The sequence below is a fragment of the Delphinapterus leucas genome, chromosome 11, assembly GCF_059928025.1.
Source record: "Delphinapterus leucas isolate spDelLeu-1000000601 "Yukka" chromosome 11, BTC_Dleu_Yukka2, whole genome shotgun sequence".
NCBI classification, from domain to species: Eukaryota; Metazoa; Chordata; class Mammalia; order Artiodactyla; family Monodontidae; genus Delphinapterus; species Delphinapterus leucas.
Window position 1 is genome coordinate 91427037 of NC_143139.1, and position 69862 is coordinate 91496898.

The 69862-nt window shown below is 52.2% G+C and overlaps 2 protein-coding genes across 4 annotated transcripts; both read right to left on the reverse strand.

Moving 5' to 3' along the window:
* Positions 1-9150: 9150 nt before the first annotated feature.
* Positions 9151-28321, reverse strand: IFT27 (intraflagellar transport 27). Of its 3 annotated transcripts, XM_089921285.1 has the most exons (8): positions 27883-28024; positions 20986-21065; positions 20599-20658; positions 18934-18993; positions 16869-16986; positions 15840-15949; positions 12857-12907; positions 9288-9401 (listed from the first exon to the last, which is right to left on the reverse strand). In XM_089921285.1, exons 1-7 carry the CDS (start codon positions 27914-27916, stop codon positions 12887-12889), a joined length of 483 nt encoding a protein of 160 aa, XP_089777411.1. In that variant the 5' UTR covers positions 27917-28024; the 3' UTR covers positions 9288-9401; positions 12857-12886. The 3 variants fall into 3 exon arrangements, with proteins under 3 accessions (XP_089777410.1, XP_022455646.1, XP_089777411.1); XM_022599938.3 differs by lacking the exon at positions 12857-12907 and having other exon boundaries at positions 9175-9401; positions 27883-28321; XM_089921284.1 differs by lacking the exons at positions 12857-12907; positions 15840-15949 and having other exon boundaries at positions 9151-9401.
* A 33389-nt stretch (positions 28322-61710) lies between these two features.
* PVALB (parvalbumin) lies at positions 61711-65291 on the reverse strand. Its single transcript, XM_022599964.2, has 3 exons — positions 65231-65291; positions 63396-63528; positions 61711-62095 (listed from the first exon to the last, which is right to left on the reverse strand). Exons 1-3 carry the CDS (start codon positions 65289-65291, stop codon positions 61978-61980), a joined length of 312 nt encoding a protein of 103 aa, XP_022455672.2. The 3' UTR covers positions 61711-61977.
* Between the last annotated feature and the right edge of the window lie 4571 nt (positions 65292-69862).

The following is a 69862-nucleotide window of genomic DNA, read 5'->3' on the forward strand; positions in this document are numbered from 1 at the left end:
CGCCTGGCTGAGCAGATGGTCTTGGAAATGAGCGTTGTCTGAACGGGGTCAGGAGGGTCTGCCGGTCCCATCTTGTCTGTCTCTGCCTCCGCTGGGCTCCGCTGCCCTTGCTGCTGTCCTGGAGAAGCCGACAAGCTCGGCTGCCCAGGGGTACCGCACAGCATGGTGAGGTGTGATGAGACACGGCCCAGATGCCCAGCAGTCCCGGCTGTTCGAGACGTGGGTCCCAGGGGCTCTGGGGCAGCCGACGCAGGACTGGAGGGTGGGAGGGTGGCAGGAGAGTGCGGGGGGAGGGGCGGGGTGCAGGCCACCCTACAGATGCCTCAGGGAGTGCGTGACTCTCAGTGGGTGGCTTGTGGTGGCAGCAGGACCCCCCTTGGGGCGGTCGGGGAACTCAGGTTTGCCGAGGCCTTACTGTGCGCCCGGTCCTCAGTGAGTGTGACCTTGGTCCCTTACCTGCCCCTCTCCAACACTTCATACCCTCTACCTCCGCCCTTCCTGGGGGGCCTTTCCCCAGCTCCCAGAGCTCACAGTGTTTATTATGTGGGTTTTCCTCGCAAGTTCTCCAGGACAGCTGCTTCCCTGCCGGCCTGTCCTCAAACATCCCTAGCCACGGTGTCCTTCCTGGGTACCTGCTCGCCTACTGGGGCTGCTTCTTGGTGACAAAAAGAGCACAGGTTCTATGTGGGTTCCACTTTCTGGCTGAACTTGAGTCACTGGCTTTACTTCTCTGAACCTCAGTTTCCTCACCTGTAAAATGAGCCAAACCACGCCCACCTGGAAAGGTGGTTGTGAGGATTAAGAGAGGTGAAGGATGTGAGATGCCAGGCACAGAGGAGGGGCTGGCTGGGGGCTCCTCTGCCTTCCCCCCGGCTGGCTGTGGGGCTGGGACAAGTCACTTCACCTCCCTGGGCCTTGGTTTCCTTGGCCCTCAAATGCGCATGCCCTGCCCTCTCACAGGGAGGGTGGGAGGGAAGAGACGGCAACATGGTATGTGAGCTGCCTGAGCTGTGCACTGGAGCAACTTGAGCCTGTCTTATCTTCCCATCTATGCAATGGGAGCTTTGGGTCGATGAAAGTGCCTCCCCACCCTGCCCAGTTAGAGTCTGGGGGCCTTGGAGCCTCCCCTGCTCCACGTGGTTCTCTCTGTGTCTCACCTCTGAGGCTCAGCATAGTCCTCCCTCAGGCCTGATTTTGCAGCCTGTGCATGGGCCTGGTGCTGGGTCAGTCCTGTGTGGAGCCCCAGGGCTGCCCATGCCATAAAGAGTGGGTACAGCCACCTTAGCTCAAGGCCCATATCTGAGCATCTGTTCCATATCTGGTGTCTTCGATTCTCTTCGGGGTGAGAGTCCCCCCATGTGGAAACCCTGGGAGAGTGAGGGCCAAGAAGTAAGCTCTGCTGAGATGTGCTAGGGGATTGGGGCTGCTGCTCCTCTCTGCCTCAGGACCTTTGAACATGCTGCTCCCTCTGGCTGACACACAATTTCCCTGTTTCACGCCCAGCTCCTACCCCTTCATATCCCTTCATATTTCAATGGAGAGGCTTTTGCTGGACAACCTTCTCCCCAACCTAAAATAGGCCTCCTTTGTAGTCTTGTTCAGAGGGCTCTGGTCTTTTTCTTTAAGCAGCTTTTACAACTTGGTTATATACGTGTTTATAAACGTGCTGTTGCCTCTCTCCCCCGCTAGACTGTATGGGGCAAGGAGAGGGGCCTAACATCTCCTGTTCAGCCTTGAAGACCCTGCACCGAGAGCAAGGCCTGGCACATGGTTGGTACTCAGAAGGCCAGGGCTGATAGAGACGCATCAGCTCTGTGCCCAGAGCGGTTGTTAACCTCTTCTCGCCTGCCTGCTGGGCATGGAGAACCAACGAAGTTAGAACAGCGAATACTCTCAGGGATCATTAGTCCAACCTTGTCATCACATACGCCCCAGGGGCAAAGTCCAGTGCAGGGAAGAGGTGGACTTGAACCCAGGTCTCCTGGCGCCCCCCGCCCTGGTCCAGTCTCTCTCCAGTCTTCTCTGGGCCATGGCCGGCCATTTCCCAGGGTTCACGCATAGGGGACCCAGGCCTCCCAGTCCCAGAGCTCCTTTGGATGAAGGGTCGGGGGGCAGCAGACTCCACTTCTTCATCCTGGGATTACCCAGGGTGGGGACCACACAGCAACAATAATAGTAAAGCCTGAACAGGTACTGTTTCAACATGGGCTGAGCGTTTTGTAAGTACCGCCCTATTGTGAATCCTTAGCAACCATCCAAGGGAGGTGATGTTCCAGGGCCTGGAGCAGTGAAGTGACTTGCCCAGGGCCACTCTGTGCCAAAGTGCCTGAGTGGACACCTGAACCCAGAGCTGTTTGACTCCAGAGCCTAGAACGCCGTGTGCAGGCGCACGGCTGCATGCTCTGCTTCCTGGAGTTGTTACCACCTCTGCTTGTTAGAAGAGGGAGCTGTTAGAACAGCTGAAGGAAGCCTGATGGGAGGGACCCAAGCTTCCCCAAGATGCATCCTGAGATTCACAGTGAATTGCCGATATGTTGTTCGGGAAGCTGTTTCTTGATCTTTGCTTGAAAACATCCTCCGATATCAGCAAGAATCCACCATGGCCTGGATCCTGCGTGCTCTTAATTTAAATACCATCTTACAAAGGATACAGCACCCGAGGAAGTTCTGGACCATGAGCTCACTGCAGTCCTTATGTTAGGATGCTCAGGGCTTACAGTTGGAATGGCTTTGTCACTGAAGCTTGGCTAGTGGTGACCCTTGGACGAGTCCTTCTTTGAGCGCTTGTACGCGACATGGGAAGAGCATACTGCAAACGGGAGGGGGAGAGTCAAAGGCAAGCAAAGCATCATGACCTCCACCTACCGAGCAAAACTCCAACGTAAACCCAGGCTGCAAGAACCAGAACCAGCCTGGTCTCCGTATTTGCATGTAGAGCCAGGCCTCAAATGTGTCTTAATTTTAGTTCCTCTTCTCAAACCTGAAATAGATTGTAGGTTTTAAGCGACAGCAAAAATGAAGGAGAAACAAGGTAAGTGCCTACTACTTCCTTGCCCTCCTCCCCGTGCCCTTAGCAAGGGTGAGAACAGAAAGTCCCCCCTGCCCAGCACACCCTTTGGGGATGGAGATCCTTGGCCCAAGCTGAATTCTATAACCTTCAGAACAGGGTCCCTGGATTGTGTGCACAATGGATGGAGCTCTTTCTTGGGATTTTTGGAAAACAGACAAGCTTCAAGCACAGCTGGGCTGCAGCTTTGCTTTTTCTTTTTTTTTTTTTTCCCACCTTCAGCCGTGGCAGCCTGTTCCTGATTTCTCTGGAAAGGCAGCTCCTAATTAGAATGGATCGAAGAGTCTTTGCTCTAGCTTTGTTCTCCGTCTCGATTGAATCGTTGCTTTAGGACTTAATCTGGTGCAGTCACCAGTGGGCTGGGACACTTGCCTCTCCGAGCTGCTCTCAGGCGCGGGAGGGCTGGTCCCTGGGGGCCACCGAGAGCTCCGAGGAGCTCTCTGCATCCTCTCCCTCCAGGCCTCTCTTCCTTTCCCCTTTTCTTCCCCACCTGCTTTCTCTCCTCTTAATTTCCTTTCATTAACAACCCAAAGCCGTCCAGGGTGCCAGTACCTGCTGGTGGGAGTGTAAATTGGTACAATTTCTCTGGAGGGCAATTTGTCAAATGCTATTAAAAGCCTTAAAAAAAAATGCATAGGCTTTGACCTGGAAAGTCCCCTTCTAGGAATTTGTCCTGTAGAAATAATTGGACAGGGTCCGCGAATATGTGCAGAAAGATGTTGCCCTCCGTGCTTTTCATGAGTGGCAACTTGCAAAGCTGGTATCCATCCACAGGGGGTCATTAAAAAGGATCATGTGATAAACCAACTGTAAAAGAACCTTTTGAAGCTAACTGGAGAAATTTGAATCCTGACTGGGCATTTGGTGCTCTTAAGGAATTACTGTTAATTTTGTCAGGTGTAATAATAACCTTGAGATTGGTTTAGAGGCACACTGCAAGAGGGTTAGTATTAGGTTTAAACTGTTATAACAATAATAATAATGGAAGGGGGAAGAAGATGAAGCAAGGGAGGCAAAATCTTACAAGTTCTGAATCTGGCTGATGGGTAAAGGAGCATCTGTTACACTGTTCTCTTTATTTTTGTGTATGTTTAAAATTTTCATGATTTAAAAAGAAATAAAATGATCACATAAAACTGTATTTTTTGGTCTGAAATGATGTCCGCAAGATATTTTTAAGCGAAAGGAGAAACATTTCAAGCAGCATATATGGCAATATCACATTTCTGGTTAAAAAAAATATGTATGTATTTTTATATGCAGAGGAAAAAGGACGGAAGTACACACACCAGAATGTTAATGGTGGCTATTTCTGGATGGAAGGAGTTGAGTAATTTCCATTTTCTTCTTTATATTTTGTAATAGTTTCTGACTTTATTTTGGCAATAACCATACATTACTTTTATGCTCATAAAAAAGCCAGTAAAGAAATTTTGGAAATCACCTGGATTTTTTAATATACCATGCTTTGTAGAAGGAGGTTTTACACATCTCAGTCTACACACGATAATATGTAAGGTTGATGCTGTCATCCCCATTTGATAACAGGGAAGCTGGTGCTGGCCATCAGAGAGGGTGAGTGCCTTGCCTAGAGACACACAGCAGCAATTCTAATTCCATTCTTCTGACGTGAAACCATTGCTTTTTCCACTAAACCCCAGATGCTTCTAGAGGACCAATAAGGAGTATCCGATGTGGTTCTTGCCTGCTAGGAACCGACACTGTCTTTGCTCTCCTGGTCGCTTGCCACCATGCTCCATTCTGGAGTCACCCCCTCTGTCCCTAGGACAGTTACATAAAGGCTTCCGCAAAAATGCACTTTCTCCCCCGTCACTTCACAGGTAAAACTCAGACACTGGCTGTTCGATACTTTCTCCTAATGAATCTTCCCAGTCCTCTTGCCTTTTTAGGATGGAAACGAGCTCTTCGTTGCTGTCCTCTTCATATTGATCAGCTCTGTTTACTGGCAGAGCAAAAGAGTGAGCGGGCATTGTATACATAAATATCATAAAATCCACCGAGGGCTGGCAAGCCCAAGTTCTTAATCCTGGCTCCATCACTAGCAATTTGCAACCCAAAGAAGTCCCTCTCTCTGTGTTTTCTCTGTCTCTAAAGTAAATAAAGGATAACGTGTTTAAAAAAAAAAATCAGTTGGTGTTCTGAGGAAAAGGGTGGGGTGGGGGAGAAGACAATTCTAAATTGGGCTGAAAATACAAAGTTTTTGTTAATGCTGGAGATGGGTGAAGCCTTGTCTCCACATCTTCCCCATCAGCTCTCAGCCAGAATACTGGGACGTCTCTGAACTGGTCTCCTTAATCTCCAAGCACCTCCTCTCCCACTGCCTCCACTGATTTCCCCCCAGGCTGATCTTTCTAAAGCGGAAATCCAGGTGAGTCACCTCTGTTAAAACCCTTAAAGCTTCCCATTTCCTTCTGGAAAATGTCCAGCTTCTCTGGTCTATGTACCGAAATCTCCATGCTCTTGTTTTGCCTTCTCTCCAACCTCTCACCAGCTGGGTACCCCTCACTCCTCACCCAGTGCTTAACGCACAGTTCCTCAAGGGGGACCCTGCTTCATGCCTCAGGGCCTTTGAACGTGTGGTTCCCTTTGTCTGGAATGCTTTTCCCTGGTTGACACTGGGTGTTTCCCTGCGAGGTGCCTGGAAACCCTTCTTACCTGTGAGACTTGAGCTCCTTGACGGCACAGCCTCAGCCATCCCGATATGCAGCAGGGCCCCTGCACTGAGATGGACCCAGGGATGGGATTGGCAGGTGCAAAACCAAAAGCTTCTCTCAAAATCAAAAACTCCTCCAAGAGATGTGGGTTAGCACGATTCTCAGCTCCCATCCTGGGCTCCACTGAATCTGCTCTGACTGCTATCCCAGTTTGGGACAGGAAACTTTTAATTTGCAGTATACCATTTTAAAATATACATTTTAGCACCAGAATGCATGTATTTTAGCTACAGCAGGTAGCTCCCTGCTCTCTGAGTCTCCTCGCAGATGACCATCTAACCAAGGCAACTTTCCCAGTCATGGAAAACTAAGGGCTGGTGCTCATGGCAAAAACAGTGTCAGGGTGAACCACTGGGCCCAGGATACCCCCCTGGGGCTGCCTCACATGCCATCCACAACTGAATGGGGAACTCTTCCAGGGTGGGACCCCAACAAAGAACTCAGCCTGTAAAGTGCCTGAGGGCCCATGTTGGAACTGGGGTCTATATTTCTAAGCGACCACTCCAAAATGTGATGGGCCCCGCTGTGTTCCCACACTCCTACTCACCCAGGCTTCTCTGCCCTCTTGGTGGGTGAACCCAAGTGATGCCAGTAGGCAGCAAAAGGTACCGCAGAAGGGTCGGCTTCACAGAGCCAGGGAGTGAACAGAAAGAGGCCAGGCCCCTGCCTCAGACCATTCCTCGCAGAAGGAAGGAAACCGTGGAGGACAGGGAATGTCCCAAAGACAGCAGGAGAAGCGCTCAGCTCCTGTGCTCGTCCACAGCAGTGGGGGACCCTGGTGCCTATGCTTTTGGGGTTCCACTGGGGTTTATTTTTTTAATTTTTTTTGCGGTACGCGGGCCTCTCACTGTTGTGGCCTCTCCCGTTGCGGAGCACAGGCTCCGGACGCGCAGGCTCAGCGGCCATGGCTCATGGGCCCAGCTGCTCCGCGGCATGTGGGATCCTCCCGGACCGGGGCACGAACCCGTGTCCCCTGCATCGGCAGGCGGACTCTCAACCACTGTGCCATCAGGGAAGCCCTCCACTGGGGTTTAGAAGTGAAGTGTTGGCTCATCTTTCTCTTCTATGGCTTGTAGGTGATTCTAGGGCAGGGACTGAGTCCCATCCATCTCCAGATCCCCCAAAAGTCCATGCACACAGCTCAGACCCAGTGCCAGCCGCCAGGTAAAGAAAGTGGAAGGCGGGCTTTCCACTTCTGAGGGGCCTATGAAATCAACCACACCGAGAGGGGCCAGACATTCTGCCCTCTCAGATCTTGCTGAAATGTCCCCTTCTCAGGGGTATCCTTTCTAACCTCCCTATTTCATACTGCTACCCCCTCCCTGGCACACCCTCTGCACGCCCTGCTCTGTTACCATCCATCAGACCCCTGGATTTCCCTAAGTGAACCTCTTTCCCACCCCACTAGAATGTAAGCACCCTGAGGGTAGGGATTTTTGTTTTACTCTCCAAGTCCCCATTTCCCAGAACAGGGACCAACACTTTGCCCTCAGCATCTCACCCTCTGTGTGGGTCCCCACGTTAGCCCCCTGGGGGCCATGGACAGCGGAGGTGGGAGCACCCGCTCCCCCTGCTGGTGGCGCAGGTTTCTGCCCCCCCCCACACCCCGGAGGGAGCCAGGCATAAGGCTAGGGGATGAGTGCCAAGCTCCCCCAAGGACGCCCTCACCACCCTGTCCCTGCAGTTGGCACCAGGCTCCTGCAGCTCTGCGAGCATGCAGCTGGGGAGCAAGGTGCCAGCCTCCTCTTCTCGCCAGGCAGTCTCGTCTTAGGAGGATTCTCCTGGGGTCTCCAGTGCCTGGTTCTGAGGGTGGGGCCGGAGAGGGAGTGGTACCCATCCACCAACACTGTCCACCCTCACTCCCTCCTCCTCTTGACCACTCGATCTTCTTATATAAACAGCAAAGAGCAAGGAGTGGAGAGGCGGGGCACCTCCAGGATGCCCCGGGGAAGGTGTCTGGCCCCAGCCTTTTGTGATCTCTTTAGGAAGTGGGTTTCTTAGCATCTCTTTGGCCACAGCCCTGGGTCCCAGTAACCAATTCTGGGGCAACTGGAAATGTCCCTTCCGTGTCTCCTTGGTTGTTTATTGTAGATCTTCCCTTCCGGAACATGGGCCCAGAGACCCACAGCTTGACGTGACCAGTGCCTAGGAAAATGCCCGGCAAATTGCAGGCCCCTATCTTCCGAAAGAAATGACTCACTGGGAAGATGGCTGTGGCTACAGTGAGTTTGTGTTGAGAAGTGACAGGAGGGGGGATGGGAGGGGCCCGAGGTGGTCGATACATGGCCTATGCCCTTCACGTGTTATCTCACTTCTCACAGTGACCTCGAGGGGCAACCGAGCCACCACCTCCACTTCCTCCCGGCCAAGCTCAGGCGGATGCAGGGAGGCGGCGGCTGTGGGCCAGGCTCTGGCGTCCATGATTCTGACTCTGGTTCCTCAGTTGTAAAAGTGGGACAGCGAGACTCCACGTTGTAAGGATTAAATTAGCTAATACGTGTAATGTGCTCAGCTCATGTAGAGACATGGCAGGTCATAAACAGGAACCAGAGTTAATTTCCATTATGACTGCTATCACTGGGACAGACCCAGAATCTGCCTACCGCCAAAGCCAGCACCCTGCACAGCACCCCCACTCCCACCAAGAGGGCGACTGAAAGAGGGTGATGACCCTCTGGGGCCCTGGAGCTGAAAGAAGCTGAGACCGCCGGGTGAGGGTGACAGTCAGAGGCAAGCTTCAATGCCAGACCTTGGCCCGCAGCCCTGATGTAAGGGGCAACGAGGAACTTCTATGGGTCTTTAATCAGGGGAGTGAAATGATGAAAGTGGTGTTTTAGGAAGATTAATCTGGCAGCAGAGACAAGATGGAAAACAGTCAAGCTCAGTGCAAAGAATTATGACTGCTTCCCGGCTTGCTGAGAGGAGGGTCATTAAAGGAAAGTGGCCTCGTTCTTGGCTCCCTGGGTGCCAAGCTCAGGGTTCCCGGCAGCTGGGAGGGGCTGGGTCTTTATCAAGAAGAGGCACCCAGGGTAGCCGGCAGAGGGCACTGTTTTTGCCAGGGACAGTAGCCATCACCAGGGAGCTCTGGCTGAGGAGCAAGGTGGACAGCGGGACAGCCAGCAAAGTCGAATCTGCTAGAATAAGGAGAGGGCCATCAGCGCCCTGGCCACGTGGCAGATTCCAAGCTGAGCACCTCAACTACGGCAAGTTGTGGGGTGGGCTCTTGCGGGGAGGTCCTTCGGGGAGGGCAGGACACCCACTGTCACAAGCACCAGCTCCCACCACTGGAGGCTGCTCTGGAAGCAGAAGCCAAAGTGTAAAATGGCACCAGGGCTGCCCCGACCAAGAACGGAATGAGCTGCTGCTTCTCCATTTTTCTCATTTTATTTAAAGCTGTCACGATAGATTGGAAGGGCTCAGGCCACTCTATCTTCTCCCATCTCCCGAGGAGACGGAGCCCGCGGCCAGGTTCCATCGCGGGGAATGGTCCAGCCAGCCCCTCACACCAGCGCCTGGAAAACCTCCAGCTTCTCCCGGTACAGGTGGTGAAACTGCTTGGCCAGGTAGTGGAAGGGGGCTTTGTAGTTTTCCATCTCCTTCTGGAGAGACAAATTGAAGAAGTCAGTTGGTTGGTTGTAGGACTGTCACAGAGAGCTGGCATCGCCCGCTCTTCCCTCCTGCCAGGTGCTCCGCCCTCTGCCCCAACTTCTCCTCCCCACCACCCCCACCACTCAGGGCAGCTACTACCATTCCTCCCGTTTTACAAGAAGGAAACTGAGACGTGGAGAGGTTAAGGTCACGTGCCGAGAGCCACACACTTGCCCGTGATGGAGCTGGGTCTGAACCTAGACCTGTTCCTGCAGAGCCTGTACTTTTAGCCACTCTCACTGTGTGTGTGACAGGATGTTAAAATGAGACTCTTCTTGCTTAGTTTTGACTGAGGCTCCAAAGGTCAAAGCAAAACAACCGATGGCAAGGACCTCCACACTCTGGAGGGAGGAGCAGACAGGATGGAGGTCGGGGAGTGCTGTGGCACTTCCCCCAGGATGCGGGTGCTTCTCCCTCATCCTGAGGTCAGTGGGAGGGTCCCAAGAGGAAGCCTGCAGCCCGGGGACTCAGGCCAGTGCTGGACCCGGGCCTGGGAAGCATCAAGGTGAGGCTGGGGTTGGCTGTCTGGATGGCCAAGCAGGAGAGGGCAGACTGGGGATGGCCTGCAATGCCTCCTCTGTCAAACTGGGGCTGCAGCAATGCTTCCCTGGACCAGCAGTGGGCCCAGCGGAAGCCCAGCCTGGAGCTGTCCTAAAGGAACTCCGCGGGGACAGCCTCCAGGAGGGTGATGGGTCCCAACAAGAATGGACGGCCCGGAATTGAGGTCGCAGAAAAGGTGAGGAGGTGTCCTAGCCTGAGGAGGTGTCACCTGTGAGGTGGAAGCCGCAGGTGAGAAAGTGCCCCTGATGGGCGCAGGGAGGGCATCTCTGACACCTGGCAAGTCCAGAGGGGCCACAGCAGGTCCCAACAGAAGTGAGCTGGTGGGGAAGCACAGGTCCAGAAACACAGATGCAGCAGCCTGGCCCTGCTTCCCACAGCAGGCTCAGGAGGCAAAGCTGGCTTTACGAATTTTTTTTTTTTTTTTTTTTTGCGCTACACGGGCCTCTCACTGTTGTGGCCTCTCCCGCTGCGGAGCACAGGCTCCGGACGCACAGGCTCAGTGGCCATGGCTCACGGGCCCAGCCGCTCCGCGGCACGTGGGATCCTCCCGGACCGGGGCACGAACCTGCGTCCCCTGCGTTGGCAGGCGGACTCTCAGCCACTGCGCCACCAGGGAAGCCCTGACTTTACGAATTTTGACAGTCACTCAGGACTGGGCATTTTAATAAGTGAAATAATGAATAATTTTGTGACTAAAGGTGACCAAAGGATTTTTTTATTATCTGAGAGAGATCAGAAAAGTTCTGGAACTTGCCCTAGGTTTTCTTCATCTGGTAGGAAGAACCAGCCCTATAGGGTGAGCCTGACAGGCTCTGGGAGAAAGAAAATGGTACCCTCTCCACTTAGCTATCGTTTCTCACTCTCTATGTGCGCATCCACGGGTATTTTAAATTTTTTTAAAGAAATAAGTTGGCAGAAGAAAGCACCCACTACTTTCAAGACAGTAGCTCAAACTATGAATGCACAAGAACCTGTGTGTACGGATTTTCAAACAATCCGTAGCTGGTGGCAAAAGTGCAGCCTTGATAAGAGGTAATGAAATATCCCCGACAAAACGGAAGGATTTCCAAACCAAAGGATGGAACGAAGCCGTCAAGCTCAGTGCCTTTGTTTTATAGACAGCAGTCTGGGGCCCAGGGGTGCAGTGGCCCAGCTGTTTTATGCAGAGCCCAGTCTAGAATTCAGATGCCCCAAATTTGAGAAGAGCAGCCTTTTCACTCTGCCAGCTGGGGTGACAGAAGCGCGCAAAAGGAAACCAGTTCCTGCAGAAAGTTACCGGACCTCCTGTCCCAAGGGTGGAGGAGACAAGTCACCAAGAGCAGAACCAGAGGTGGCAGTGCTGAGAGGGTGCTGAGAAATGAGAGGACAGCTGGTGGCCCAGACGAGTGTCTATACTCAACTCATGACTGCCAAGGACCGGAAGGCTGTCACTCTTCAGCAGGACGTAAGAAGAATAACTCAGTTATATTTGCAAGACACTTTTGACTGTACAGAGCATAACGTCCTAGGCTACGCCAAAGTCAAATAGCAAAACGTTACGTCAGTTGCAAGTATAGTTAAGCATTGAATGGGAAGAGAATGAGGCCTGCAAGGCACATGCACAAGGATTTCTAACTGGGTCTGAAAGCTCTTGAAAGCCAGATCTTCGGAGAACGCAACATAAAAAGTAGGGAATTCAATGGAGGCAAGTCTCTTTATACACATGGAGTGCTCCTGAAATAGCAGATGTAAACAGAACCATTTTCCAAATGCATTAGGAGGGCTTGCTAATGATAGGAATCCTTTTGTTAAATGATGAATCATAATCTTGCTGACATCGTTTGACAGCTGTAGAGTAGGTCTGCTCTGCGTGAAGAATCTTTAGAGCAGGCTCAGACTAGTGCTTAATCTGGCCTAGAATTCTGCCCCTGAGACTCCCAAAGTAGGGTCTGTGGGAGGCCAGAGCCCTTTCTAGAAGGTTATCAAGCTGGACAGGCTGGCCTGTGTTCTAGTTCTGGTTCCACTGCTCATTAGCTGGGCAACCAGGGAAAGCAACACAGTCTTTCTGAGTCTGTTTGTCATCAGTAAGATACGGATAGCAGCAGGACTGCTGGAAGCCTAAATAGATAATGTGTGCAAGACACTTAGCACACAGTAGGTGCTCAACAAACCTCAGTTCCCTTCCCCTCACCTTCCTGCAAGGGAAGCCATCCCTATGGATCTTCCCTGAACTCACTTTTATTTAATACTGTCCAACTTCTTGCAGTAATAAACAATGCATTTTAAACTTTTAACTGCTGTTTAAAGAAATGCTCTTAAATTTTTTGGTGCGAAAATGCCAAATATTGAGGGGTGTTAGAAAGTCAAAGAGAAACCACAAAGACCTCGAATAGCCAAAGTAATCCTGAAAGAGAACAAAGTTGGAGGCATCACATTTTTTTATTTCAAACCCTATCACAAAGCTATAATAATCAAAACAATACGGTCCTGGCATAAAAACAGACACGAAGACCAATGGAACAGAATTGAGAGCCCAGAAATAATTGCCCCACATATATGGTCATCTAATATTTGACAGTGGAGTCAGGAATACTCAATGGAGAAAAGATAATCTCTCCAATAAATGGTGCTGGGAAAACTGGATATTCACATGCAAAAGGATGACACTGGATTCCTATTTTACACCTCCCAGAAATTAACTCAAAATGGATTAAACAGTTGAACTTAAGACCTGAAACCAAAAAAACTCCTAGAAGAAAACATTGGGAAAAAGATCCTTGTCAGTAGTTTTGGCAATAATTTTATGAATATGACAACAAAAGCACAAGCAACAAAAGCATAAATCAATAAGTGGGACTACACCAACCAGAAAGCTTCTGCACAGCAAAGGAAACCATCAACAAAATGAAAAGGCAACCTGCAGAATGAGAGAAAATATTTGCAAACCACACATCTGATAAGGGGTTGATATCCAAAACATACAAGGAATTTGTGCAACTCAACAGCAAAAACACAAATACTCTGATTAAAAAATGGGCAAAGGACGAATAACAGATATTTTTACAAAGAAGATATTCGAACGGCCAACAAGTACATGAAAAGGTACTCATAATTATTAACCGTCAGGGAAATGCAAATCAACCACAATGAGGTATCACCTCACACCTGTGAGGATGGCTATCATCAAAAAGACAAGAGGTAAGTGTTGGTAAGGATGTGGAGAAAAGGGAACCCTTGTGCACTGTTGGTGGGTATGAAAATTGGTGCAGCCACTATGGAAAACAGTATGGAGGTTCCTCAAAAATTAAAAATAGAGCTGCCATATGATCCGGCAATCCCACTTCTGAGTATGTAACCAAAAGAAACGAAATCACTTCCTTGGAGAGATAGCTGCATCCCCATCTTCACTGCCAAGAGAATAGTCATGACAGTAGTCAAGACATGGAAACAACCTGAGTGTACACTGATGAATGAATGGATAAAGACAATGTGGTACACACACACACACATGAATACTATTCAGCCATAAAAAAGATGGAAATCCTGCCACTTGTGACAACGTGGATGAACCCTGAGGATATTATGTTAGGTGAAATAAGCCAGCCGAGAAAGATAAATATTGTTATGTTCTCACTTATGTGTGGAATCTAACAAAAAACAAACTCAGAAACAGAGAGTAGACTGGTGGTTGCCAGGGGCGGTGGGGACAGGGGTGGGAGAAACGGGTGAAAGTGGTCAAAGGGTACAAAACCTCCAGTTTTAAAATGAGTATGTTCTGGGGACGGAATTATAAAGAAAAAAGAAAGTCAAATGGCCATGTAGGTATCTCCTTTAGGTCTGCAGGAAAATTATGGCTGCATTTAGAAAGAGAGGAGGAGGTGGGCTTGGTGTCAGGACTTGGCTGCGTCTCAAATGGCATTTGGTTATACCTCCTTTTTAATTACAGCTTTCTTAACCGAGCTGCCGGGCGGTGCTTTTGTTGGCATCAACTCAGGGGGGGACTAGTTAACTTGCACAGTTAATACCAAGTGCTTAACTGCAGCCTCGTCAGACATCATTTATACCCTCCCGTTTCAATCGTGTAGTGGCAAACACCTAACCAGAGTTTAAACATGCAGCCCAGTGGCCTTTGGTGATGGAAGTGTTGGGAGTGGGTGTTAATTTCTGAGTTCCGTCAAGAGTTCCAGGGAACGTGGGATATTGGGGTAAGGAGGCAACTTCATAAATGTGAATGGAGGAGGGGGGAATAGGAAGATACTGTTTGTGGTGGGAGGTACAGCTTACTGCTTTGCTCAAAGGTGTCCTGCATAAGAGATGGGCAACCCTCTATACAGTAAAAGCCTGCTAATTGGAACTTCACTAATTTAGCATTTGTGATCGTTGCACCAGAGGCAAAACTGACATTTATCTCTGCACAATCTAGCAATACAAGGATTTAGTGAGTAATAATAGTGTAAATGAGATTACTAGAGGGAATATTTATATTTAAAAAAGCTAACATTGACTGAGCATTTACTATGCCTCAGACTTCGTGCTAAGTGCTTTTATATTCACCATCTGACTTAATTCCCATATTTATTACTCAATGAGGGATATATTTTACTATCCCCACTTTATAGGTGAGGAACCTGAGGCACCAACAGGTTAAGTAACACACGGAGCGGCCCACAGCTAGTCCCGCTATTCACCATCGGAGGTCAGAGCACCTGCCTGCACTCGCTACTTTCCCTAAGGAAGCATGCCGCTTTGAGGGGGTTTAAGAAATTCACATCCATAGGGCAACTGAATAGCAGCATTTGTCAAATTTCACAGATGCGACAACAAGGGTGCCTGTAGCTTAAGGAGAGTTTGAGTAGAAAACGACCTCAGGGCTGTTTATTAAGTAGCCCACTGACTCTCTGGGAGGACCAAGGAATCAGTCGGGGCCGGAGGCCACAAGGCCAGGAATGAAGTCCAAGTTACCACCATGGACGTTTCAGGCTGTGCCAGACATGGCAAGTCTCCCCGGCAACCCCGGGAAGGGGCACTGCAGCTGGCACCTTGGTCCCTGCTGGCTCTGAAGTGGGCGTTTCTGGGCGGCTCCCGCAGGGGGGTGTCTTGACCCCCTTCCATAGTAGCACACGAGTGTTTCTGATTGGTGTAGCCTGGGTCACGTGCCTGCACCCTGGCTGCAGGGAGGCTGGGACCTCAGAACTCCCCACGTAGGAGGGAGCTTCCCACAATACTGTGAACATGCCCAAATCATGATTATCGGGTACTGAAGGGGCCGGGAACAAATCCCTCTGACCGTCCCCCTTCCCAAGGGCTCTTGCTGAATATACCAGAGACACTCTATGGCCTGGTGTCACCCTGGGGCTGCGGCACGGTGGGGGCAGGGAGCACGGGAACCAGAAGTCAGGGATCCTGATCCTGGCTCAACCCTTCGTGAGTCAACGTGACTCACGGGCCAGTCACTTCACCCCAACACAAAGCAGGGAATGGGGGCCAGCTCCTGGATCATGGGGCTGATTTTGAGAGTCTATGAAATAATGTGGCAACAACACTGTAACCCAAGATGTCTCATGCCAACATCAAGCGTCACTGTAGCTGAACACGATACACCTGTGTTTCTTCCTAATTGAGATGCAGCTTTTCCCAGGGCCGGCTGGCTGGCTGATCTGCTTGTTTGTAACCCACGAGTGACTCCTGCTATACTGAGAGAGATCTTGGGCTAAGGGTGTAAACACCAGCTCCAGATTAGGCTCTGCATATGGTGGACTAACAGCTCCATGCGTGTGAGGTCATGTGAGAAACCGCTTCCAGCCGAGGTCTGCTCCAGACTTGGCTACGGTGCAGGCGGAAATACTTACCACGGATGTTTCAAAACATTCCAGGCCTTGGCCCAGTGCCCATGCCCGGGTCTGGGCCGACTCCACCACTCGCCTGCTGGCCAGGTCTGTCTTGTTCCCCACCAGTACACCTACTCGAGAGAAACAATCGGAGCATCGCATTTAACCGTGGCCGTCTGGGAGGACAGCTGGAGAGATAAAAGAGCAAGCAGCCTAATTCTGAGGTGTGTAAAACCTCATCTGAGAGAGGCTCCCTGATCCGAGGTGACGAGCACGACCGGAGACCCCGCACTGGCCCCCGAGGGCCGCAGCGGAGCGGGAGGCCGGCACTTGGCACCTGCAGCTTTCGCTCAGCCCCTCTGCTAGACCTCCTGGGTACCTGTCCGCCTCCTCTCCCTAAGGCTGCAAACCGTGAAGGCGAGGACCAAACTGATGTGAGCATTTGCGATCATTTCTAGCACATGGAGCAAACTTTCAAAACGGTCATTAACACTAATCTGAGGGCTGGGCTCAGAGTCAGGCATTCAGAGGTAATTTGGCTCTGTTGCCAGCTGCATCCGCTGCGGCTAATTTTTGAGCCTGTCTCTGGAGATCGCTTTCCCTGGTCTCTAATGAGGAGAATTTGTTGATCTCACATAGGGATGAAAAATAAACTGATTGAGAGCATTCAGAAGTGAAAACGGGCCTTGCATGTTTACTGGTGCCCCACATACAGGAGAAAATGAGGACTGCTTCCCTGGGGTTAGCTTTCCGGAAATAACGACTCATATTCCTATCACAGCACCTTCCACCTTATTATCTTGAGTCACCCCATAACCCTGCCGGGGGTGGGGGGCGTCAGCAGGCCCATTTTACAGACTCACAGAGGTGGGGCAACTCACTGAGGTTTCCGTGGTTGCTGAGGCAGAGCCAGGGTACGGTCTAGACCATCACACTCAAAGACCAGGGCACCCTTTTTCTGCACCCACAGCCATTTCTGCAGTGACCTTGTGCTCTTGAACTTGAAGGTCAGAGGTGCTGCTGGGAACCCCGGATGCCTGCAGTTCGTACCTGGGAGGGTGGCGCCTGGCATCTGTGACCGAGCCTTCTCCAGCCACTTGCTGCAGCTGGTGAAGGACTGCTCGTTGGTCACGTCGTAGACGAGACACAAGACGTTGGGACTCTCCCACTGTGCAAGGGGGACAGGATGGGGACACGTCACTGACAGCGAAAGTGACTCCTAGACTGGGGAGGAAATGTGGCCTTCTAAGGGAAGGGACACATGGGCAGAGGGAAGTGAAAAATTCTAAAGGGGATGTGAATCAGAAAACCGAGCCACATCCACAGAAGAAAACGATTCACCCACAGGAATGAATGGGAGGGCTGGGCGAAGTGGCGGGGAAGGCCTAGGTCTGGGATGGTGACGGTGAGGGTGAGAGCTCGCATCCGATCGTGAAACCTCCCAACTTTGCAGGGCTGGTCTGAAGATCCCTACTGTGTAGCTGAAGAAACTGAGTTCAGAGAGGGTAACTGACTTGCCCAAGTCACACAGGCTTTAAACACCAGGGTGCGGCCGAGGCTTTTCTCTACCCAGAAATGCTTTGCCTGCCCCGGTTCCATTAACTCATTCTTCTACTCATTCTCATAGAGGGCCCACTATTACGCAAGGTGATATGTTTTCTGCTTCGCAGGCCTGAAAGAGCATCCTTTCTTTGTTAGCCACTCACTGGAAGCTGGTTTGCTTACATTTTCCTAAGGGCCGGCTTTTCAAAAGACAAAGGACACTTTCTGCTTCTCCTGCAGCGTATCAGCCCTAATCCAAACCAGACCAGCAACTGGACAGGGTTCGCTGTCCCAGTTAAGAACCAGTGCTATGCTCTCAGGGGCTGGCGCCTTCAGGGGCTGCTCAGACCCCTGGGCCATCCTGCTGCCTGGCACGGGGCCGCGGGGCAGCCCTGCTTAGGCTGTGAGGTTAGTCCTGGTGCGTGTGACTCTTGGCGATGCCCCGGTCTCTGGGGACCCCCATCCTGCACAATTAGAGGCTGGTTCATCTCTGGGGTGTTGTCACCTCCCAGGGTGTGAGGGAGAATCCTTTTCCCTCCAGCTATCCTTGGAAGGCCAGCCCAGAACTGGCTCTGGAGGCCTCACCCTCCTGCCCCTGAGGCTCCCCTCCTGGAGGTGCCCAGGATGGGAGGAGCTTGGATTAAATTGATGATCCCTTCACACCTTCACTCCACAGACTACAGAGCTCTAGCTAGAGTCACACTGACCACCCCTGTGCACATGCAGGAGAGACCTCCTTCCTCCAGGCCCCAGTGAGGGGACCCAGCATGGGCAGCGTGGGACCCTGACTTGTCCAGACACATCATCTCTTCCGCTGGGCAGCGCCGGACAGTGTACAAGGGAGCCGCGTGGGAAAACACCAAGAACTGATGTGTGAGGCCAGCCCTGTGTGAAATTACCATCATTAGATCTATTTCTCTTAGGCGAAAAAACAGGGTGGCAGTTTCTATTAAAATCTAGCTGTTCTTGGAAAGGCAGGGGAGGGCTCTGGAGATCGCAAACCTTCTAAGTAGCTCACTGGCCCACATTAGCGGAACCGCTACCTTGGAAGGTACAGCAAGCTGGATCCTAAGAGGAAGGCTGGGCGGGCTGGATGAGCCCGGGGTGGCAGCAGGGGCAGGTCCCAGAGCAATCCTAGGTGGGACCAGGGGGTGGGCTGGGAAGGTAAGCCTCACTGTGGGGCCTCTAGGGCACCCCCTAGCGGGGAAGGAAATCTTTGCTCCAGACCCAAGAGGTGGAGGAGGGCTGAAAGAACACCCCCAGGAGGGGGTTGCTCCAGAGAAGGGAGGCCCCGGAGTGGGGGGCTGCGAGGACCGAGGTGCACAACTCTGGTGCATTGGGAGTCAGCCATTCCAGGGCCGGGGGGAAGCAATCACGAATCACATGCAAGAGCTGCTCCTACCTGCCAAGGGGCCACCAACCCCAAGGCTGGGAGGAATGCCCCTTACAGGATGTTGCCATGGTAGCTTCTCCTGGTGGCTGTAGTGAAGTGAAATTTCTGTGAGAGCATTGTTAAGGGGCAAACCTTTGGCGGGAGGTGGTGGTGATAGGAAAAAGACTGAATGCTACTTGCCAATTTATCCAGCATTTCAGAAAACAGCTCCTTGCCGGCCGAGTCAAGAATGAAGAGTTCCTGGAATCATAAAGACAGGTCCCAGGAAAGCCTACACATGGGGAAACCCCTGTCTGCAAATCCCCGCTAGGACTCCCGGTGCACCTTCAGGGTGACACACGCATGCGCACGTGCACACACATTTGTCTTTTGTCCAAGGCACGAGGAAGACGGTGGGAGGAGGAACAACGGTTTCCCACCCCAACTGGCTCTTTCTGGGCGGCATCTCACCCCTCCTAACCCCGAGTGCAAAAATACCAGGAACAAGCCGACTTCCCACCTGGCAGAACAGAATGCTAGACAGGCTGACAAGTGCTCTGTTTTCCAAAAGGTCATTCTGCACTTTGTTAACGAAATTGATTTTCAAATCTTAAAACGATCCTTTTTAAAGGAGGTCACCGAGGAGGCCTGGGGAAGGCATTTAAAGTAGGACAGTCTGTCATGGTTCTGGGTGGCTGAGGTGTGATTCTAGCAGAGGGCGCAGGATGACCCTTCCTGCCCGTGTCCGAACCTTCACCGGCCCAGGTGAGAGCCCCTCCCCAATGCTGCCATTCCAGGAAGTCTCCCCTAAGTTCCCCGTTAATTTCCTGCTGGCTCGGGCCTCTGGCACATGCTGTCTGAAGGTCAGCGACCTCCTTTGCTTTGCTCATTGGTTGTCGGTGCACTCATCTTATCCCTTCTCACTGTATCCGGGGTACTTAAAATTGCTTTTTGCTCATGGACCTCTTTAAGAATCTAGCAATTCTTAAGGCTTCTCTCCAGAAAAGCACATGCAAACCTAGCATCTTGCAATTCAATTTCAAGGGTCGAGGCTTCCCACAGAGGGACCCAGGTTAGGAACCTCAATACTCGGTAAGTTCTGAGGGTAAGACCCAGAGCCCAGTCTTCCTCATGTCTTCTTCCTCATCCCTTCCATACAATGCTTCCCGTGTTCCCCCCAGCCTGTTCCTGAATGCTCAGACAAGTCTAGGCCAAGTCCTGGCACTTTTAGGTAGCTAGTCAGACATGAGTGGGTCTTGCCCCATCCTGGACGGGGTCATCTTTCCCTCCCCAACCTGGACACTAGTGATCAGAACCCACCCAGAGATCCTCCCTCTTCTAGTCAAGGACCACCAGCCTTATCAGGACCAAGCAAGATAAACCTACCAGCACAGGTCGGTGCAGGTGCACCAAGACCTAAAAGGTGCTCAAGGTAACCTGGGGTTCATTATGCCGTATTTGTAATACATTAGCATTGCGGTTTGGGTGCTCGTGCGCAAGCGCCTGTGCACTAGGAGAAAAGTTACGGGACCTAAAGCTGTCAATCAACTTGTCAGTCAAATGACGCAGGACACAGGGAGGGACCACCACTCTCAAAAGCCCAACCCTACCCCACTGCGGGCTGCTTCTGGTTTCCAGACAGCCCACTCTCATTCGTTCTTGGGAGTGCACTCTTGCTCTGCTTAAGAAAACTCTTAGTACTTAAAACCATTCTATGTCTCTTGACTGAAATCTCTCCCTTGAGAAGGCAAGAACTGAGGAAATCGCTGTCCCCCTGGTGACAGCACTGCCTCGCTCCGTGACCACGGAGCCCTCGGGCGCAGCTGGGGCAGCATTGAGCCCCCTTGGGGCGAGGGCACCACTCACCACACTGTCCCCTGTGTCAGGGACTGGCACCGTCTTCACCACCAGATCCACCCCTGTTGTCTGTGGAGGAAAAGGGAGAACACGCACGTCAGGGGTCCCAAGGGGACGCATGTCTCCGGCTCAAGTATCTGTGCTCTGGACTCACTTCTGGTGTGGAAGTCAGAGAGGCCCTAGTCTCGTCCAACTCCCTGCCCACGAGCGAGCTGTACACGGTGACCAGCCAACCACTGGCCAGTCTGCTCCACACACTGCCCCGTGCCCCGTGGCTTGTGGCCATACGGTCAGGCCTCTTAGGGCTTCTTAAGGACATTTGGAAAGTCACTGCCCCAGGGTTATCTGATCACTTGTGTTTAAGCCTCCGCCAGGCCTATGATGCCCACATCTCACCAGGGTGTAGTTCTTCTGGAAATGGGCTCCGTCGCTGCGGAAGATCTGGGCCAGGGCGGTCTTGCCCACGGTTGGGTCTCCTGTGAGGTCAGAGTAGAAGAAAAACACCGCTTTCATCCCAAGCTGACTAGAGGCTCTCCCATTCTAGAATGCTGGTCTAGAAACCGAAAACCTCAATGAGTTCTCAGGGAAAAGGTGATTGAGTCTCATGGGAACTTGCTCCGGGGTCGCTGGTAGGGCAGCGGGTCCGTGAGACCTATCTTCCAAACCCATGATGGCCAGTCTCTTTTCTTCCGGGCTAATCCTTTCATCTACAAAAACCCACCCAGAAGGTAACAGAGCTGAAGGAGAGCTTCTGAGCATTGGAAATAGAACTGACACTCTTCCACTGAAACACACCCGACGGGGAAAACCTGTCCCTTTCAAACTTGAAATTACTTTGAAGTCTTGAAGGTAAGGAAGTGTGACCAGGTACAGACTTACAGGTTCAGCTCTCTAATGGAACCACTTTGAGTTTACAGCGTCCATCCTGAGAATCCTGCATACTTTTCTGGGGTGGGGGGGAGAGGGTGAGAGTTGGGTGGGTTTCTACATTTAGGAGAAACAAAACGTCAGGGGCTACATTTGCCATCCTGAAGCCCATTTCCAAGTGACATTTTCCACCTCCACCTCCTGGTAACCCATCTGCGACCACTGCGGGCCCATCTTCCCAGGGCCTCTCCTCTATCGGCAACAGCCACTGGTTCCTCTAAGCCCGTCTCATACCTACCGGCTCCATCTTCTCGGCTTTCCTTTGTTAGTGGAGAGCCCCATAAACTGGTACCTGGAAACTAAAGATCTATGTCACAGTTTCAAGTCTGAGACCTGGACCTTTCACAAGGTGGTCAGGGGCAATTTATTCTGGAGTTCCTCCCGGGCCCCCAAGGGTGCTGGAGGCTCTCCGTGCCCATCCTTAATTCTCCTGCACCCTCCCCACGTCCCCACCAGTGGCTCTGCGTGGCTTCCTTTGATACCACACTGTGTTCACCTGCAAGACCTTTCCCACCTTGAGAGTCTCACACTGATTCTCCCTCCATCACCCCGCGCCCTGGCAGAACACCTGTCTGCTGCTTTCTCACCCCCTTGATCCTCAGCAAAACCACCACGCTCGCATCCTTCTGCCTTGCATCCCTTGATGCAATCGTCTCACCTTCACCCCGTTTTACAGGCGGCTTCAACTCGCCTCTTTACTTGACTCCTCGATAGCCTGCCGCCCTGTTCACTTTTCAGTTTTGACTTTTCTCACCTATAATTTTCTCTTGGGAGACAATTATTTGCCTACTCGTGGCATTTCATTTCACATTAACTCCTCCAGGACTGAGTGAGCTAGTCATGTCTTGCTTTTCTCTTTGCCACCATTTCTTAGAAGGGAACCAACACGGGTTGAGCCTGTCATGGACCCATTCATACAATCTCATTCGCTCCTTCCCAGCCCCCAGGTCCCAGCCTCCACCCCCCGCCGGGGACTATCATTAACCTCATTTGACAAATGAAGATACTGAGGCTCAGAGAAGCTGGGTAACCTGCCTAGGATTCCAACATCGCCCTCTCTCCGCCAGATTCCACTCCTCTCCTAGAGCTCAGGGACCCTTCTGACCCATTTCTAACACTGCCCCTGCAGGTCTTCATCCCCGCAGCCTTCTGGGACACTGGGGGGGACCGTGGGCTGGACTTTCACTGGGTACCCATCCATCTCAGGGCAAACAGAGCACATCTTGTGCAATGACTGCATCCACCCTCCCGACTTCAATTTTGCTTCTGAATCCGGTTGGAAATTGGCTCTTCCCGCTTGTGAAATTCCCCACAGATTTGTTCTGGTTAATTTCATAACTCTTGCTTCCCACTGTCAGTCAGAGTCACCCACACTTCTGGAAAACCTCCTGTGTCGGCTGAGGAGGGATCCGAGTGAGCCCAGGAAGGCGAGACCACTGATAAAACGCATTTGCAGGGCAACAAAATGACAAGTGCAAATTCAAATAGCACAAGCTGAGAATCAAGGCATCTGAGGGTGCAGGGAGGAGAGAAGCTGATGAGGGGTTTCATCAGCGGGGAGGACTTCCCTGGAGGAGGCTGAGCCCAGGGGTGACGGCGGGGGGTGGGTGCACTGCTTGATGGAGAGGGTGCCATCTGCAAGGGCACGATGCAAGGTCACCTGCGACCTCATAATCGCCAAGTCCAGTGGTTTTTCCTCAGTTCTCATGCTCCCCAATGCCTCGGAAGGATGAATCGGCTTGAAGCAGCATCCCGCCCCCGGCAGCCCTCTGGCCCCGGGGACCCTGCACCGGCCTGGTCCTCCGGCTGCTCTGCCTGCCTCCCAGATGTGGACACTCCTGTGGGCCTGTCCTTGGTCCTCTGTTCCCACCTACTCGGTCCCACTTACTCTCGTTACCTCGACTGTCACTTCTCGTGCCAGGATCCCTCTCCCAAGCTTTGCGTTTCCCACACCCTGTGGGTGTTTCCACTGGAATGTCAGGCCTTCCACCGGATCTCAGTGCCTACAGCCAGGCTGGGTCCCGAGCGGTCTCGCCCATTTATCTTACTTGTTCTCTTCACCACTCTCGATGTCCCCAGACTTCACCCACGGTCACCTCTGAAGGCTCCTTTTCCTTCCTCCCAAGTCCAGTCAGCCTCTTCTTTCCTTACATCATTCTCTGTGTCTCCAGCCCACATCTCCTTTGTTGTCATGACCAACACTGCCCTAGTTACCTCAAGCTTCAACCTGGGCTCCTGTCTCAGCCCCGAACCCACCCATCCATGCTCTGCCTTGTGATGCTGGAGCTGGGACTCTGCACACGTTTCTCTTTTGCCAGGGATTTCCCATCAGGCTCTGCCGATGTGAGTTCAAGAGTAAGGCTGGAAGGCTGGGGGCGGGGTGGGGGGGACTTGCTCCTTCCCCTTGGCTTTGCTGTTTCTCTTAGTGTTATCCTACTGACGGCCTTGACCCAGCAGCAAAGGTTAGTCGCTGCCTCCAACTGGGTTTTATGTTTTTGCACTTCTGGACCAGCCTCACAGATACCAGCGTCAGTGGGCAGCATCCCCTTCTCAGAGATCTGCGGCTCAGCTCCCAGCACCCTCCTGCACTTTGAGGTTCTGACAACCTGCCCTCTTCCCTCTCGTCCCGCAGCCCTGGGATGAGGCTCCTTCCTGCAGTTACTCTCCGTGCTGCCTTACTGTCCCCTTTTGTCTTTCCAGTCCTCCAGTACCTGTTTAATGAACACCCCACACTAAATCCTCACTGTCGAGATACCTGTGTAGTTTCAGCTTTTTGCCTGGACCCTGCCTCGTGTAGCACTTGGTACCAGGAGTGGCCTCAAGACACAGACCCTCAGGATGGTCTGGAATTGGTTTGGCGGTTTCTCACCCTAAACATGGGGCTGAGCTCCTGGCCAGTGGGCAATGGGTCCTAGTGATGGGTGGCACGTGCTGGCATCACACACTGGGTACCACCCCAGCCAGGCAGTGCCCCCTCCTCAGAGGTCTGGATCCCAGCTCAGGGTTGGGGGAGGTTCTTCTTCAAGCTTCTGACGACTCTGACCGCCACCCACCAATTCTGTGTCATCACAACGTTGTCTTCCGGCTTTTTCAGTTCTCTGACACACGCTGAACCAATTCCATATATTAAACTCTCTGTTGAAATGCCTAATGTATTTTCTGTTTTCTTGACTAGGTCTGGACTGAAAACATCGCCCAACTGGCCCTCTCTCCTTTTTGTTTTTCTCCCTGCTCTAACCCACCCTGAGCTTGGCATCAACAGACATATCTTCATAAAACAGTGCTCTCCTCCGGTGACGCTCTCACAGAGCCTGTCAAAGGATTCTTTCCGCTGTACGCCCCTCCCCACCTTCCAACTCTGTCTCTGACTATCCCTTACACAAAATCTGGGCTCTACAGTCCTATTCTCTTGATCCCTGAAAATTCCTCGAAGATAACCTCCTTTCAGGTCACCCTAATCCAAATCCTAATCCTGCCCAGCCTCTGAAGGTCGTTTCTCACTCCTTTGTCTTTACCTGTGTGGCTAGTGCAGCTCACTGCTGGTGGCATGAGACTTGACATCAGAGCAGCCCTCCAGGGAGTCAGGTTTATCATCCCCACGTATGTCAAGAGGCAGTAAGTACAGCATGGTACTCAGGGCACAGACTACAGCTCCATCGCTTACAAGCTGTATGACCTTGGGTCAGTAATCTCTCTGGGCCTCAGTTTGCCACATCTACAAGATGGGGATAACAGCTTCTATCTCATAGAATTGTTATGAGGATTTAATGAGTTAACATGTACAGTGCCTGATATATATTAAGTAATATTTACGTGATTTGGAAGCACAAAATATAGATAAATGTTAAGTGTTGTTTTCTCTTCATCTGAATCAGAACAACTGGCAGCTGTGCCTTGAGGTATTTCTCTGGGATCAAAGGGCATTCGATTCCTGTTTCTTGCATTATAAGCTATTATGCACAACTCAGCACTTCCTTGAGTGCGGGGGCTGGCCGGGTTCACCCTTGTGCTCCCAGTGCACCTTGCGTGGCAACTCACACATACTAGGTGCTCAGTAAATATGTGGACTGAATAAGCACTTGAATTATCAGGTCCCTCGGTGACTAGTTATGTGAGAGAAAAAAGGCAGATTGACTCCATTTTAAACAGTCGGGGGACTTCCCTGGTGGCGCAGAGGTTAAGAGTTGCGCTCCAGATGCAGGGGGCCCAGGTTGAATCCCTGGTCAGGGAACTAGATGCCACATGCATGCCGCAACCAAGAATTCGCATGCCACAACTAAGGAGCCAGTGATACACAACTAAGGAGCACACGTGCCGCAACTAAGGAGCCCACAAGCCGCAACTAAGAAGCACACCTGCTGCCACTAAGACCTGGCACAACCAAATAAATAAATTAAATAAATATTTTTTAAAATGTGGTGTTTGTTTTAAAAAATAAGATAAAATAAAGAGTTGGCCAGTGAGGGGGCCTGTGTGGCGAGGGTGGGGTGAAGAACGAGGTTTTGATGGGTGGTGGAGGTAGGGCTGTGTGCAGTGATTCATTCTGCTGAGGTCTTTTGGCCCCTGAAAACTTCCAAGAGGAGATAGATACCCTTGAGGCCTCAAAAGGAGGCTTCAGATTGAGGGCTAGGTTGGAGTTCAGGAATGACTTCCTAGGCAGTGGATGAAATCAGGTAAAACTAGTACCTGAGGGTGTGGGTATAAAGAAGGGCAAGGAGTCTCGAGTTGAGGCCTGAGGATGGTAGAGTGTGGGGCTAAGAACAAAGCTCTGGAAATCAGATCACCTGAATCTAGATCCCAGCTCAGCCAAATCCAGCTGTGTGACCCAGGGCAAGTGTCCTAACCTCTCTGGGTCTCAGCTGCCCCATCTGTAGAGGAGAATGACAATAATCCTGACCACATAGGGTTGTTGAGATGACCCGTGGTGAGGGTCTAGCACAGTGCTGACACATAGATGGTGCTCAGTAATTTAGCCTCGTGATGGGGGTTGATTTAAAAGAGAAATAGGAGAAAGAATAGTCAGAGAGAGAGGCCCATTTAGGAAAAAAAATCTAACTTCAGAGAAAAACGATCCCACCTTATCCACGAGGAAACTGAGGCTCAGAAAAGTGCTTTGTCCAAGAGGACACAGCCAATCTGAGGAACAGCAGAATTAATTTTGTTACACAATACTGCCCCCACTGGTGCTCTGGAAACTAGAGACTGCTCTTGAGAACCATTAATTTCTTTTGCTCAGTATGATATGATTGACTATGGTCAGTCAACTTTCTGTGTGACCCTTTTATTTCCAAATTGGAAAAGTCATTAAAAATACCATCCTTTTTGGTCTGGAAGAGAGGAATCAAAAAAAGGGATCTCTTTTTCCTCCGCATAATTTCTCACTGCTTCTTTCCTGAACTGGTCAGACAAACCCAGAAAGGTCACAGGTTTCAACAGTAACACAAGTTAAGAATTTTGGAGGTAGGAAGTTAGGAATTTTAGGCCGATCTCGGGGTTGAAATCCTGCCTATGACCTTCCTTCGCTAGGGGGTGACCTTGGGCAAGAGACTTCACCTCAGTGCCTCAGTAGAGTCAGAACAATCCGGCACTTACCCCAGGGTGCTACCTACTGTGACAGGATTAAATGAAATGCACGAGCCTGACAAGCAGTAAGGACTCAGGAAAGTACATCTGTGCTCTGTGGTCCCAGGTCCATAATCCAGGCAAATGTTTTTCTAAATGAGCAGTGTGCATGCCACACAGGCATTCATTCTACAAATATTTATTGAGTACTTACTATGTTCTACATATATGTTCTGGGTGCTTGGGATGTATCAGTCAGCAAAACAAAGATTCCCACTTTTGGGGGATTCAACACTTATGTCCTCCTGACCATGAGACAGCACTGTAACTTTGGATCTTAAGTCAACACACATAGCTTTTTGTAAACTCTGGTCAACTGTACATTACTGTCTCCTATCCCTGTTTGCATAAGACTGGGGTCAGGAGAAAAATCCCGTAAGTAAAGACCACCAAAGTCACTGATGCCTAACTTTGGGGTACAGCACCTGGTTTAGTTGAAGCACTTATGGCGTGCTTAGCCTCATTTTCTTAACACGTCTACTCCTCCTGAGTACGGCTCTAATTGGTGACGGTGGTCTCAGGGTATGACAGGGAGTGAAGGAAGCCACCTGGAGCTACAAATGTGCTCTGGAAGATAATTCTTCCACACCTAATGAAATTTACTCTATCAGTAATTGCATTAACTCGCCTTTGCGAGACAGAAAGGGAAAGAGGGTAGACAATTTACGTGAACAAAAGCTCTCGACAATTTATGAAGTCTCTGGACTCCGGAGACTGTATTCACCCGCAAGTTTTCAGACTCACCTGCCAGGATGCATTTGGCTGCCAGCTTCACCATGGTAACCAACCACCTCCACGGACCAGACAGAAGAGCGGCTGCTGGAGGCGTTGGTGGCCCTGCCTGGGAAGGGGAGTGGGGAGGGCTAGCGCTCAAGGGGCCTGTGGCCGCGGTGGGGACAAGGACAATGGGGCCTGGACCCTCCGGACAGCCCGCGGGGAGGATATCGGGCGCTAGGGTCGCAGTGGGGCTCACAGGAGCGCCAGATGGGGCCAGGTTCAAGGCCTCAGAAGGCAGCCTGGAAGGTGCCAGCGAGGCGATGCGGCTCTCGTACTCGGCCCAGCCCCTGGCAGTGCGGTCCGGGAATAGTGAGTGACCCAGCAACCCTCCAGCCGCAAGCACAGAGACAGATGTGCTCTCCAGGAAACCATAGCCCGCCTGCCCCGCCTCCTCATCGTCGTCCTCCTCCTCGTTGACCGTCGATTGGCTGCCATCAAAAGCTCCCACCCCGAAGGCTCACGGAGACCAGTGGGAGGAGGCTAACAACATTTCCTCGCAGGATAATTCGTAGTAGTATCTGCTCTTCAAGCTTATCTCGCTTGACTAATAGTTGTAGGAGATGTCAATCATCTCCGCCTCCCGCCCCCGCACAGCCTGAAAGTTCAGGGAAAAGCAGTTCCAACGTCGTGTATCCAGAGGCGGTGTTAAAAGAAGCTTTCTGATTGGCCAGAGACTGGCTTGGACCATCTTCGGGAGGAATGGGGACTCGTCGTATCCTCCTGCCCTTCTGGAGGTGGGTTCACCCACGAAGTGGGCCGGTCGGGAGCGCGGGAGGGTGGAGCGTCGCTTGCCCCGTGGACAAGGTGCTGTTGCCCAGGCGGAGCTTTGAGCTGGTTTGACTTCGCCGAGGTTCTTGTCGCTCCCCCAAGTCCCAGATTCCGGGGAGGGCGGCCGTACGGTGCATCAATCTCGCAGGGGAATCTGATTTTTAAAGCCCAGGGATATTATGCGCTTTAAAATGTAAAATATGAAAGTGTTAAAAGTGACGTGTGTGGAACAAAGACAAGTGAGGGATGTAGAGGAGTCGTTGGACTCAGGAATTGGAGGCTGTACTTTCCTCTGAGTCCAGCCCCTCTTGTAAAATGGACAATGTGTCACATACCACATACGGAATGAAAGCGAGCCTCCAGGACACTTCCCATCCCACAGGGAGGCTCCGGATATATCTGCGGACTTTCCGGGGAGGCCCCTCTTGCTGGCGGTCAGGAACCCCAGTCTGCAGTCACTGCTGTCTTCCTGACCTGGGCAAGTCGCCCCACTCCTGAGCCTGGTTCCTCATTTTTAAAAGGGGCTAGTGGAACCCACCTTCTGAGGTTGTCCTGAGGCTTAGAAGAGAGAACATCTGTAGGTGCCTGGGACATAGCTCAACGGTGACGAATGGATGAATGAGAAGAGATTTATCTGGACAGATTGGGTTTATCATCACTGTCATATGTTGGCCAGATGCATGCACCCCTCTTCTCACTCTCGCTGGTTCCCCTGGGATGGCTGGTGCTGAAAGGGAAGAGCAGCCCCTCAGGGAAGACGCCTGCCCCCAGGATTCGCCATCACATGCCTTTCGTTTGGCTACCAGCCTTGTGCAGGGCAATGAACACACACACGCTCTATAAATCGCTGTGAATGCTTCAGCCTTGAATGGGGAGTGAAACAGTGTGAGTTGTCTGGAATTTTCTTTCCTTGGCAGTCATTCCTGGTGGTGTGGTTAAGACCTGTCTCCTGCATTTCCCTTACCTACTTGTCTTCTTTGGAGACATCGGGCAAGCCTGTCTCAGACACCCCAGGCCTCGGTGAGTCACGAAGTCTCTGCCTGGTCTTCCTGCCTTCGCCTCCATGCTGTCCTGTCAATCCCTTAAAGGACCTCTTGAGTGAGTCACCCTCCTGAGGCAGCTCCATGGGGCTCAGATGCTGAGATCTGGGAGCCTCAGTTTCCTCATCTGCGAGGGGCGGGGGTGGTAATAATCGCACCTCCCTCCTAGGGCTGTCCTCCTCGGCACCACATCTGCTTTGGCCCTTCCCTTGCTGCTCCTGTGTGCGATTTTGGTCAGCACCATTGTAAGAGCATTTTGGATCTTCCCAGAGAGGTGGTAAACCCCGTACGGTGAATTCTACCACCTCACTCCACCATCCCAAGGGCCTTCTATACACCATTGATGACGAAACAAAAGCAGCATGACTGTCCCTGGGTTTTAGGTGATCAGAGAGTTTGGGAGCCCTGAGGGCCCTTGAGAAATTCTAGTCTCACCCCTCCCTGAGCAGCTATAACACAGCTGGAGTTTGCTGAGCACACACCGAGTGCTGGCCTCATTCTGATTGCTTTAAAGAATTCATTAATTTAATATTCATGTGCTTATTTGATAGTCACAGTAACCCCTGTGAGGCTTGCATCATCCCTGTTTGATAAACAGGGAGACTGAGGCCCAAATGAGGTGAAATCCAATGCCCGAGGTCACAAGGCTAGTGAAGGGCAGAACTGGGAATTGAACGCAGGTAGACTATCAACCTCCTGCCCCTGACAGCAACCTCTCCTGCTTCTAATCCCCTCGCACTTCTTCCCATCCTAGAGAGTAAATATTTATTGAGTTCGCTGCGCTAATAGCTTCTGCTGATTGAGCATTAGATATGCCAGGCACGTACTAAACCCTTCACATCCTCTCTCTTGTTGGATGCAATGACTCTAGGAAGTAGAAACTGTCATTCCTTTCATTTCACAGGTAGGGAAACTGAGGCCCACAGAGAGCCCAGGCTCGTGCAACAAGCCAGCTAGAAGCAGAACCAAGCACAGGTCTCCTGATCTTGGAACCGGTGTTTTTTTTTTTCCATTGCTTGATGTAGTCTTTCCTGTTTCATTAATAAGCTTTCCTTGAGTGCCTACCCTAGGCCAGGTCCTGAGCTAGTTGCTGGAGCCACGAAGTGAAGGTGACAGAGACCCAGGCAGCTCTGGGAGATCATGGGCACGTGGGAGTGCCGGCCCAGAGCCGCAGGACCCTGCGTTTTCTAGAGGAGCCGGGAATCTGGGTTTTTTCTGTGAATTCCCCTGACTCTCAAATTTTGGCAACGAACTTCAATTTATAACACCGCAGCTGCGTAGAATACGTCTGTTGTCCGCTTCACTCTGGGGGCTGCCCGTTTGTGACATTTAGTCAAGAAAGACAAATGTGTGAACAAACCCTCTGACAAGGATCGATACAAGACCCCAAGGAGCACCCGTAACCCTGGTTAGGTGGAGGGAGTTAGGAAAGATATTTTGGAAGGAGAGCCTTGAAAGGTGGGTAGGAATTTATGAGGCAGAGACAGGGGAAGGGACTTCCTGGGCAGATGGAACAGCACGTGCAAAGGCATGGAGTTGTCAGAGTGAGTTGAGCATTTGGAGAATGGCAGGTGACTCTCTTGTCTTAGGTGTGAATGGGAGACTGTAAGAGATGGGTCTGACCCAGGCCTTTGCTCGAAGCCAAATATACAGCGGAATGGCAAAAGAAAGTGAGGCAAGGCCTAGAACCTTCTTTGAGGGATTCATTCGACAAGGATTTTCCTGAGTACCACTTACTAAGTACCAGGGACTGAACCATCACAGTGGCTGTTCTCAGGGAGCATCCAACCCAGTGCGGAGGCAGGTAATCAAGCAGTGATGATCTATGACTGCTTGTGGTCAGGGTTGAGTAGGAAATGACTAGTTGCATTAAGAAAAAACATTCTATTCTGTGGTCCCTGGACCACACAGTGACTTGTTAGAAATGCACATTCCCAGGTCCCACCCAGACCAACGGAGCTCTGGGGGTGGAACTCACGATCTGTGTTTTTAGAAGCTTTTCTGGTGATTCAGATGCATGCTTATGTTTGGGAACCACTGCTCTTAGGTCATGCCAGGACCCACTTTTTTAACAAAAAAATATTTATTTTCCTTTTTTTGGCTGGGTCGAGCCTTAGTTGCTGCACATGGGGTCTTTGTTGAGGCACGCAGGATGCTTCCATTCCGGAACGCGGTCTCTTCGTTGAGGCGCTCGGGTTTCTCTCTAGTTGTGTCGTGTGGGTTTTCTCTTCTCTAGTTGTGGCACGCGGGCTCCAGAGCGCATGGGCTCTGTACTTTGTGGCACGCAGGCTCTCTAGTTGAGGCTCACCAGCTCAATAGTTGTGGCACGCGGGCTGCCCCATGGCATGTGGGATCTTAGTTCCCCGACAAGGAGGGATTGAACCCGTGTACCCTGCATGGAAGGTGATTCTTTACCACTGGGCCACCAGGGAAGTCCCTGCCAGGACTCACTTTTATCCACTTTCTCTGGTTGCTTTACTATTTCTTAAACTCCCCAAGACCCTTCCTGCCTCAGGGCCTTTGCACTTACTGTTCTCACCATGACTGCACAACTTTCTCACGACCTTCAGCTCTTTGTTCAAATGTCATCTTCTTGGAGAGGCCCTCCGAAGCATCCAGTTGAAAGAATCGCCCCCAATCTGTCAGACTCAACTCCTCATCTTACTTTACTTTCTTCATAGTATCCACCACTACCTGGTATTACTTTCCATATTAATTTGTTTATTTATCTAGTACCTGTCTCCCTCCACTAGAAGGTAAGCTTCATGGGAACAGCGACTTGGTCTCTTTTGTCCTCCCAGCATCTGGGACAGTGCCCAGCATGGCGAGATGCTCAGGAAATATTTTTGAATGAATGAATGAATCTCATAGAGTTTACCCTTCTGGTCATTCATTCATTCATCCAACAAGCACGGATTCTAGAGCCAACTCTTGTGCAGGTAATAGGCTTACTGTTGGAAGGGGTGCTGTGGCCATTTGGACGGGGGCAGCCTGGTGCCTGGGTCTTCCACACCCCCACCTCCCCCGCACTGCACAGCCAGCTCCCAACCCGTAGAACCTCCAGACCTTCCAGAACTTCCAGACCTGAGGGCTCCGTGGAGGAGGAGGGGTTAACAGCGCTGCTTCCCAAAGCCAGGGACTAGGCTGTTTGGGCTGATTGGGAAGCGAGGGCTTTGGGTGAGAAGGAGGCAGAGAGGCAGCTCCTGACAAGTCATTTCCAGGGAATGTTCAATCATCCTGGGGTTGAATGCTTCCTGACAGCCCTGACAAGCAGCGTGCATCTGAGCTGCGGCTCGGTGCCAGGGACGCCTGCAGTATTCCACGCACGGCGCCCTGGCCGATCGTGCCCACTTCAGGGTGCGAGTCCCTCTGCCATGGTTCCAGAGGTTTCTGCGCTGCCTGGGCTGCTCCTCAGAGCCCCATGCTTGTAGAGTGTATTAGCAGGACTGTTGGATGCAAAACAATCCCACTGGGGACATAGAGGCTTTAGGAGAAATTAGTGGGGAGAGGCCTCTTGAGAGTTATCCGGCATGAATCCTCAGGAAGACTTGCTCTAATGCCCTCATGTGAGAGGGAAGTGCAAAAGAGAGGGCTAGTAGATTTGTAGGAATTTTATATATTTGGATCAGGGCTTCTTCATCTTGGTACTATTGACATTTTGGATTGGCTAATTCTCGGGTGTAGGGGCCGTCCTGTGCATCATAGGGTGTTTCGCAGCAGGTAAATAGGCACCAGGCTGCCCCCGTCCAAATGGCCACAGCACCCCTTCCAACAGCAACTCTGGCCTCTACCCATTAGATGCCAGAATCAGGTCCCTCATTGTGACACCCCAAAATGCCTCCAGATATTGCCAAATGTCCCCTGGGGGGGGGAAATTAACCATGGATGAGGACCACTGATGTATGAACTCAATGGGTAGGGAATATTGATTTTAAAATAGAAATCTGAAAGGATTGGGACTCAGTCTTTCTGCATTGGAATCCTGCTTTGCCTCTCAAGCTCAGTTTCCTCATTGCTGCACGTCTGGGTGCCACGAGCATCAGCTGAGTTAACACATGACAAGTAAGGGTTCTAGACCCGCACCTGACAAGTCATGAGATTCAGTAAACACCTGCTCTTATTAACAGCCATTGGGAGGCTGGTGAATCCCCCTAGGGGGACGTATAATGCAGCGGTGGCGTCTGTTTGACAATTTCCTATAATGCACTGTGTTGCAGCTGCCTTCTGGTACACTGCTTTCTCATGGTAATGACCTTTGCTGTTCAGTTTTCCACTGTTCACGTGGGCCTGGTGGTTTATGTCTCCGCTGATGCAGTACCCGGAGGTGGCCATCTCGGCAAAGGGCAGAGGAAATGTGACTGACTCACCTTCTGTGTGCCCAGAATGCAAAGTGGAGCCCTGAGCTGTGGCCTCGGAATTGCACAGAGGCTGCGATATCCCAATTCTGTCAGCAGGGGGCAGCAGCAGCCGGGAAAATGCCCGCTGCTGCGGGAGGGCGCCCAGGGGCTGCCTCGCTGTTTTGATTTACTTCGCTGCTGCAGGTATTTCAAGTTGAGCAAATCATCCCTCCAGGGCCACCCGAGGTTTCTTTTACCAGCCCATGGTAGTTCATCTGCGGGAGCCAAGAGTTGCTTTTGGAGAACATTCTACATTTAGCGTGTCTGTCCATTTCCAGATGGCTCAGTCTGAACCTAGGCCAAATTGTGCTAGGGACAAAGTTAAACTGGTTCCTGTTGTTCTATGTTCCTTTCCCCCTCTGCTCACCGCACCCCATCCTGCCCCTCATCTGAGTGACACAATGCCCTTCCCAGAAAGCACCCCAAGCAGTTGCACCCTATGCTCAGGCGCCATCTTACCTTGTTCCCCATCCTGCCCCCACCATAGAAACTCAGCAGTCCAGAGTCTCATTCTCTCATCATTTCCCTGGGTCCACTCTTGACCTGTTCCATTGCATTTTCTACCCAGCAGCCAGGGTCATATTTAAAATGTTTAAATTTTGAACAGACAGTCTCTTCCCTAACTTTAAAATTTAAAAGATGGAAAAGAGTACACAGAAAACATTTCCTCCCACCCTTGACCATAGGCCTGCAGTCACCATCCCCAGGGGCTACCACTCTTAACAGATCCTCGTACATCCTTTCAGAGAGATTTTATGTACATTGCAGCAAATGTGCATGAACGTTCTTTCTTAGCCTTTCTCTTCTCCTTTGCTCCACAAGTAGAAGCTACCACACACTCTTCTGCACTTTGCTTTTCTCCATCTAACCATATACTTTGGAGAGGTTCCGTGTCAGTACCCACAGGGCCCCTTGTTTTATTTTTTAATCGCGGTGTCCTCTTCAGTTGCAGAAAGTGGTTTTCTAAATCTTGTCGTATTGCCACTGCAGCCTCCTCAAAGGCTTCCTACTGCCCTGGGTGGGTAAAGGCTGCTTCCCCCAAAGAGCTGCCAAGCCTGGGGAGCAGGCCACTGCCTAGCTCCAGCTTCACCTCACTTTCTGTGCCCTGGGAAGGCTGGCTTTCTCCATCCTCAAACCTGACCTGCTTCTCCTGCCCCAGGACCTTTGCCCCTGCTGTCCCCTCCTAACCTAGTTTACTCCTACTGTGTTTTTCTCAGCTCAAACATCACTTGCTCCATGTGTCCTGTACATTCCATTACAGTGGTGACCATTGTCTGTAGTTATTGGCACTGTAGCATGGTGATTAAGTCATGGGCTCTAAGGCCATACTCCGGAGGTTCAAATCCCAGCTCAGCCACTCTGTGCCTGGGTGACCTTGGGCAGCTCACCGCACCTTTCTGACAAGTGGAATGAGAGCAGTAGGTCCTTCGTCCTGGCTTTTGTGGTGAGGATTGAATGACTAGATGAGCAGGCCCAGAGCAAGACTCCATGGCTGTGGGGATTGCAGCACATCTCTTTTGTAACTGAAAGTGGGGTCCAGCTGCTCGCAGCTCAAAAGCCAATAAACAGGCAAGGTTTGTGGAAAGGAAAGTTTGCTTTATTTCAGATGCCACCAACCAGGGGCTGGGGGGAAGGGGGAGGGCGGACTCCTGTCCAAAGGCCGACGCCCCCCCATCCCCCCCACTGACAACCAGGGGGCAAGAACTTTTATAGGTGGAGGGAGGGGGCTACGTGCAGAAACAGCGCAGTCAGCTCTGACAGTCATCTTGAAATTGGTCGTGTGTTGGTCTGACCAGCGTCATCTTGATTGTTTTAGGTACAGTTAATCTTCAGTTCCAGGGTCAGTTTATTCCCATTTCTTTGAGTCCAGTTCTCAGAATTGTGGCAGCTTGTGTCATGGCTACAGTCTGGTCATCATGTAGTTAACTTCTTCCATCTGGTGGGAGTTTCAATATCTATAAGACAGCTCACAGGATATGGCTCAGAATAGTATCTATAGCCCTTGAGAAGGAACTGAAGGTCCTTGACTTTGCTTAATGATTAAACTACTATTATTTGGTCTCCTTTGACTGTTTTCCTTTGTTTCTGCATTTTCTCACTTCTCTGATTAAACTTATTTTTTAGCTAAAGTTTTTCCACAGACAAAAGGCAGGCGGACGACATGGGGGGCAACGACCATAGGGTCCTGCTCTGTTTCACTTTCACCTGCTGCATGCAAACCCTGACAGTGAGGGCTGTGTCTCTTTTTCAGGTGTCAGACCCCAGTGCCTGGTGCAGAGCAAGAATTGTAGAAATATGGGCCAAACCTACTGGGCGTATTTACATATTAGAAAGAATCTCTGGAGGAATTGTTGTCTTAACCCACTAGTTTTTGAACCACACCTCTTGTGATACTAGTTAATAATAACAGCCAACGGTTGTTGACCCTGGTGCCAGGCTCATCCTTAGATTATTTCGTCTCTTCTTTACAACAATCCTGACAGGTAGGTAGCATCATTAGCCCTATTTTCCAGGTGAGGAAACTGAGGCACAGAGAGGTTTAGCAACTTGCCAGAGGTCACACAGGAGCAGAGCTAGGAGTCAAACCCAGGAAGCCTTCTAGGAAACAATAAACGTTTATAAAGAACGTTGCCTTCACTCAGAGATGGCCGTCTCTGTGACTGAGTGTGGGCTGTGCTCAGGGGTACCCTTCCCATCCATCACTGCCTGTTTCAATTCTAGGCAGGTTTTGAGACCCAACTCCAGTACCCCCTCCTTCCTCCAACCTGGCAGCCCATGTCCTGACCTACCTCTGGACTCCTGGAGAGAGAAGGTGGCCAGTCCCTCCACCTGGGTTCAGGCCCCCTGCTGTCCCCTCTGGTAGTTATACCCTCTTTCTCCCGGGCCCTCTATTTCCTCTGCCCACTTCCACCCCACCCGCCTCCCCCCATGCTGCCTACACAAGCTCAGGCCGTTCCTAGCTCTCTAGAGGAGACCATCCCTCAGTCCTGTGTTGTCCACACCTCCCCTCCAAGGTCACTCATGGCCGAGTGGTCCACTGCAATGCCAAGGCTGCAGGAATGGGGGACGCTGTGCCCTTACTACGTGCCAGGCCCGCGATAAGCACTCAAGCCTCATGGTACCATGTGAGGTGAGGATGAGAAAACCGAGGCACAGGGAAGTAGAGCAGCGTGCCTAGGATCATACGCTTGAAACAGCGGGGCCGGCTTCGAATCCAGGCCGGCTTGTGCCAAGAGCCATGGCCGCTGTCTGCGATAGGGCACCTCTGCCAGTTGGCAGGCCTCTCCTCCCTCCTGGCCCTCTCTCCGCCTTGCTTGGTCACACCTCTTCTCCTGGCCCTCCACCTGCCTCCCCAGTGTCTTTCTCCAAAGCACTGGCGGAGGCTCTGCTCCCTGCAGCGAGACGGTGGCCCCCAGGGCTCTCAGCCTGCCCTCCAGGCGCTCCCTGGCGAGTGTGCTCAGGCCACGACTTAACTCCTACCGCAGGCCACATGACGTGGCTGGACCTGGAGTCACGATTCCTCACCCCTTGCTCTCAAAGAGTTCCTGTGCGGCTCAAAACTGACTCTGCCTCTTGCCTCAGACATGCTTGGCAAACTGTAAAGTGCTGGACAAAGTTAAGGGCTGTCACTTTTACCATGATTGGCTCCCTTCCGAGGTCGATTCCTGATCTCTTGCTCCAAGGATTCTTAGGACACGTCGTCAGCACCCGAATGTGGCATCCGTGGGTTGGCATCTGGCAGCCTTTGAACAGACTGGAAATACCTGACAGCCGTTCAGAATTCAGAGTCGAGGGGCCTTTTCTAGATGGAACCACGGGGCTAAACACGGGCTGGTGAGCGTGTTGCCCTACGGGGTGGCCTCCAGGTCCACCTGCCAAGCCTCTGGTCGCTGTAAACAGGCGTGATCGCCTGGAGACACAGGCATCCCTCGCTTTAGAAGAGGGAGCTGGCAGGACACGAGCCACCCAGAGCCTCTTGACTTATGCTGCCCAGGGACTGTGTGCCTGATGGTGCCAGAGTGACAGGGGGATGGACTTTTAAGTCAACAGATCTGGATTCAGAGTCTGATCTGAGCAAAAAGATGGCTCTGGTCTCGCCTCTCAGTGAGACGACCCTGTTTTCCCAAAGATAGTTCTGACGTCTTGCTTGCTGGGAAAGATTTTTAAGATCTCATGAGGAAAGAAAAAAACAGTTTGGGGATATTTGAAATGAAGAATAGATACCAAGTCATGTGGAGTCGTCCCTCAAAGTGCTGGCACTTCAAAGCTCAAAGCTCTGCCCTGTTGTCTCAAACTTCAACAGTCAGTGCATCCATTTTCCAGAGGAGGAAACAGAGGCTTCAATAAATGATTTAAAAGACGCGTCTGACGCCACATGGCTAGTGAGAAGGGAGAGTGGAATTAGAATTCATACCTTCTCTCTCCAAATCCAGCTCCACTGCTTACTGGCCTTGGGGGAGCTCATGAACTCGGCTGAGCCTCTGTTCCATCATCTGTAAAATGGGACCAATGACCTACCTCAGAGAGCTGTGAGCTCTGTTAAACAGGATAATGCAAACCACTTGATGCAGCCACAGAGTAAACACCCAACAAATACCGCCAGTTATTACTACTTTAGGACTTGCTGTTATTAGTGAATGAATGAATGAATGAATAACTTTAATGTACTTCTGCCCTCTCCTGGGCCTAGGAAGCTTCCCTTGCAAGAAACCCAAAAAACGAAGGCGATTTCCTTTAGATGGGAATAAAGGCCCACTGAAGCTGTGTATGGTGGCAGAAGAATTGGCCCTCATTTCCTCTATGTCATTCACCTTCTTGAAGGATCTTTCCCAAAGCCAAGAAAGGGCTGGCCTGCTGTGCAGACCATCCGCGATGATCTCTCCAGCGACGCTGACAAGGTGGCCTTTTGTGGTGATTATGCAGGAAGCCTTCCAATAACTGACCCTCCGCTCCAGCAAAAAGCTTTGAATTTTGCAAGACTGCGGCGTAGCAATTTCTCATCTGACCCTGGCTCACCCTGCAAGTCTCGCAGCCAACCCAGAATAGTCTCTGAAGCGCTCTGCCCGACTGACTGCCCTTTGCTCATTTCTCAAGAGTTAACAGGTGTGAGATTTAGAGGAGAGGGTGACAAGTGGCCCGGGACCTGGAGAAGCTGGAGTGGTAAGAGAGGGGCCGGCTTCTTGCTGGAGCACATCCAAGTTGGCACTGCGGGGACCGCAGTGAATACAGAAAATGCTAGAATGTTCAAGGCCCTCCACAGTCAGAGCAGCTTCCGCGCTGGTCCCTTAGCTGCTGCTTCCCTGCTGCATCCTGCTCTTGGTGGCAGATAGCCAGCTACTTTTTAATTTGTGTCCCTAAATATGGGACACCCATCATTTATCTATCCCATAGGGCAGAGGACTGTAGTGGATCTGAGCTGGGGCTCTGGGGTCAGATAAACCAGGGATGGTTTTTGTTCTGTTTTGTTTTGTTTTTTGGCTACGTTGGGTCTTCATTGCTGCGCGCGGGCTTTTCTCTAGTTGTGGCGAGCGGGGGCTACTCTTCATTGCGGTGCGCAGGCTTCCCGTTGCGGTGGCTTCTCTTGTTGCAGAGCACGAGCTCTAAGCGCGTGGGCTTCAGTAGTTGTGGTTCACGGGCTTCAGTAGTCGTGGCTCGTGGGCTCTGGAGCGCAGGCTCAGTAGTTGTGGCGCACGGGCTTAGTTACTCTGCGGCATGTGGGATCTTCCCACACCAGGGCTCGAACCCGTGTCCCCTGCATTGGCAGGCGGATTCTCAACCACTGCGCCACCAGGGAAGCCCAACTCCAACACTGTTTTGGTTTGGGGTTTGCCCAGAAGCAGACCCTGACCAAGGACAGATTCCCAGAAGTACCACTCGGGGGGTGGGGACATGAGACAGGGAGGGAAGAGGAACCAGGAGGGCTCAGCACTAAGCCACCTGCCGCTGTGGGCAGCTCAGCCCCCTGGGGACTCAGGGACGCTGCGTGGAGCATGCCTGCAGTCACCCCAGCTCGGCTGAGGGAGCTGGCGAGTTCTTATCCACCCCACCGTCCGGCACTGGTAGGAACTGCACAGCTGTTACCCTCCACACATCCGCCTTGCCCTGTGCGGGGGCTGGACGTCCACAGCCAGGAACCAAAACCCCTTGGACTGCGAGTCTCGGGTCTTCAGGGGGAGAGGTGAGGGCACTGCAATAACTGCTGTGACCACTGCCCCCGCCCACACTCCTCTAACCTGTCTCTGCCTCAGTCTCCCAATCTGTTAAAAACGGATAACAATACTCGTTAGGGAAAGGAGATGCAAAGCATGCAGCAGAGGAAGTGCTCACTACTGTTGACATTATCATTATAGTTTGCCGCCCGTCCTTCTGGAAGGCCCTTCTCCTCTTTGTTAACCAATGAACTTCTATTTATCCTTCAAGTGCCCAGCTTAGGTGTCCCATTTTCTATGGCACCTACTTTTCTGTATGTATTAGCATCCTGGGGCTGCCATAACAAATGACCACAAACTTGGTGACTTCAAATGGCAGGGATTTATTCTCTCATAGTTCTGGAGGCCAGAAGTCTGACATCAAGGTGTCAGCAGGGCCATGTTCCGTCCAAAGGCTCTAGGGGAGAATCCTTCCTTGCCTTTTCCAGTTTCTGGTGGCCGCTGGCATCCTTGGCTGCAACCAGGGACTGCAGAGGTCTCCATCCTCTGCCTCTGTCTTCACGTCAGCCTGCCTCTTCCCTGTGTATCTTCTCCTTTTCTGTCTCTTATAATGACACCTGTCATTGGATCTAGGGCCCACACTAATCCAGGATGATCTCATCTCGAGACCCTTAACTTAATTACATCTGCAAAGACCTTTATGCCAAATAAGGTCACATTCAGTGGTTCCAAGTGGACATGCAACCCACTACATTACATTTTACAAATTTTCTTTAATTATGATTGCATTGGTTTGAGTTATATTTGCTGCATGTACTAACCACAGCAACTTAACCAATAGGGGTTTATTTCCTTCCTGTCACAAGCACTCTCAAGGTTGACAGCTTCCAGGCTGGTATGATGGCTTCAAGGAGCCATGAGGGACCAGACTCCTAGCTTTCTGATGGCACTGTCACCAGCTGCGTCTTTAATCTCCATGGTCGTAAGAACGCAGCTCTGTCTTTGGACACCAAAGCTGCATCCTAGACAGGGTGAAGGAGGAAGGCAAAGGCCAAAAGATTAAGGGGATCTGCTTCTCCGGAAGCTTCCCTGCAAGCCTCACCCAGGGATGTCTGTTTATATGTCATAGACCAAAACCGTGGCCCCAGGTCAGGTATTTTTCTCAGGGTACGTTGCTGTCCTGCCCCCAAATGGGATTGTGATAGAAAGAAAGAGGTGAGAATTAGTGAAAAGTAGGCAACTATAATGATGAGTAAGCAAATTATAGTATAATATAATATAATATAATATAATATGATACAGTAAGTCCCCTATATATGAACCTTCAAGTTCTGAACTTTCAAAGATGCTTCGAACTTTCAAAGATGCGCGTTTGAATGTCCAGTCATGTGAGTTAGTTCACGTGTCTGGCGTACATTGTCGGGTGCATGCGTCTGACAACAAGTGGCTGTGCTTCTGTGTACTTTACTGTACAGTACTATATAGAGTGCAGTATCTTTATTTCAAGCCCAGGAAGTCCAGAAGCAAACGTAAAAGCAAAGGTGATGTAGCTGGTACCACTGTCCTTTTCAAGGTACTGTACTGTAAGACTTTAAGTGTTTTCTTTATTGTTTGTGTTTGTTTTTTATGTATTATTTGTGTGAAAAGTATTATACACCTATTACAGTCCAGGACTACATAGCCGATTGTATCAGCTGGGTACCTAGGCTAACTTTGTTGGACTTACGAACAAATTGCACTTACGAATGCACTCTTGGAACGAAACTCATTTGTATATAGGGGACTTACTGTATAATATAATATAATATAATAATATAATATAATATATTGCCTGTAAGCAATTAAAATTCACATCACAGATCTCTCCCCATGTTATTATGGAAAATCCACAATATCTAGTTTAAAGGACACACTATAGTGTGCTTGTGGATGGCCCGTAATTTTCTCAACCTCGTCCCTCCTGGTGTTGCAGCAGCCTCCTTCCTGAACCAAGGCCTGGCGCCGAGGGAGAGAGGGGCCAGGATGTGAGCATTCTGGGAGGGGCCAAGGCGAGCCCTGTGGAGTGGCATCAGGCGTAGCTGTATCTGGCAGCCGTGCCGTTAGTGGGAGTCAGCACCAGGGCCAGGAGGTGGTGAGCACATCAAAGGGACAGCAGAAATCTGCAAGGGACCTGGTGACATCGGCACGTCACCTTCCCGAGGTGGCGTTCTGAACACTGGGTCAGGTCGGGAGGGAGAAAATAAAAAGAGCAACCTGGAAACTTCTCTGCTTCTCTAGGACATGGTACCCTCTTTGGATCCGCCCGCCTGACATCTGTGCTCAATACATATCCAGTGGATGATTGCTTTAACAAGGTAGCAAGCAGCCAGCATGAGATTAAGAGGATTTTTAATGCCCCATAAGTCGGCTTAGGTCACAGCATCTCAGAGTTGGAAGGAACGCTGTGTCTAGGGAACTCTCCTGCTGATGCATGACTTCTTTCAGCCTGTTCCCTCCTCTCCACTTGCATGCCTCTCATGACAGGATGCTCACTGCCACACAGGACAGCCGGCTTTACTGCCCAGCAGCTCGAAGGGTAGACAGGGCTTCCTGAGGTTCAGTCAAGAGTTGTTGCCTTGTAAATCCCCCTGGTGGGTCCTGGTTTTGTGCCTGCAGAATCACACAAAATGAACCCAGTCCCTCCTCAGGTTTGGATGTAGGGGAAGCAGGAGAAAAACGTGGGCTCTAGCTCTGGATCTAGGTCCCTTGTGGTTTGAATCTTGGTTCTGTTCCCCATCAGGTGAAAAGTGAGTGAGGGGGGTCAAGCAAGTGGGTCCTGCAGCCTCAGCCAAGATACTTTCCTCCATCTCCTCATCTACAAAATAGGGATAATGAGGGTTATCTGGCTTGGGTGCCACTACACATGCGGCAGCCTGCCCTCGGCCCTTGGGAGCCTCAAAGCGGATCCCCATAAAGCCCCACGTGCAGATACATCTTCTACTGCTTCCCTGAGAAGGTACAGGAAGAGCAGAAACAGAGGTATACAGGTGAGGGCCCGTTGTGATGCAGTTTGGTGTCCAGGCTGGCTGCTCCAATGGAGAAAGGTGCAGAATGGGCAGAGAGTCCCACTCTGAACCGCTCTTCACAAATGACGTCCTGATTCCTATATAAGCCCTGTAGAGTGGGCTAATGTCCCCGTAGAGTGGCAGCCAGGGCACTGGGGGTCCAGCATCTTTACTGTAGGAGACAAAGCCAGGAGACTGAACATTTTGGGAAGAGTTCTCCCAGTTACTATGATGATTTAACAAGGTAATGCTTCTAAAGTGCTTAGCTGGGCAGGGCACAAGTAATCATTCAAGAATCATTTGTTGAATGGATGAATAAGTGTTTTCAATTTTCATTTTCTGTTTTCATTTTTATTAGCTGTGTGGTTCGGACAAATTACCTAACCTCTCTGAACCTTAGTGTTTTTCACCTGTTGTCTTCCTTACAGGGTCACCGTGTAGATTAAGAGGTGGTATATTATATACAAAACGTCTGGCGCATATTAAGTGCTCAAAGGAGGAAGAGGCAGATGTGGACGGAGGCTCTGTCCAGCCCCAAAGCTGGAGCCTGGCACAGTCATATTCTCCAAGTCCATGGCTGAAAGAGAAGAGCGTCTCCAACCCCAACTTTCCCCATCCATCCTTCTCCACCTCTGGTCCTTCCTCGCTCCCCCCACCCCACCCCGCTACCATCTGCATGCTTTCCCTGCTCTTGGCCATCCAGTCCATCATTCAGTTCTCTGCCCAGGTGCAGGCTGCTCCCGCTCTTATCAAAAGGCACTCAGGAGGGCTTCCCTGGTGGCGCAGTGTTTGAGAGTCCGCCTGCCGATGCAGGAGACATGGGTTCGTGCCCCGGTCCAGGAAGATCCCACATAACGCGGAGCGGCTGGGCCCGTGAGCCACGGCCGCTGAGCCTGCGCGTCCCGAGCTTGTGCTCCGCAACGGGAGAGGCCACAACAGTGAGAGGCCCGCGTACCGCAAAAAAAAAAAAAAAAAAAGCACTCAGGAACCCATTTGCCGGCTCCTCTCCCAGCCCCGAGCTCCCTCCTACCTGCTCCCAGCCTGTCCCAGACAGAAGGGAGACAGAGATCACAAGTGAGGCTCCTCTGAGCATAACAATGAAGAAAAGGAGTCACGTTCAGCTGATGTGCAAACGAGGAAGGGGGCTCAGAGCGTGACGAGGTGTTGGGGCGATGGATGCTGGGTGGTCAGAGGCGCGTGACATTCGGCCTACGGCAGGGGATGCTGGGCAGGCAGGACTTCCCCTGTGCCCCTCCTTCCTTGCTGAGTTAGAAGGTCCCTTTGGATGAGGCACCCTTTGGATGGCAGGGTGGGAAAGCCAAGTTCAAGTCCCCGTTCTGCTCTGCACTTCTGTGTGGCTTTGAGTGAGTCACTGGCCACGTTGGGCCTCTGTGGCCACATCTGCGTCATGCCACCTTTTTGTGTGCCAGGCCCTGGGATCCAGGAGGGAACCCCACAGACATGCCCTCAGCATCTTACGATCTCTGGGACACATGGCTGTGAATTAGCTGGTCATACTCCCCCTCCTTTTCACCTGTGATGGGGAGAGTTTAGGGGCTCTGACCCCAGCTGGGGGCATCGTCCAGGAGGCTTTCCTGAGGATGAAGAGGACTGAGCCAGGGAAAGAGGGGTGAGGAGGGCAGGGAGGGTAGAATGGTCCAGGCTGAGGGACCAGCTTGGAGGGAGAAGGCAAAGATGGAGGATGGGGTGGGGGAAAGGGAGGGCAGGCCGTCCCTGGGGGCAGGGAAGGCTGAGCTTGGCTTTTGTTTGTTTGTTTCTTTTTTTTTTTTGCAGTATGCGGGCCTCTCACTGTTGTGGCCTCTCCCGTTGTGGAGCACAGGCTGCGGACGCGCAGGCTCAGCGGCCATGGCTCACGGGCCCAGCCGCTCCGCGGCATGTGGGATCTTCCCGGACCGGGGCACGAACCCGTGTCCCCTGCATCTGCAGGCGGACTCTCAACCACTGTGCCACCAGGGAAGCCCCTGGGCTTGGCTTTTTATCTTATAAAATGATTTATAGAATACTTTATTATAAATATATTTTAAATATATTACAGAATTATAAATAAAATAGGTTTATTTTATTCTATAGAAGGGGCAGTCACTGCGTAGTTTCACGCAGAATGATGTGACCTGGTCTGCTTTGGAAAGGGCCCTTGGTGGCTCTGGGTGGAGAATGGATCGGGGAGTGGGAGATGAGACCAGCAGACTGGGCAGGAGGCCGCTGCAGTGGTCCAGTGGCCGGGGCAGCTCCCACCAGCGTCTCTCAGAGCCTGGTTGAAGCCAAGTCATACAGTAAACTGCCCCGTTTATAAAAATGCCAAACCTGAGTTACCAACAGCGACTGGCAGAATCACCTCACTGGAGGAGATGCCAAAAATGCTAATTGGAGGCTCTTCACAAGTGTGAGACCCAGGCCGCGTGGCTCCGTGGAGCAGGGCCCCTACCAAGCCCATGGTCAGGCGTGGCCGCCAGGGACGAGGTGGACTTGGCAACTGATGGCCGGGGTGTTACTTGTCATGACACCTCCTCTGACTGCACCACTGCTCCCCCCGCCTCCGCCAGGTACCCCTACCTTGTCCTGCCCAGGCTCTAGGCAAGTCCTTTCCAAAACAGGGCCCTGGAGCCAATGTCCCGGGTCCCCTATGAGGTCAAACAAACGCGCTTGGTGATCGCAACACCTGCCGCCCCGGGCCTGCATCGTGATGTGCGGGCTGTCGTTTGCGTGCAGGGCGGGACGCGCTGAAGGGCACCCCAGACCAGCGGCAGCGGCAGCTGTCACCACTCCTGACCCGTGTCCTTCTCGCGGGGCCCTGTACTGGTTTCTCGTGGGAGACGCTCCGGCTCCCCAGCCCCTCTCCTGTAATCCACATGGGCCACGCGTAGGGCGGCCCCTTTTCATCTGTCCTGTCCTCAGTGTCCAAAATTGGGCCCCGTTAGACTTCACATGGAAACCCAGGTCGGCCCTGGTCCTGACTGCTGTCACGAGCGCGTGTGCACACACGTGCCCTCACACCCACCAGCTCATACACACCGTCTCTTGCTCACACGTATTCACACGCTCAGGCTCACGCAGGCCCACTTCCAGCCACTTGACCTCTGGCTCACCTGCTGCCTTCTCAGCCCCCGAGGCCTAGTGCCAGGCTGATCCCCGCCAGGGCGGCCCTCCGGGGCTTGCCACTGCTTTGGCCCAATTCCCGGTTCTGGCCCTAAGTCCCCTCCCAGGCCTGGGAGTGCTGGCTCTGTCTGGCTGCTACCATGGAAGGTGGTCCATCCCTGCCTCTCAACCTGGATGCTGGTGGGTTGCCTGCCCAGGCCTCATCCTCAGTGAGAACCTTCCCTGACAGCCCCACCCAGGGCAACACCTCAGGGCCCAGGGGAAGGGTCAAGAGACACCACTGGGTACGGGGTCTGGAAACATGACACGGGAGGGGAGAACACTGCTCCAGTTCCCGCCCCAAGGCTGTTGTGGGGAAGAGCAGAAGCCATCCTGCAGGGCCGCTGCCATGCTTGCCCACCCGGCTTCCCTCCCCTCTTCTGATTTCCACGGGGACCCTTCTCCCCTACTCTTCTCCAGACTTGAGCTTTCTGTGTCACTGACCCTGCCTGTGTCCATGGATGGGCACCTTCCAGAATGGGCCAATCAGGGCTCCCATGCTTCAGGTGGCCGTGACTGGTCCAGGGAGGGATGCAGGCTCTGGATGTGGCTGCGGGGTTGGGGTCCTGGTCCCACCACTTACTCACAATGTGATCTTGGGTGAACGTGTAACTTTCCGTGCCTCAGTTTCCTCATCTATACAATGGAGAGAATAATAGTCCCCACTTCATAGGGTTGTTGTATAGATGGAATCATGTACAAGGGCTCGGTGCAGAGTAAGTGCTCAGTAAACCTGAGCTACTGGTATTAATAGGATTAAATCTGGGGCCTTCTGATGGAGTGATTGCAAAAGAGAAGCTCTTTTTTTTTTTTTTTTTTAAACTGATATTCTGAATATACACCTTGAGCGGCTGGAGGAATCTTGCCATCAGGAGAGAGAACCTGCCTGATAATGAATCCAGCACAAAGGAAAGCAGTGCTCAGAGATGGGGAAAGAAGGACTTGATCCTGATGAAATCACTTAAGTTCCTTGATCCAGCTGTTCCTGAAGATCTACCTACCCCTGGACTATTCAGGAACATAACCAAGTCTTTGTTTTTTCTTCCTTGTTTTCTTAAGTTACTTTGAGTTGGATTTCTATCATTTGCAACAAAAAGAGTATTAATGAGTATCCATCTGTCCATCCATCCATCCATCCATCCATCCAACCATCCACAAGTCCCAGCTGTGTGGGCTTAGACACATTACTTTCTGCAAGACTCAGTTTCTGCATCTGTAAGAGTTTCATCACCTACCTTATGGGTGGTTTCAAGGATGAATGGGCAACCCACGGGCCAAAGGCCAAGGAGGGGCTCAGTAAATTTCCCTTCCATTTCATCTTTTCTGTCTGTATCCTGCCCCATCCCCGTGCAGGTGTGCCTGGAATGCCAAGGCAGGAGCCACACCCCACCAGGCCTGGTTCCTCTCAAACAGCAGAATCTGATTGGTGCAGCTTTTATTGTTTCTCCATCATTTTCCAGAAGAATGGTGTCCTTCAAGGGCCACAAGGGACGGGGGTAGTAAAAATAACATAAACAAACTGAACAGAAAGGCAGGAGGGCAGCAAGTGGGGCTGAGATCGGGTGTTTGGGGCAGAGAAGGACAAGACCTGGGCAGTCAGAGCCTCTTAGCTTTCAGCCACCAGAGCAGTGAATTCTGCAAAAGAAAATGACAGAGGTGAGTCAGAGATGGTCCGTGCAGCAAAGACTGGCCCGGACCTGACTGCGGCCCCTCACCCCACACTGGTGTTTTCTCTTGATTCTCGAATCTGCTGCAGAAGGGAAAGCTGAAGCGATGGGGCAAGTGAGCGTGGGGATGAATGAATGAATGAGTGAGTGAATGAATGAATTATTAGTAATAAATTATTACTAATAATAACTATAATAATAGTGGTGATGATAGTTTTCTGAAGGTTAATCATGTCAGTCCCTTTTCTAAGTGCTTTGTATACAATGTCTTATTTGACTCTGACAATAATCCCATATTGTACATTTTATCATTATTCCCCTTCCACAAATGAGGAAACTGAGGCTCAGAGTCCAGCAATGTCTATGACATCACACAGCTAGTAAGAAGCAGAGCCAGGCTTCAGACCCGGGTGTGTCTGACTTCTGACCCTGAGCTCTTTCATAGCCACTTGTCTTAGCCCGTGAGGGTCACCAGCGGAATCTAAGAAGATACAGAGTCCCCTTGCCCTGAACTTTCTGACTTAGAAGGTCCAGGGAAAGGGATCTGGTGAGCAGCCAGGAGCCACTGTGTGTTCCTCCTCATCTGGGGGACGGAGCCACACCCTGGAGCCCGTGACCTCAGCTCAGAGGGGTGACTGCATCCAGGTGCTCAGAATGAGCTGGGCTCTGTCTCCTCATTAATCTTCGCAAACACTCAGGGATCTGGGACTGATTGTCCCCATTTTACAGAGGGGAAAACTGAGGCCCAGGGAGGAGAAGTGACTTTTCAGAGTGTCCAGGTTGTAAGTGGCTGAGGATTCAAGCTCTGGGGTCCAGGCCCCGCTGTGTGGGCTCGCCTGCAAGCCACAGCGGCCCTCCCGCATCCGTCCAGCAGTGTCCGCCTGCTCTGCTTAGCCTTAATACTAATTAAGGAGGTCAGAGACTGGTGTCAGCACCAGGGGTTGATCAGATGTCCCTCTATTGAATCCAACGCCACACAAATGCACAAAGGGATGTCCCAACCAGGTGAGGGGAGACACGGGGGAGCCGGAGTTGGTCCCTGCACCCCAGAAGCTTCTGGAAGAAGATGATATCAGGAAATGCTCTGTGCTGCTGGCCTTTTCTCTGGACCTCAAGCACGCCGAGGGCATTCGCACCGCAGGATATTTGCACCTGCCGTTCTCACCGCCTGGTACACTTTCCAGGCTGCCTCACAGCCAGCTCCTTCTCGCTTACCTAGTCTCAGCTTAAACGGCCCCCCTCAAGGGGCCTTCTCTGACCACTCTGGCACAAGCAGTGACCCACCCCTACTGCGACCCTCTTTGCTTTCCTCATTATTTATTATATTCCCAGCACTCACCACTCTCGAAGCACTGCTGAGTATGTTCTTGCTTATTCGCTTGCTGTCTGCCTCCCCCACTGGACCACAAGGCTGCAGCCCCCACTTTGTTCCCTCCATCCCACCTCCTGGCTCCACAGCTGACACCGAGGGGACCACATGTGTTTGTGAAAAGACGGGAGAGGCACAGAGACTTCACATTCACAGGAGAAGAGGTGCCTACTATTTAAGGGATCAGCAAAACCTTCAGAGGAAAGGTGGCTTCTGATACAGGCCTGTAAGAAGATGCAGGATTCCCATAAGAGAAAGCAGATGGAGGGGTCAAGGCTCAGAGGGCAGGATGCAATGGGGTGTATTTAGGAAAGACCCAATAGCCGTGCTGGGCTGGCCTCTTGTGTGATAAGACGAGCTCAGCTAAAGAGGCCTGGGCCCCCGAATCTGGCTCTTCCCTTGACAGGCTGTGTGACCTCAGACAAGGCGCCTAGCCTCTCTGAGCCTCACTAGCATCGTCTGTAAAAGGAAGGAAAGTCAGCTTTGCTTCTTTTTTTTTTTTTTTTTTTTTTTTTTTTGCGGTACGCAGGCCTCTCACTGTTGTGGCCTCTCCCGTTGCGGAGCACAGGTTCCGGACGCGCAGGCTCAGCGGCCATGGCTCACGGGCCCACCTGCTCCGTGGCATGTGGGATCTTCCCAGATCGGGGCACGAACCCGTGTCCCCTGCATGGGCAGGCAGACTCTCAACCACTGCGCCACCAGGGAAGCCCGGCTTTGCTTCTTGATCCAGAAACAGTCAGAAGAGAAGTGTTGGTGCACAGAAGGCCTCAGCCTGCATTGGGAACCCCTCTGCACCCCCTTCCATGTCCTCTCAACTGCGGGGCCCTCGTGTGCTGGTTAGAAGGGGTGCTGCTCACTAGCCAGGTCTTCGGAGACCTTTATTTGGAAGATTTATTTTAGGAGAGTCTTCTCTGTTGTTTTTCTCTCCCGGGGACAAGAGAGGATAGAAGGAGCTTGCCACCCTCTCCTGGAGATGCCAGGTCCCCAGTCTGCCAAACACTGGGGGGCGTCAGGTAAGTCACCATCGCCTCTGGAAATGCAGTGTTGTGATGTGGGGACAGCGCAGGTGGGGATCAAGAGCTAGGCTTCGAGGCCCAGCCTGGCCCTGTTTGCTGGGAAAGGTCCCCCTCTGGGCATCTGCTCCCCCATCTGCCCGTGCAGTGAAGGAAGGGGGCGGTAACAATTCCTAGCGAGAGACAAACGAAAAACTGAATGCGCAGAGTCGTGTACCACAATGTTCATTGCAGCTCTATTTACAATAGCCAGGACATGGAAGCAACCTAAGTGTCCATCATCGGATGAATGGACAAAGAAGGTGTGGCACATATATACAATGGAATATTACTCAGCCATAAAAAGAAATGAAATTGAGATATTTGTAGTGAGGTGGATGGACCTAGAGTCTGTCATACAGAGTGAAGTAAGTCAGAAAGAGAAAAACAAATACCATATGCTAACACGTATACATGGAATCTAAGAAAAAAAAAAAAGGTCATGGGGGCTTCCCTGGTGGCACAGTGGTTGAGAGTCCGCCTGCCGATGCAGGGGACACGGGTTCATGCCCCGGTCCGGGAAGATCCCACATGCCGCGGAGCGGCTGGGCCCGTGAGCCATGGCCGCTGAGCCTGCGCGTCCGGAGCCTGTGCTCCGCAACGGGAGAGGCCACAACAGTGAGAGGCCTGCGTACCGCAAAAAAAAAAAAAGGTCATGAAGAGCCTAGGGGTAAGACGGGAATAAAGACACAGACCTACTAGAGAATGGACTTGAGGATATGGGGAGGGTGAAGGGTAAGCTGTGAGAAAGTGAGAGAGTGGCATGGACATATATCCACTACCAAACGTAAAATAGATAGCTAGTGAGAAGCAGCCACATAGCACAGGGAGATCAGCTCTGTGCTTTGTGACCACCTAGAGGGGTGGGATAGGGAGGGTGGGAGGGAGGGAGACGCAAGAGGGAAGAGATATGGGAACATATGTATATGTATGGCTGATTCACTTTGTTATAAAGCAGAAACTAACACACCATTGTAAAGCAATTATACTCCAATAAAGATGTTAAAAAAAAAAAAAGACCACAAGAGGTATCTGGGGCTCCCCTGAGGTGCGTCCCACCCTCCCCAGGCTTAGTATGAAGCACATATTCTAAGAACCTCCCAGTGTAATTTCTTCAATGCACATGGTTATGTAAAACGTTAGCATTAGGAGATGCCGGGCGAGGGGGATATGGAACTCGCTGTACTATTGTTAGACCTCGTCAACAGAGCTAGAAGTATTTAAAAATTACAAAGTGAAAAAACAAAAACCACCCAAACCAACACGTGCTATCGTCATGGAAATGACCTGCCACTGACCCCCGCCAGGTGGAGGGCTCCTCACCTTTCTGGGGTTTGACCCGGGAAATGGACACCACTCTCTCCTGTCCCCAAGTAGCCCCTGAGGCCAGGAAAGGCAGGTGGCCTGGATGTAGGGGCCTGGGTATCGACTCAAGGTGGGAGAGGGGAAGGGTTCTCCTGCTGGCCCTGAAAACCCTCGGAATCACTGGCTGAACCATCACAGCGTCAGGAGTGCAACCCGAACACGAAACATTAAGCATGCCTCTCACGGGCCAGGTGTCAAAGCATCCACTTTCTCAGCCACGAGCTCCTCTGATCCTACAGCACCTTGCTAAGCCAGGTGGTTCTTTTGAGATGTCTTTTATTGGTACTACTTTGATTAGTATTGCTGATTTTTATAGAATTAACAAATTCTTCTTTTCAAGAATCACTTCCTCCATGGGAGAGACGCTTTTGTCTGCATTTTACAGATCGGGAAACAGGCCCAAGAATCAAGTAGCGTGACCAAGATCACACAGTGGACGTGATTCAAACTTCCCTCTTTGCCCTGGAGGTTTCCGACCTACCTTGACCTAGGTCTAGAGTGACACAGGAGCCAGCTCAAATATCACCACCCCCATGAATGTCATATTAGCCGGTTTTTTTTTACTTCATGGTACTTAGCACTCTCTGAGAATGATCTTATTAATGTACGTACTTACTTTTTGTCAGTTTTCCCCTACCAGAACATAAACTCCAGGAGGGCAGGGGGCGCTGTCCATCTTGTTCACCACTCTCCTAGCAATAGAACACACCTGGCCCCCAGCAGGTGCCCATAAAAAAAATGTCAAATGGGTGGACAGATGGATGGACAGATGGATGAATGGATGGCATGGCTCATGAGTCCTCCTCAGGGTTCATAAAGTACCGACTTACTGCATATAATTCAGCCCCTGGAGGTGAGCGGGATGGTTCCCATTCTATAGATGGGGAAGTGGAGGCCTGGAGAGGTCAAGTGGCAGGGTCACCCGGAAAAGAAGGGGCAGGGGCAGGAGTGGGCCTGAGGTCCCATGAACACCCCCTACATCAAGGTGGAGAGGCCGTTCCTGATGGGGCTAGCATCCCAGATCGAGTGGAAGCATGAACTCTCTCCAGCTTTAACCTGCCATTTGATCTGGAAAACTGGCCAGAGCCAGTAAAGCCTGTCCTTGGGCACTGAGTTGCTCTGTCCTGGGATAAAGGAGACATAAGTCCGTCCACCAACACCAGCTCATGGAGTGATTGGCAAGAGGGAAAGTTGGTCCTTACCGTTTCCTGACTTCCATCTACCTGCCCCCTCCCCACAACCCTCACCCTAGAAGTTTCGGGTTCTTAGCTACTCCTTAGCAAAGAGCGTGACCATCACCTTCACACCGGATGGCATTTGGGGCAGTCAGCATGAAGGGGACCAAGGGACACCAACCAAGGGACTCTCCAGCGGTGGAAGGTCAGACATTTGGGAGCCTGACTATGGGAGAGGTTTTGGACCTGTGGGGTTTTCAAAAGCCTCTAAAAACAGACCCCTGGGATCCACCGTGAAGCAGCCGGGTGTCACAGTGGCACATGCCCTGGCTTTTTGAAGAGAACACAGGATTCTAATTTTGTCCACCCAGAACCTGGAGCAGGGCACTTTGGAGACAAATTGAAGGCAGGAGTCACCTCTTTTGTACCTTTTGTACACCTCTTGGGGCAGAGCTCAGGAACCAGCCAATTAACTAATGCCCTCCTATCAAAAAAAAGTCTCCTCTAAAACATCTAGGTCTCTCCTGAGAGAAAAACAAACGAGCAAACATACAAAGACCCTGTAGAGTCTAGGTCAAGTGATTTAGCGGCAGGATGCGGGATGGAGAATGGGCATCAGAGGATGGGGCTCTGGTCTTGCTTCTGCTCTTCACTCGTGTCCCTGGACAAGACACCTCACACTTCCACGTCTCTGTTTCCTTATCTGTGCAGCCTTGGGTCTAGAAGATGCCTTTCTAGCTCTCCTCCGGAGTCTGGAGCAAGGGAGCGGGGCGTCAACCCTCAACTCCCATTTCTTGCTTCTGTGACCTGGGACTAGATACTTCACCCCACTGCGCCTGTTTCCTCAACTGTAAAGTGGGCCTCCTTGGGTTTTTCAGAGGAACCAGCACTAAATCCCTTGTCGCCGGCCTGATCCATAGCCAGCATGCAGCATTTGGTAGCTGTTATTATCAAGATGCTTCTTTAGCTCCAGCCACTTTATTTATTTTTAACATCTTTGCTGACGTTTAATTGCTTTACAATGGTGTGTTAGTTTCTGCTTTATAACAAAGTGAATCAGCTATACATATACATACATCCCCATATCTCCTACCTCTTGCATCTGCCTCCCACCCTCCCTATGCCACCCCTCTAGGTGGTCACAAAGCACCGAGCTGATGTCCCTGTGCTGTATGGCTGCTTCCCACTAGCTATCTATTTTACATTTGGTAGTGTATATATGTCCATGCCACTCTCTCACTTCACCCCAGCTTCCCCTTCCCCCCACCCCATGTCCTCAAGCCTATTCTCTACGTCTATGTCTTTATTCCTGTCCTGCCCCTAGGTTCTTCGGATTTTTTTTTTTTTTTTAGATTCCATATATATGTGTTAGCATATGGTATTTGTTTTTCTCTTTCTGACTTACTTCACTCTGTATGACAGACTCTAGGTCCATCCACCTCACTACAAATAACTGAATTTCGTTTCTTTTTATGGCTGAGTAATATTCCATTGTATATATGTGCCACATCTTCTTTATCCATTCATCTGTCGATGGACACTTAGGTTGCTTCCATGTCCTGGCTATTGTAACTAGAGCTGCAATGAACATTGTGGTACATGACTCTTTTTGAATTATGGTTTTCTCAGGGCATATGCCCAGTAGTGGGATTGCTGCTCCAGCCACTTTAAAACCAAGTCCATGAAATGCCTGGCTGCTTCCCGGCACAGGGGGAGGATGCCACCAATGGCACTGTAACCTTTATTTCTTGGCCTTGTTGTTACCATCCCCCACCATTTCCCATCCTGCCTGGTACCTGCCGACGACGTTCCAGTAATCCTGGAGTTGGATCTGAATCTTGTTCCATCACTTTCTGGCTGGGTGGCCTTAGGTCACCACCTGACCTCTCTGAGCTTCAGTTTTCTCTTGTGTAAAATGGGTATGATAACGTCGACGTGCACAGCTACTGGGAAGACCAGATGAGAAAATACAGAAAGATGCCTGGCACATAGGAGATGGCTTATAAATGTTAGTTCCTTGGATCTCCTCAGCACAACTGGCACAGGCTGGAACTTTGAAATAATAACACCAATAGCCACAAAAATCCCAAAACGAAGACAGGAAGATGTAAACAGACAGAGGACACGGGACGTACAAAGAGCAAGTTTCTGACACTGTCTATCCCATCCGAGTTAGGATTCCATCCCTAATATGCCTGTCCATGGACACTCAGTCTCTGCCCCTCAGTTTCTGTGTCTGTAAAATGGGGACAATGAGAGTATCTCCTCATACGGCAACAGTGAGGACCACATGAGGTACAGTGGTGCCTGGCACACAGAGGGAGCACAGTTAAATCAAGTCTTACTGTTGAGGTGTGAGGGAGAGTGTTCCTGGTTAGAGGGGGGCGGGATCCAGAGTCCTTCCTCCTATAAAAATGCAGGCATATCTCTACCTTTGCCAAGGAAGCCTCACGTGAGGCCCCTGGGGCCAGCTCGCTGGTATCTTCATCATCCAATCAGGAAGAGACAAGGGGTGGGGCTGGGGCTGGGGCGCAGTAGGCAAAGGGTCAGAGGATGGGCGGACTCACTCCTCTCCTTTCCCTTAAGATACTGAAATTAGCCTAATGAGGTCTGTCCCTGTTCCGGGCGCTGTGGGAATTGGACAAAATTAGAAGCTATTGACAGGTGAGAGCATCGCCGCTGATAGCCTGAGGTGAAAATGAGATGAACTTTGAGTCAGCTCCTGGAAGACTCTCTCCTCCCCTCTGTCGTGATGACCAAGATGAAGAGGCACCGGCCTCTGGTTTATCACCTCACTTCTAAATAGCTCCCAGGCTGCGTTTCTTATAAATTGGTCTTGCAAACAGGGATCACTTTCCCACCCCAGAGAACGGGGAGGCCGGGTCATTTGGGGTCTAGCCGGACGGCCGCAAGGAGCCGGTAAACAGTCCTGGGGGCACACTCTGTGCCAGGCACCACCCTGCGAGCTGTCCCATTTCGTCCTCGCCAGCTCTCTTATCCCCATTTTACTTACAGGGAAACTGAGGCCGAGAGTCACTCAGCCAGGAAGATTGTGACTCAGGCCTGGCTCGTGGCAGGATGTGTCTCTTTCTCAGAGCTTGGAGTGGAACAGCCCTGGGTTCCTGAATCAAGCTGTAACCTCCAGAGGCAGGAGAGGGATAAATGGAGAAGGAAAGTCTTCTTTCTGCCTTCACTACTGCTCCTTTTCTCAGGAGGGCAGTTATATAAGGAGTGCTGCTTTCCCTCCTTTGGCTAAATCTTATCTAGTGCAGCATAAGGTCGGGAGTTGGGGGGAGTCCACACGGGAATAAAAGCGAGCGTCTTGCTAAGCACAGAAACCATTTATAACTCGAATGTCCCAGCTCAGCCCGGTGGAGGGGGCGGTAGACTCAGGAGACCTGGGTTCCATTTGGCCAAGGGCTTGCTGGTGACTTTGGCACTTCACATCCGCTGGGCCTCACTTTCCGCGTCTCTCACTGGGGACCACAGACTCTGTCCCCCAGACCATGTTGGGCTGGGATGAGGATGTAACGAAATAGGGCAAAACACTGCATGACTCGGGGCTCTGCCATCAGGGCTGCGGGCTGGCCCCGATGTGCATATCCTGCCTTGCTTGGAAATCAGACCCCATAGGGGCTGGAGGGCTGGGATTACAGGGAGGCAGGCATGACTCTCCTTTTGTCCCTCTCAGTTTCTCCCCATCTTAGACTCCATTTCATTTCCTCTGAGAGTGGGTATCCCACTACTTCCAAAGGGTTTTGAGGTAGCTTACAAGAGAAAGCACGCAAAGCAAGAGGAAAGGAACCGTTTCCAGAACACTCACAATTCTTGCGACAACCTTTGAAGGCGGTTATTTTTAACCCTGCTTTGGGATGAGGACGTCCAGAGAGAGGAGAAGCCTTGGCCATTCACACTGCTGGTAGCGGCACTCTACAGGTTGTATTTTCTGCCTGACTTCAGGAGTTTCAGCCCGAGGGCTTACTCCCTCCCTCCTGCCTCCCATGTTAAATATGCTACTTAAGGATAAAAGAGAACAGATTTTTGCCAGAAGGAAGCAGAAAAAGCAAATGCCTTCAGGCATGCAGAAACGACTGCAAGGGTCAGGCAATCGTTATGACTAAATTTTCCAGCCACGGAAACAAAAGCAAACCACAGGCTCTTGAGTTGGAACAGGCTTGAAGCACAGGAAACGGGATCTGCCACTGGGATCAGGTTTCAGGGAAACTAACTAGGATTGCATGACTGCACGTGTATATGCGGGGTATGCAGTTCCTGTCGACAGCATGGCGGGGCAGAGAATGTCGAGGTTTGAAGCAGCGCCCCAATGCTGAGTAGCTGTGTGATCCTGGGCAAGTCACCCCACTTCCCTGAGCCTCAGTTTCCTTGCCTGTACAGTGAGGGCATGTCTTGTGATGCTCTTGTGAGGACGGAAGGAAGTGCCACACGGATGGTGCCCGCTGTTCCCAGCGGCCTGCACGGTCCATGTGGGCAGGTATTGGGTATGGAGAACCCAGGCTGGGGACACATGCAGGGTGGCAGAGGGTCCTGCCTGGACCTCTGAGTCTCAGTTTTGGCTCTGCTACTGGGCATGTTCCTTAACCGCTCAGTGCCTCAGTTTCCTCAACTACAAACCGGAAGAGCGATGGCATCCATTTTCTAGGATGATTATAAGGCAGTGGTTCTCAGAGTGTCGTCCCCAGACCATGAGCACCACGTGGGAACTTTGTAGAAATGCAAACGCTTGGGCCCCACCCCGGACTTAAGGAATCAGAAACTCTGGGGACGGGGCCCAGCCATCTGTGTCGTGAAAAGCCATCCGTGATCCTGATGCCAAGTGCTGTTGGAGACCCGCCGTGGGGAAGGGCAGGTACTTGAGAGAGAACCTGCCACTTACTAGTCTCGCCTGTTACTGATCGCTGGGTCTGGGGGCACCTTCCACCTTTGATCACCTTCTCCCTCCTTTTCTGCTTTAAATCCCCCCTTTACCAGCTCTACATCAGGCTTTCAAGGGTGGCCATCGAGAATCAATCGACCACATCTATAAAAGTCTTTGAGCTTCCTGGAAGTAGTTGCCCAGAAGTGGGAAAGCAAAGGGGTATTATTCAAACTTTGTCTTTCTACCCACCCTCATTACTCACCTTCAGAAGGGCAAACAGCTAGGGATGGAGGCAGTATCCCTGGTTCTAGAATCCCCTAGCACCTGCAAGCCCCAGCCCAAGTGGGTCTCCACCCTTAGCCTGTGGACCTCTCCCTATACACCATACTTCCTCATCATTGCATCCCCAGAACTGGACACATTCATTCATCAAACTTTTCTTGTGCCCCTACTATGTGCCAGGCCCTATTCTAGGTGCTGGGGTCAGAGCTGAACAAAACAAAGTTCCTGCCCTTGTGGACATGACATCCAACCCAGTGGGAGAGAGAGAAGCAAGCAATAAGTCACTAAATAAAATCGTCTCCAGTAGATGCTCTTTGACTTTGAATGAATGGCTGAATGAATGAAGCAGGCGGCACAGGGCATGTGCTTTGGATCTGGACAGACTTGAACTCAGATCTTGACCTTGTTTCTTCCTAGGCAAACTCTTAGCCTCTCTGAGACTCAGTGTCCTTATCTATAAAATGGGGATAGTAATAGTGTCCTCAAAGAAGCTGGGAAGACTAAATGAGTAAAATGCTAAGCACAGTGCCTGGCACACAGAGGACTCCATGAAGTTAGATGTCATTGCTGTCATTATTCAAGGTCACATAGCTGAGCCTAGATGCCAACCTGGTCCCCTGTCTAGAGGTGTATGCACGGGGGCACCTGGAGAGTCCCAGGGCTGGAAGGGACCCTAGTGATCAGCCAGTGACCTGACCCCTGATTTTAAAGAGGCACCTGAAGGTCAGAGGAGTTCTGTGACTCGTCCCAAGTCCTGCCGGGAGTTGAAGGCATCCTCCAGCTGGTGGACAGGGCTCAGCCTCTTTGGCCTTTAGAGGGAGTGGGCAGCAAAGCAGAGAGTCTAAAATAGAAAATTCTGGGCCCACAAAGGGCTCTTCTTCCCATCCCGCTGTTTATTAGGCACCATCACACCCATCCTTCCTGTCGCCCTCCGGATAAAGACACGCCCCGGGGAGGGGGCGTGTCTGCATCTTCCCACCTCAGAAGCATGAGGTGTGGGCCCCCCTGCCTCGGGTCATCTGTTCTCATTGCCCATGTCATCTCTTGCCCCTCTGTTTTGTTCTGCCCTGATTTCCAGACTTTCACCAGGTTGGCCTGAGCCTGGACTGTGCTGGCAGACAGACGTGGGTTCGAATCCATGTCACCTTGGGCGCTGGAGCTGCTCTTTCTGCATCTACATCTATGTCCTCTGTCATCCTAAAGGTCAAACGAGGTGACATGTGTGCGGAGCCCAGCATCAGGCCGGGCGCACGTTACTCACCCTGGTAATAATTCTCTCTCCCCTCCCACCCTCAGCAAACCAACCTTCTTGCCCCTTTCTAAACATGCCCTAAACTTCCCATCCTTAGTGCCTTTGTTGATTGATACCAAGGCCTCGCCTGGACCTCCCTCCACTTGCCCTCCTGGCCTGTGGCAGCCCTGCCCGTGGTCTCCAGATCCGCACAAGTGCCCGCTGTCCCCCTCTCTGAAGAGCTCGCCTGCACCTCCTGGCCTCTGCCTGGCAATACTGTGTGTTTGTGTATAAATCATAGAGCCGTAAACATCGTGCAGGTAGAATAGAAATGGTGTTGCAGCCGCTGTTTCCTGAGCACTTACTATGCGCCGGGCACCGCACTTAACACTGCCATACATCGTGTCACGAAATCCTCACAAGATCCCAGTGAGCTCTGTGTTGTGTTGTGATGCCCCGTTTATAGATGAGGGCTTTATAGTCGGGGCTCAGGGGCCCCCGGCCAAGAAGTGGTGCCTCTGAGGGTCGGGTCTCATTCCACTTTGCTTCCCCCACTGCCCAGCACAGGGTTGCTACTCAGTAGCCACAGTAAAGATCTGTTGGGTCTGATGGAAGAGTTGAGTTAGTGCTTTAAGATCTGAGCTGGGCAGTTAGGGAGGCAGGGAAGCAGGCCAGGATCTGGCCTGGTTTTCCTTCACCGTGTAGGTTGCTTCTGAGCTGTAGCATATTGGCTGCAAATAAAAAAGGAAGGGAGGTCCAAAGGCCTGAGCTGGGGTCACGGGGGGAACCGAGCTCGGGGTGGAACTGTCCTCTCACTGGAATCACCTAGACCAGCCACCCTTTTCCATCCAGCGCCCTCTGCTTCACCTCCTTTAAAACCACCTCCCTCTTTCCCAGCCACAAGAAGGGCAGCTGGCATCAGAAGGTCAGGCGGCTCATTGCATCTAACCTTTCTAGAGTTTCTCCATTCTCATTTCTGGCATAAAAATTTAATAAACGATGCCCACGTTCAGACTCCTTGTACATTTCCCAAGGCAGTCTTGTGTCTGCAGCCCTTAATTTCCACAACGAGCCCAAGCAGGTCTTACGATAAAACTGTGCACCCCGTTTGTCAGACACTGGAACCTAGGTATGGAGAGGCGATGGTCAAGGTCACAGCTGGTGAAGAGCAGAGAGCAAGCAGAGCATAGGGGGCTGGACTTCACACTCAAGCTACAGGTATTTATTAAATGCCTGCTTTGGGTTGGGTATGGGCTAGACACCGGGGATACAAGGATGAATACAACCTAGCCCCTGTTAAAAAAAGTAGTTAACAAACATGTATACAGCAATTCCTCTGTGCCACTGTTCTACACGCGCCACACATTAACAGATGTAATCCTCCAGCAATCCTATAAGAACAGTCGTTATCCTCACTTCAGAGACGAGAAAACGGAGGCCCAGAGTAGTTACTTGAATCGCCCCAAATCACACAGCTAGCAAGTGGCTGGGCTGGGATTTGAACCCAGACAGCGCGGGCCCAGAAGCCGAGCACCTACACATAGTTTTCTCTTAAATCGGCAGAAAGGACCATCACGAGGTCCAGCACTGATATGGCATGGAATATTGGACAGAGATATTCAGAGCTGGTTCTAAATCCCCGCTCCCCCACGTATGTCCTAGCTCTTTGAACAGGCCAAGCACCTTCAACCTCACTTTGCCCATCTGCGAAATGGATATGATTCCCAAGGATGTTGTGATGCTAAGAAAGATAATGATGCTGGGATGTGAATGCTGGTTAGATCTGAATGGAGAAGGGTGTGGGACGGTGGACCGCCAGCCCCTCGTCTGTTCTGAAAGCAAAGCTTGAAAAGCAAGGTCAGGCCAGATGTTCCTTTTCCTAATTCCCAGCTCATCCCTGGCTGGCTGTGTTTTCCTGGCTCTCGTGCAATTCTGAAATGGTATATTTGGGTGAAGCCGAAACAGGTTTTGAGGCTAAGTTACAGGACACCCAGGACAAGATGCTGAGGAGGATAGGAGATAACGAATTTCCATCCCTGGAATCTGAGAATGTGAGAGTCAGTAGGTCCTGGGGGATCAGTTGGCCTCATTTCCTTGGGTTACAGATGGGAGACTGAGACCCAGAGCAGGAGAGAGACTGCCCAAAGTCATATAGACAGTTTAGGCAAAGCTGGGACCAAAACTCAGGCAAAACTACAGACAAAGTTCAGGAAAAATCCCAAATTCTCCTGGATTCCTTACACAGCAGGGAGAAAAAAAAAAGAATCTATTCCTTTTGGATTATTCAAATCTAGAAAACAATATACCAGTTTTTTCTTTGCCTGGCTTACATGAGAGAGCTCTCAGACCTAATGGATTGGCTTTTTTCTTCTCATCTTGGGGAGTGGGGGACCCCCCCCCCACTCCTTCTCCCCTTCCCATGGTGGAGGGACATAGCTCTGAGCTTTTAGCATCCAAACATCCTGAGATCCACTGCGTGCCCAGGCCATGGCTACTCACCATCGACCCCAATCTTGTCATCCCCATCCTTGTCTCCAGCAGCCAGCAGTATTTTGACTTCCTTAGCAGATAGGTCTCTGGCATCCGGGGAGAAGGCTTTCAGAATGGATCTGGAGGAGGAAAGGGAGAAAGTGGGGAGGGAGTCAGGCCAGGGTCGCCTTGCAGGAGCACCGTGTGGGTGGTGGGCTGGCGTCTGCACAGGGGAAGCAGGCGGCTGGGACAGGGGGCGAGCAGTGAGCAGCCAGCACGTGTGCAGTTGTGCTGGGCCAGGTAGCCCCGCCATGGCTAGGCTTCGCGGGTAGGCGTGCAGGGAAGGACAGGCTGTCCTCTGCGAAGGGTTGCCCTCACTTCAGCCAGGGCACCTGCATTTGTTTATTTATTCAGGCAGCACAATAAACACAAAAGTGTCTTCTCTGTGCCACGGTCATGCTGGAAACGGGGCACAGAGTTGATCTTAGGAAGCCACCTGTAAAAACAGGGAGGAGGCCATGTACTCTGGGAGAGACCACACAGTGTGATGGATGCAACGATGGGAAAGTGGAGAGCAGTGCTTGAAGGATGCATCCATTCACCTGGGGGTGAGGGGAAGAGTCAGGAAGGCTTCCTGGAGAAGGTGATGCCTGGAGGATAGGTAGAAGTCAGCATTTGTGTGTGCGCGTGCGTGCGTGTGCACATTGGGCATGGGAGGGTGGAGGAGCAGGTTCTAGACAAAGGTTACCCTTGTGGGATGGTTTCGGGGAGAGACAGGATGGATAGGGAAGTCCCTACTTGAAAAGCCCCTCTCCACACCCTCTCCCTTCTCTTACTGACAAAATTCGAGGCAGTCTTGGCCAGAGTGTTACATGAAGCACAGCAGGGTTGGCAGACATGGGCCAGGTGGCCAAGAGGGTGATGGTGGGAGGTTTTTTAGGGGATGTCATCTTGCATTTTCCTAGTCATAACCTTAACCTTCTCTGTCTTGCTCCTAGGACTCCTGAACCCCCAAAGCTGGTTCTGCATCCCTGACTTGCCCAGAAACTGTTCTAGCTGCGGGTACAGAAAGGTAGTGGTCTGCAGGATGGTAGAAGTTGCCTTTTAGAGGAATGAAAATCAATGAAATTACTCAAGGGAGCGCTCTCTGTCTTGCCTATGGTGCTAGGCAACGAGAAAACTGCCTCTTGGTTTGTATTCAATTATTAAGTAGCATCATTCCATTAGCAATATTAAGTGGCTATAATTTAATCTCATTAGTTGCACTTTCTGCTGAGGATTTTATTTTCTGGAAGGAACAGCGATCAGGCACGGATGGTTATTTTCTGTGAAGGGTGAAGAGAGACGGGCAGCTGGACAGGAACTCCAAAGCAAGAGCCCCAGCCCCCAGCCCCTCTCCCAGAGCCGCAGGCTGGGCAGCCCCTGCAGGCCTCAGTTTACCCCAGTTCCTCCTCCTCGATGAAGCCGCTCTCGTCTTTATCCAGGATGTGGAATACCTTCTTCACATCATCTGGGCTCTTTTTCTTCAGTCCGACCATTTGGAAGAATTTTTTGTGGTCGAAGGAGTCGACAGCTGTTGGGGGGTGGAGAGAGGAGGTGAAAATGAGGACAGACAAGGGGCCTGGGGAAGGGTGGGAGAATGTGGGTGTCACAGCACTTTGATCCCCTCCGCAGGGCCAGTCCTGTGGGATGGCGGAGGCACACCTCCACGGGAGGGCTGAGGGAGCCCAGGCCAGGCGAGGGGGCTTGGCCCAAGGTCGCACAGTGGCAGAGGTGGCCTTGCACCCAGATCACCCTGGCTCTCCAACCGGACCCCACCCTCCACTGTACCCTTCACTAATGGTGGGGGTAGCATTCGAAGGCAGAGGGGCTTCCTGGTTTCCATGAAGCCTTTTGGGGGGCGGCTGAGTCGGGGTGGGCAGGGGAACTGGAGGCGGTGGGAACATGATGTATGTATGCTGCAGGGGAGAAGGGAGGGTCGACCTTTTTCTTGGTCATAGATTGTGTCGCCAGAAAATCAACACAGAGAGGACAAGTTTCTCTCAAGGTCACACAGTGGGAGAGGGAAGGGGACGACCCAGAAGTCCCGGCTTTGCTGCAGAAATCCATTCTGGTGGGAATGGGGGCGGGTGTTGGAAGGCTCCCCAAGAATTCCCAGTTAGGTTTCTTCTCCGAGGGAGCAAGATGGGTCAAGGAGAAGTGGGGGGGCTATCGCAGGGCCCTGGGAGGGTGGCTTCCCAGAGTTTCTTCATGCCCAGGGGAGGGGTTGCCAAGAGAAAGGAAATGGGAGCCCTCCTCCAATTTTCTATGTCCTGAGCTCTTTTTTAAGGACACCTCAGAAAAGAAACTTTAGACCAAGTAACTTATGTGTGTGTGGGGGACGGGGGTGGCGGGATAGGGGCGATCCCGCGAAAACTCACTGTTCCCTCCCTGGGCTGGAGGGGAGGAAAGCTGCTCTGTCCACCTCAGACACTAGATGGGGAGGGGTGGAATCGGCAGGGACAAGATCCGGAGGTGACCCCCGTGCTAATTCCTCTGCTGCCCTGCCAGGTAACCTTGGGCAAGTTTCTAGCCCTCTTCCTGCCTCAGTTTCCCCATCTGGGTGACAGGAGGGAGAAGGAAGGTAAGCAGCTAAGCGCTCAAGTCCAGGGCAGCTCAGAGACATGAGACTGCCGGCTCCCCTCCCTCGGTGCCTGAGGAGGCTGGAAGTTGCAAGCGCGGAGGATGCTTCTCGCAGGGCTGAGCGGAGCGGAGCGCCAGCTACGGGAAGGTCACCTCGCTCCCTCGCAGATCCGTTGCGGGGGGGCTGAGCTCTGAGCCCCGGAGAAGGGGCTTGGACATTCAGGGAGCCAGGAAAGAAGCCTGTCTGGAAAGCGGTCGCGTGGAGAGAAGCATGCGCACCTATAGTCCCCTCCAAGTGCCTTGCAAAGGAAGCCCCGAGCGCCCACAAGGACCCAGAGGTGCAGCTTTCCACCCCTCACTTCGCCCTTGGTCCGGGACCCGGGTCCTCGCAGCGTGGCCACCCGGCCTTTGGCGCCCGAGAGTTTCGGTTGTCCCGCAGGGCGCACGGCCTCCCCGCCCGTTCCCTGTGCCAAGTCCGGCCCGGGCAGAGTTTGGGAAATGCCGTGGACCCCGCTCCACGCTCCACTAGCGCCCCGCGGGATGCGTGGGCAGAGAAGCGCTGAGGAAGACTGGCCGGCCGCGGGACGCACGGGTTGCAGGGGCCAGGGTGCTGGATGCGGGGAGAGGGGTGCGGAGGGGAGCGCGCTGCTCACCGGTAAAGGCCCCCACTGCCTTCATGATGTCCTCAGCGTTGAGAAAGTCTGTCATCGACATCCTGCAACTGTTTGAGCTGGCAGAGCAAGTGCGAAAAGATTAAAAAGTGCTTTTCTCATCGTTTCTGCTCATATGACCTGCGCTGCAGTGCCGCGCGCCGGGCGCACGCCCGCCGGCCTGGCGCAGAGCCAGGGGGCGCGGGGCTCTGCGCGCAGCCAGAGCAGCTCAGTCCAGCCGCGCCGCCGAGCTGCGCGGTCCGGGCCGGCGGGCTGGCGAGCCGTCGCGCTGCCGCTGCCGTCCCGCCCCGCCGGGGGGCCTTGGGATCCCAGGGGCTGCGACCAGGGCGCCAGGGGAAGGGGCAACCTCTGGAATTTACCGGGCGCCCGAGTCCCCAGCCGGGTCTGGAGGGTTCTCCTGCCGTCAAGGGCACGCAGAAGGCGCCGGCCTGGTGCGGCGCAGGGTCTCGGGTCAGCGCACCCCCGAGGATGTCCCGCCGCTTCCGGGAGGATACCGAGGGTGCAGGAGGCCTACACCCTCGTGGGCCCCTCGGCCCTGCTCCCATACTCTCTCCACTCCTACCTCAGCCTCCACTCTGTCTCTCCTGGATGCAAATTTGTGCTGCAAAATCTGAACGCTGAGGTCTGGAAACCTGACCCACTGGCCGGGGTGGCACGGATAGGCCGGTGCTGCTAGGGCCCTCAGCGGGTGCCGCATCCCACATCTGGCCAGGGGAGCACACACGGAAACCGAATTTTTTTTTTCCGTAGTCTGACTTTTCAAAGAACCCTTCTCAGATCCCCACTGACTACTTGCTTTCCTGGTCTCCTGAGCCAAGGAGAGTTTAGTGCGGGTCCAGACTCCTGCCCCCATAAACCAACGTGGGTGGGGGGCGGGGGGGAGGGAGAGGCTACTTGGAGTCCCTGTACACCCTCCCCCCACTTGGAGACCAGAAGGCCTATGCCTGGGGAGAGGGTGGCACCCTCAGACTACACTTTCTAGACAACCGAAGCAGGTTTTACGTCCTGAACATCATCTCTGGGAAATGCGACACTTCCGAATCTTTATGCAGCCAGAGACCAGTTGCATTCTTTCCCACGCCCTCCGAAGGATTCAGGCTGCAACCAGCTGTCTTGAAAGTGTGCAGAGCACTGGACAGGGAGTCAGGAGGCCTGGGTTCTAGATCTGGGGCTGCGCTAAGTCCCCATGTGACCCTGGGTTGTGACCTGCCCCATCTCTAGGCCTCAGTCTCCCTCTGCTGTGTTGATGGTATGGGAGGTCCCTTGTGGCGGGATCTTGAGACTCCAACTTAAGGTGTGGGCAGGTGTGGGTGGGCTGAGATGGGGGTCCTTGATGGGGGCACTGGGGAGAGCAGCCCAGCTGCCGTGTAGCTCAAGTTCCCTCGCACTCGCTGCTGTCAACACTGTCGCCCTCAGCTTGGCCCTGGACGGCTGCCCTTCCTGGAAACCTTAGGATGCCGCTGGCTCCAGCTGGCCCCTCCCTGTGAGTCAGCTCCCTCAGGTGACAGCCCACCAGCTGGCTTCCAAGGCGCCGAGGCTGCAGCTCCCAACCTGATCTCTTGCAGTGTGAGGCCTTCCCCGGACCCCTCAGCTGCCCCTGCTGCCCCTGCCCCAGGCTGGGCTGTTAACTTGGAGATGCTGGGCTTCTGTGCTATCATTTCAACCCCCAGGCTCAGCTCACTCCAGGGACCTAGTTGGAGAATCTGCTTCCCCAGCTGAAGGATCCTTATGCTATGCTAGTGGGGAAACTGAGGCCAGAGAGAGTCAGTGAATGGCCTAAAAACACACAGCAAGGCAGTGGCTCAGAGAGGCCCGGATGTGCTAACTTCAAGTTCAGCGACCCCCTCCATGGAGCTCCTCCAGTGCTCAGGACCCAGCCTAGTCAAGTCCCACGTGTCTGAGCCAGAGACCAGCTCCTGCAGAGTCCCCAAACACTGACCCCTGTGGCAGAGACTGGAACATCAATAGAGGCCCCATCCTTCTCCCTCCTGCCTCCATCTCGCCCTGCTCAGAAGCTTCCTGTCAACTTGACACCCTCCCCGGGCGGAAGTCCACCCAGACAGAACATCAGATGACGCCAGCAGGTCAGCCCACCGGCCCTCCTACCCCTTCCTCCTGCCTTCCCTGCCCAGGCAGGGGCCTCCTCTCCTGAACCCACAGATGTCTGCCTCCACTCCTCTCGTTCCGTAGGTGGGGAACCCGAGACTTAGCCAGGGGGAGGGATTTGCTTCGGGTCACGCCAGGAGTGAGGATGGAGACCCCAGGAACTGTACCCTCAGCCCTAGACTCCACAGCTGCCCGCCTCTCAGCATCCACCCCCACCCCAGACTGTGTTACTGGGGAAAGGGGACGTGTGGCTGTCCCTTCCAGCTGGCCTCCTCCCTGCTGCATACCTCCATCCGCCCCCAAGCCCAGTAGCTGCCACTCACCTCGGGTGGCGGTGGAGGGCTGGTCCAGTGGGAGGTCCCTAGCGGTGAGCCTAGCGGTAGGATGGCCACCTATATAAGCTTCTGCTCCGGCTATTTTGGGACGTGGTACTCCCCTCTGTCCCCGGCCCCCTCCCCTTCCGGTGTCAGGTACTCCCCAGCCATGGTGCTGGGTGTCTGTATCACATTCACCCTCCCTGGGCCCCTCGAGCCAGGCCTATTAATAACCCTTGGTCCCTGACTCCCTCCAGCACCCAAAATTGAGGCCCAGGCAGGGCTCTCCTCTTCCACGAAGGCTTCTGTGACCACTCGAGATGGCAGTAACGTCTCCAGCCTCCAAAAGCCTACAAGGAAAGGAAGAGAGAAAGCAAGCAGAAGGATGGAACAGGAATTGTCTTCCATACACGGGGCTGGGCTAGGTTCCTATTCCCACACCATCTTCTAACTACAGCCTTGCAGCGCAGGCCTGGTCCCTCTTTCGTGGGTGAGGAAACAGAGATGTTAGGGGTTCCGTGACTGACTACTCAAAGCTATGGACCCGGAGCTGCGAGTGGACCCAGCATTTTCCTAAGATGACCTAGTGCCTCCCAGAAACACGTGGTCTGCATGTTCTCTAACAAATTCCTTCCTCTCTCCATCTGTAAAGTGAGCTCAAACAGGGGTAAACTTGGCTCTATGGATGGACTGCGGGACTAAGAACCCTCTGAAACTATATTCCCAAAGTCACGTGCAAGGGCTCTTTTGTGAAGAGAATGGCCACAGCTTTCACAAGACTGGGTCTCTGGGCTGATCTGTCTTGGATTGGAGATGACCATCCAAGGGGTGTGTTTTGGAAAGCGTGAGGGAATGAATGAATTTAACACATGTTTACTGAGTATCTACTATGAACACCGTGAAAACTTCCTCTTCTCGTCCCCAGCCTTAAAAAGAATCTCCAGGGCTTCCCTGGTGGCGCGATGGTTGAGAGTCCGCCTGCCGATGCAGGGGACACAGGTTCGTGCCCCGGTCCGAAAGGATCCCACGTGCTGCGGAGCGGCTGGGCCCGTGAGCCACGGACGCTGAGCCTGCCCGTCCGGAACCTGTGCTCCACAACGGGAGAGGCCACAACAGTGAGAGGCCCGCGTACCGAAAAAAAAAAAAAAAAAGAATCTCCAGGCACTGACGTTGTCAGTAGGGCAGTCTAGTTCCTGACAGTGACATTAGGAGGCCCAGCCTCCATGCAGAGGTGGATTGGGAGGGAATCTGCACCAGTCCTTCATTGACCACTGATTGGCTCCAAGGATGGAAGGAGCAGAGAGGGGACTGGATGGGGAAGCCAGTGCTGGACGGGATGTGTAGGACTAGGGATCTGGACTAAGGTGGTGGTAGTGGCATCAGGGAGGGCTGTAGAGATAGGGTAGCATCTCTGAGGAGACTCTCCCAGACTTGGAGGCTGTGATTAACAAGATGGACAAGACCAAGCTGACACTAAGTTTTCAACCTGGGGTTCATTGGAGAATGGCGGCACTGCTTTTGAAGGTGGTAAGTCTGGGGAGGAAGTGGTGTCAAGCTGGGGGGATGATACATGAGAGATGAGAGTCCTAGGATGTTAGGGCTGGGAGAAACTCTGTAATGATCTACTACAACCTTCTCATGTTATAGGTGGAGAAACCAAGACCAAGGTGACAGACCCACATCACAAAGAGAGTAGTGAACCAGCCAGAGCCTTGTGCTGGGTTTGGGACGCCTGGAGGACATTCTGGTGGACGTGCCCAGGAGCTCTGACCTCTGGAGAGAGGTCGGGCTGGACACAGAGCTTTGGTGGTCATCAGGGAGGTCAAGTCACAGGCACAGCTGAGCTCTGGGGGGCGGGAATGCAGCATCTTGACGAGCCCTAGAGGAAGATCTCTGGCTAGGATCTGGGGAAATAATCACACTCATTTGTTGAGTACTATGCGGTGCACACTGCATCATGCTTTTGTCCTTGTAACGCTCCTTACAAGGTAGGCACTGCCTTCAGGATTTTACTAATGAGGGAACAAGGCTCAGAGAGGTTAGGTGACTTGCCTAAGGTCACAGAGCAGAAAGAAAAATTCTATGCCCAAAAAAGGCAAAAGGGGCATTTATTGACTCATGTGACTGATAAGGCCAGGAAGGCTCAGGTATGGCTTGATCCGGACCTCGGCTGCCACGAGAATGCTGTTTCTCT

What these genes read in the sequence shown, in the direction of transcription:
- PVALB (XM_022599964.2), bottom strand. Translation starts at nt 65,291, where the DNA reads ATGTCGATGACAGACTTTCTCAACGCTGAGGACATCATGAAGGCAGTG. An exon ending in GGCAGTGGGGGCCTTTACCG is followed by an intron (nt 63,529 to 65,230) that starts GTGAGCAGCGCG and finishes ACCCCCCAACAG; the next exon opens with CTGTCGACTCCTTCGACCAC. An exon ending in ATCGAGGAGGAGGAACTGGG is followed by an intron (nt 62,096 to 63,395) that starts GTAAACTGAGGC and finishes TTCCTCCTCCAG; the next exon opens with ATCCATTCTGAAAGCCTTCT.
- IFT27 (XM_022599938.3), bottom strand. Translation starts at nt 27,916, where the DNA reads ATGGTGAAGCTGGCAGCCAAATGCATCCTGGCAG. An exon ending in AGCCAAATGCATCCTGGCAG is followed by an intron (nt 21,066 to 27,882) that starts GTGAGTCTGAAA and finishes CTGACCTCACAG; the next exon opens with GAGACCCAACCGTGGGCAAG. An exon ending in TCCAGAAGAACTACACCCTG is followed by an intron (nt 20,659 to 20,985) that starts GTGAGATGTGGG and finishes TTTCCTCCACAG; the next exon opens with ACAACAGGGGTGGATCTGGT.